This window comes from Lycium barbarum, chromosome 6 (genome assembly GCF_019175385.1).
Source record: "Lycium barbarum isolate Lr01 chromosome 6, ASM1917538v2, whole genome shotgun sequence".
Classification (NCBI taxonomy): domain Eukaryota; kingdom Viridiplantae; phylum Streptophyta; class Magnoliopsida; order Solanales; family Solanaceae; genus Lycium; species Lycium barbarum.
Window position 1 is genome coordinate 136,113,182 of NC_083342.1, and position 71,898 is coordinate 136,185,079.

The following is a 71,898-nucleotide window of genomic DNA, read 5'->3' on the forward strand; positions in this document are numbered from 1 at the left end:
GTAAATACACGAAGAAGTCAGGAGGTTCAACATCTACTATATATACATAATAAAATAATTTTAACTTTAAAAATACACTGTAATTTTTTGCCGAGGGGGTTCGGACGAACCCCCTGGAGCCAATGTGGCTCCGCCCCTGCTCTTGAGATGAAATTCCAAAATCATCCAAAAAGGTGTGATTTGGGATTTCAAATCATGATTTCAAAATTTTTAAATGTAAAACTTGACCCATAAATTTATATTTTATAAAAAAGACCCATAAGTTGGTAGATATTTTTAACAATTACTCCCGTCAACCATTTACCAATCTCATTAACTTTTACTAACCTTTATTTATGTTTGTACCACGTTGGAAGATTATATTAAAGAGTCGTTACATTACTATTCATGTTAAATTTTCTTTTCTATTGAACTAAAGTTTGATCAATTAATGTTGTATTTTTAGAAAGGCCTTTTAGTAGTGTATTAATTTTCTTATTAATTATAACTTGCTCATTTGGTAAGATTGTGTAAGAATTGGGAAAGTTTTGATAGTTTTCAGAACTTGTAGGGTTTTTATGTCTATAAGAAAATATAGAACTCAAGAAATCCAAATTGCATGTCCAAACGTGATTTCATCACATTATTTCAAATCATGTCCAAACGGCTCCTAAGTGTGATTCATTTCTTTATATTGAAGACAAATTTTCAAATTCTTAACTATGTTCTTTATCTAGCTAACTAAAAGAAAACATAATTCACTATTCTACCTAAAAAAACAAGATGGACTCATTTAACTTCGCATTTGAAAAAAAAAAAAAAAAAACTGCGCATTTGACGCAGTGGCGATTGTGGTTCAACCGAACGGCTATATGTGACTCGAAACGAAGATACACATACAACAACAATAACATATCCAGTGAAATCTCACAATGTGAGACTGGGGAGGGTAAAGTGTACGTAGACCTTATCCCTATCTCGGAAGATAGAGAGGTTGTTTCCGAAAGACCGTCGGCTCAAGGGAAAACATGACGAGAAAAGGTCAAATAAGCACCAGCAATTCAAAGCAATATGAAAATGAAACTAACGAAAGTGAAAAAGTCATGATAAAGCAGCCTGAGAAAAAGAAGCAGTAGCTACCACAGATAAATAAGATAATCTAAGTATAAGAAACAATATATAGTAACAAGAATCAAAGGACAATAGACTATAGATCAAAATTGCGACTACTTGTACGAAGGGATACGTGGGACAACCTACTAGCCTTCTACCCTAATCTGAGTCCTCTATAACCTCCCATCTAAGGTCATGTCCTCGGTAAGCTGGAACTATGCCATGTCCAATCTAAACACCTCTCCCCAATACTTCTTTGGCCTACTTCTACCTCTTCTGGAACCGTCCATAACCAACCTCTCACACCTCCGCACTGGGGCATCTGTGTCTCTCCTCCTCACATGCCCAAACCATCTCAGTCTCGCTTCCCGAATCTTGTCCTCCATTGATGCCACTCCCACCTTATCCCGAATATCTTCATTCCTAATCCTATCTCACTTGATGTGCCCACACATCCATCGCAACATTCTTATTTCTGCAACTTTCATCTTTTGAATGTGAGAGTTCTTGATTGCCCAACACTCTGTTCCATACAACAAAGTCGGTCTGACAACCACTTTGTAGAACCCGCCTTTAAGTTTTGGTGGTACCTTCTTATCACATAACACTCCTGAAGCGAGCCTCCATTTTATCCACCCTACACTAAAACGATGTGAGACATCATCGTCAAAATCCTCATTTCCTTGTATAATAGACCCATATGAAAATTAATAAAATTTTAACAAATATTAGATTATAAATTCATAACTTTAAAAGTATTGAGAGTATAATGCTAATAAATTTAAACGTTGAAATCAAGTTAAAATTCCAGATCAGCCTCTGATTTAACGTATATGGTTTGATTATAAACTTTTGCGCATTATAACAATTTACTTACCTTTCAAGTTTTCTTGGTGTTACTTTAACGAATTTAAGTGCAACGACGAAAAACATGTTCATTATAAGGTTATTCTGATTATAATATGTACTTCGTAAATTATTATAATAAACATTTGTTGAGTTATGAATAATGTTTATGAATAACCTAAATCCTGAACATTACGAATAACCTAAACACTATAAAGGAGTTGTTTGGTTCAGAAAAAAGTTATTCCAAGATTATAATTTTAGAATTATAACCAGGATAGATAATCAAGTTCTATATGGGATAGATAAGTGATTTTGATAAATAATTTACCCTTATTTTATTTAATACACGCAGTTATATACTTAACAAATTTAATCCCAAATTTTAGATAACCTCTAATTTCTGTGATCAAACGGCCCTAATACCCTTGCCGGAAAAAGTTGCCTTAACGGAACAAAATAGATTCGACCGTTGCCTACATACCTCATAATCTCAATTTGTCCCAACGGTCCAAAGAACTCTCTGGAAACAATACAGCGGTTTTTTGCAATATGATACGTGTCAGTTTGCAATGGTTTGTTTTCCCTTTCAGCTCAGTGTTAATTATCTTCATTAACCAGCTACATTGTATTACCCAAAGAAGCAAATTAAAGTGTCTATTTTTCTGATGAAATGTCTTGTCTTGTATCTTGCGGTTTTCCAAGCAAAAAGTAGTACTCCACTAATTGCAATCAATAAACAAGGACTATCGTTTTCTCTTTTCTTAACTTCAAAATCATGTTTGTCCAAAAGAAGAATCTACCTACTTCACAGGGGTCGTTTGGTACATGGCTTAAGTTTGGATATCTCAATATTAATTTTGTAACATATTTAGTAGAAAGTATAAATTTATTATTCCGATATAAATTTATACCTTCTACCAAATAGAGTATAAAATAAATCACAATCTTAAGGATAAGGTATCTCATAAATTAGTTTTGAGATTATAATTCCGGGATTATTACACAAAAAATAAATAATTGTACCATAAAATTTATTTCCCAAAACATGTTACATATAGTATCTTTTTCAGGAGCTTATGTTTTTTGTATTGATGATGTAACATATTTATGTCATCGGATCATTATAGGATGAAACAATATCTCTATTCCACAAAGATAAGGATAAGGTCTCCGTGCACCCATTCATTTTATATACGTAAGAGTCCAGCTACTCCGTGCACTTCAATCCGCACATAAGACGATTCCTCTTTCTATACTCAATTACGTAAGAGTCCAGCTAGCTCGTCTCTGTCTGGCAGTTTAAGCTTTGGCCCACCAGCTTTTTTTCAATCCAGGAGCTGCATGATAAGAAAGCTCTCGATCTCGGCTAGCTTCAGTTAGTTAAATAGACCAGGAAAGTCGTATTGCAACTATGCCAAGCAAAAAATTGATTCCAATGTTGCGGAGACGGGTCTTGCTGATCGAACTAATCTACTTTAGGGATTCACCTAGCAGCTTTTAATAGGAAAGCTCGTTCCACCACTTCGACAAATTCTTTCGCAGCAGCTTGAACTGAACTGGGGCTATCAACGTGAACGAGAGAATCGGAGTCGTGGTTTGAAGAGACTGCATTTGTGGAATCACAAATTCACAATGGATATGTTGTTGATTCACAATGAATATGTTGTTGTTGTATCAGATCATTATAGGTAAATAACAGGTAAATTTTTGAATAAACCTTATTTGATATATTGATAAAAAAAGGTTATTGTTTTGGAACCATATCACATCCCGGATGTGATGCAATAGTCCTTTTCTTTTATTGCGTTGTCCAAGCCAGGTTGTGTGATACTTCTACTTGTCAAGTCTTGGATAGATGCAAAAAAATCATCTAATGTTTTTCTCATAGAATTAGAACCTAAAACCTTATAATTTTCAACTCACTTCATTCAGCAATAATTCACCTTTGAGTAACTGACCTTATTACACGTTAACATTTACTAACATTATTTCCTTCTACCAAACTTCAAACTCATTTGCCTAATTCATGACTTTATTAATAAGGATTTCTTTAATTTGGCGTCTTACAAATTATAGAGAGGAAATAGCACTGTTTTTTTTGGTGGATAAAGATGGGAAGAATTTAGTTGTGGGGTTGGAGTGACAACAAATGCTAGCTGTGTACCACATGGATTCTATTGATTTGTCCATTCCATGATGACCTCTCTCCTTTTAATAGTTCTTTGAAGATTTAAACCTTTATAACATGATTTTAAAGGTATTTTTCGAACATTGCTAAACAAAAATTGGGGACTGTAGTACTTCTATATGGAATTTCATGATACGGACTCCACTCCCCTACTTTAATATGTGACTGGCGAAGAATTCCTTCATAATAATAATGTATACAATCATACTCACCATTCTTTTAACAGGAGCAAATCGAAAAAAAGGTATTATGCTGTTTTATCTGTCAGTTTCGATATAAACGTCCTCTATACACGTTGACGAAATTAATCCTTGCCATCATTTCAACAAAATTATACAATACTATACTAATCAAGTTTTTTCATATAATCATTTATCAGACAGATAAGTACAATAATTTGTTTATTAAAATCGATGGCTTTCGACTTTAGCAGCTAAAGAGCAGGCTAATCATTAATGATTGATGAAAGTACCGACCACATAAATAAAATAATAATAGAATAAATGTTCTGTTTATGAGTTAATACAATCAATATTATTCCTCGCGGGTTACCATGTTGAATAAGGATTATTGTGTTTATTTGTATACATTTAGTAGTGTAATTAACTTGGTACTAGCAGGGAATTTATTTATTTATTCAAGTCATCTATGTTTGTTATAAATATTTAGTATATGTTATTATAAATAATTTAACCGGATGATTTAGAAACATTGTAAATTATCAGTGTACGTCTCTATATTTTTTATATTAAGTTAGTCTCGTCGACATTTTACTATTAGTAAATACATTATAATAAGCACTCAGTTTCATGATATATTATATAGTTTTATTGTCTATTTCACTATGTTGATACTAAAGAAAAAGACGAATTTATCGCATGAAATTCATTATCTTGGAATAGGGGTTTCTTTTTGTCTTGGGTGCTCAAGGGTAGTTGAGAACTTAGAAGTAAAAACAAATTTAACTTTTGTAACTCAATCTCATACTTAGGTTCTAAGCATGAAATCTTCAAGTCCAAAATTTGTGAAAATTCCTCCAAGGACTCAATTATTCCTTTTACTTCAAGTGAAATTGCGAAGTGGATAACAAGTTTCAACTTTGTTTGGGAATTTCTTTCATTTTCGCAGGAGTAGGTGAAATAATAATATCTCTGTCTCATGTCATTCTTTATGAACCGAGGCGGAGCCAGGATTTGAAGTTTATGGGTTTGGGGTCCTAATTTTTTAAAGTTACTGAGTTCTAAATTAATAATTTGTACATATTTGATAAAAAGTTTACTACAATATATGATTCGGACCAAAGCTACAAGGTTCGGCCGAAGCCACACCCGAAGGGCTAGCTCCACCCCCGTTTATGAACCATATTTTCTTTTAAAAGAATTGGTTACTTTTATTTCAAAAATAATCATTTATCTATGAGCTTATATTCATTAAGAAATCAACAAATTCTATGAACTTGCTTACACTAATATACATTATACTTGCTTTAAAGACTCCAAAAGTTGAACTGAAAAGCTTTGATGCTACATATTAATTCTCTCTCTTAATCGCTTTATCCAAGTTACAATTAACCAAATGCAAGATAGGGGGTCTATAATTAAACCGACCTGTTCTCGTCTCCTGCCAAACCAATTAGCTTGATCCAATAATCCCAAAAATATTAAAAAAGGACTTCACTATGCGTAAATTTTTGAATTTTAACTTGAAGAAATAGACAAGTCAAGGGGATCGAAGTGTATTAAAATTAATTCAATTTAAATGATCAGAAAAAACTCTTATCGACCTAATTGCACCCGACATATATATTATTCGCAATAGTATTCTTCTACTAGTAGTATCTATAGTAGAGGGTATCAATTTACACTTTCAAATTTTTTTGTCTACCTACGATTTCCAAAAAATGAAAAGAGAAAGGGAAAGAAAGTTGAAGAAAAAGACGTATAACGGCTACAATAGGAGTAAATGTGAGCGAATTCGGCTAATTTGCCAGGCTGAGAGAAACAAAATCAAATAAACCCCACAACAACGAAATACAGCCCAATCAGATGATTAACATTGACCTATAACATGGTCTTGCTGTATATGGTCCCATGCAAAGACATCTAAATTCCAACACAATTATAATAAGAACATGTTCCTTTTTGTTTTTGAAGTTTTTTTTTTCTTTCTAATTTAGTCCTTGAATTATTGATCAATTCTAATTTCGACTTTTGATATCTTGTTAGCAGTGATTTCTAGTTTCAAATAAATTAGTATCAACTAAAATTTGGCTAGTTTTATGTTCATTGTCAACCTATCAAAAGTCTACAACCAACCAATTAATTGAAATTGGTATTCTGCTTGTGATTTTTTTCAAATTTAACGAATTATGGAGCTGCATTTTAATTACCATTTGTGTTATGTCGACTTTTTACTATTCCTCCATATTTGTGGGTAATATAATTTCACAAATAATCTAAATATAACATATTTCATTTGTGAATAAACAAAAATGTCCACATTTTGCTCCATCTATTTCAATTTATGTGTTATTATTATTTTTGTTTATTATTAAAAATGTCATTTTTTTTATATGTAGTAACTCTTTAACTTCAATATCCCAACATCACATATTTAAGACCACAAAATTTAAAGATATTTTAAAACATTACACACACCTTTTATTTAAAACTATAAAATTCAAAACTAAGATACAAAAAATGAAACAAATGAAATAATTAATTCAGAGTTAAATACATGGAGTGAGATATAATAACATCAAAAATCAAAATTTAGCAGCAACAAAAGTGTAATTATTCATATATTTGTTTTCATTCACATTCAAAATTGTAATTCCTATTGTACCCTTATCTTATCCATAAAGTCCTCTTCTCCACTCTCAATAAAAGCCCACAAAAACCCATCACCTTTCTCTCATAACAAATCCCACTTAAACTCATCTTCTTCATCTGCTAAACTGATACAAAATCAGAACCAAAAATGTCAAAAGAAGTGATTGAAGAAGGACAAGTTCATCAACAACATGGAAAGGATTACGTGGACCCACCACCAGCACCATTGCTTGATTTTGCTGAACTTAAACGCTGGTCTTTTTACAGAGCTCTTATTGCTGAGTTCATTGCTACTCTTCTTTTCCTATATGTAACTGTTGCCACTGTTATTGGTCACAAGAAGTTGAATGGTGTTGATAAATGTGATGGTGTTGGTCTTCTTGGTATCGCTTGGGCTTTTGGTGGCATGATTTTTGTACTTGTATACTGCACTGCCGGTATCTCTGGTAATATACTATGTCCATAATACTTTTTTTCGAGACGGATCTAGAATTTTGAGTTAGTTAAAATTGAGTGCAAAAAAAAAGAAAAAAGAGAAACATTAGTACCGGTACGGGGTACATTAGCACTTGCTATATCTTAAACGTGTATATGACATTTTAGCAATGTTATTATGAGTAAAAGGGAAAATTTTAAGGTTAACTCACTACAAAATAAATACTACTGTAGGAATCAGCTACGGGCAACTTTTGCTATTAAACAACAAAATGTATCTCTAATCTTGTTTATCGATGGATTAGTATGTTAGATACAAGTTACTTAGCGTCGGATTAACGAAAATTTCGTACTTTTTTTCCCTTTTTTGTTGTGAAAGAGATTTTTTAAATATAGTAATGTGCGTTCTATTATGTGGCCGATTTGGAATATATGGTCCAAACGGGCGTTTGGACATATATTTAGTTGAAATTTTTTAAAATAAGCGGCGGTTTTGTAGTTGAAGTTAAAAAATGGTATAGAGAAGTTGAATTTGTGTTTAACATGCATTTCACTCGATAAAAAGTAACGTGAAATTTTGTGAGTGATTGCTTTTTACTGAATCCCTTTTTTTAAAACAAAAAAGGTAAAACTTTTTATGTCCAAACAGCTCCTTAAATTTCATATGAACTCTAACATAGAATCTTAAAAAAATCAAATATTCATATTCCGAAACTATGTAAAAAAAGTATTGTGAATCAACTTACTTTGGTGGTTTTTTGACTTTTTTTTGGTGTGTTGTAGGTGGACATATTAACCCAGCAGTGACATTCGGGTTATTCTTAGCAAGGAAGGTGTCATTAGTAAGGGCAGTGGGATATATAATTGCACAATCATTAGGTGCAATTTGTGGAGTTGGTTTTGTGAAGGCATTCATGAAGACCTATTACAACACATTAGGTGGTGGTGCTAACTTTGTTCAATCTGGTTACAGCAATGGTACTGCTTTGGGTGCTGAGATAATTGGAACTTTTGTTCTTGTTTACACTGTTTTCTCTGCTACTGACCCTAAAAGAAGTGCCCGTGACTCTCATATCCCTGTAAGTACCTTAACCTGAGCCAATTTTTGTAAAATATTCGAGTGTTTTAGTAGTGATATGAATTGGAATTTTGTATACTGATTTTTACTTGGATGTTGATGATAGGTGTTGGCTCCTTTGCCAATTGGATTTGCTGTATTCATGGTTCATTTGGCTACTATTCCTATTACTGGAACTGGTATCAACCCTGCTAGGAGCTTTGGAGCTGCTGTTATTTACAACAATAAAAAAGTCTGGGATGACCATGTGAGTTCTTTACTGCTGAAATAGTACTGTTTCTGTGTTTGGTCTGACGGAAGTTATTTTCATGAAATACATTTTTGAAAATGACATATTTTTCAGGAAAATATATTCGGTGTTTACTTGAAAGTGTAAAATATTCTCTGAAAAAGAATAATTAAAAATCTGATTAATAATATTTGCAGAACCAAATAGTTCTAATGAAATACTTGAATACCATAAACAGCCTTCCTACCTTTCAAGGTGGAGGTAAGGTCTGCGTACAATCTACCCTCCTCAGACCTCATATTGTTGTAAATACTTGAACACCAGTAAATATGAAGTTAGAAGCTAAGATAATTGTGAAAGAAAATGACTTTTCTCTACAAAAGCGCAAAGTCTGGTGAAAAATGTTTACCCTAACACCAGAAATACTCTATTTCCTCGAAACCATTTTCTGAAAAACTATTTTGACTTACCAAACACACCCTTCTGTGAACGTTTGTAACCAGTAAAATAATGTAGTTAGAGCTGATATAATTGGGAACCTTTACACAAATAGATGGCTGGATGCACAGTCATACACATATAATACATGCATAATCATATATATTCGTTGACTATTTGTAGTTTAACCTGTTGGGTTAACGGCTATTTATATTTATGTTAATTCTTCGTGTAATAATTGTGTGTTAAATATGGTGCAGTGGATCTTTTGGGTTGGACCAATGGTGGGAGCATTGGCAGCAGCAGCATATCACCAATATATATTGAGAGCTGCAGCAATTAAGGCCTTGGGTTCATTCCGCAGCAACGCCACCAACTAAACAACCTTAGCTTGCAACCACAACCAGAAGAAACAGAGAAAAAAGGATTGCATTAATCTGGCCCAGATTTGTTCTTTTGTTTATTTATTCAATTTATTCTATGTGTGTGTGAGGAACGTATGGAACTCTTTTTTTACTTTATATTATGTATTGCTTATGATAGTTTAATTTAGCCTCGGATGTGTATTTATTTGTATGATTAGTAGTGTTGGTGATGTTACGTTATTCCTTTTAATCTCTTATTATAAATCTAGTTGGACTTGGATCCTACGTACTTGTATATAATAAAATAATAATATAATTTCAAATGTATTTAAAAGTAAGTATCTCTAGTAAAATTAGTTATCTCAAAAAAAAAAAAAAAAAACAATAACCGTGTGTATTAGATAAAAGCCGTGTGTATTAGAGGATACCTTAGAATTTCATTCATTTTGGGCACTTTATGTTTCAGATTTTAACTCTTTTAGCTATCCGGTTAAAAAACTCACTCAGATCATAAGTCATCGACGTGTACTTACAACCAGTGAATAACCAGCGATTAGTGCTAGCTAAAATAACAAGTATATAATCAATGTATACTAACTAGTAAAATTTATAAAGGCTTAATGCATATGTAGCCCCTAAATTTGTCTCTTTTCCATTTTGACACTTCAATTAAGTGTTGTTCCTATTGAACCCTGAACTTGTCTTCAAGTGTGTCTATCAAACTCTCTAAATGTGATTTTTATTAGAAGCAAAAAATAAATTGTGATAATGAAGGTAAAGTAATAGTTTAGACGTGTGGTAAGTTATTCTTTAGGTCATGAATGTGTCAGTTTCTATTGGTTCTGCTCTTTCACTGTCAACTTAATTAAGAGCTTACTCTTTTTTTTCCCTGCTAATCTTAGCTATAAAATGGTATAATTAGAATATTTATTAGCATGTTGCTACATTGAAGATAGAATACCATGTATATCTGATTGTGTTTGATAAACACACTTGAGGACGAGTTCATGAGTTCAGTAGGAACAACACGAGGTGCCAAAATAAAAAAAATAAAAAAAAATTGTGAGGATTGCATATGGCATTAAGCCACTTATAAAATGAAAAATTAAAGATTAGTGCTTTTTTTTGGGGGGGGGGGGAGAGGGAGGGGCGCCGGGTGGAGGGGATCCCTTTATCTTTCTTAATTATTGCAACCATCCACATGCATGATGCCACGTGTCTCCACTAAGAAAGGAAGATGCTTCTCTATGTTGTGGGCTTTGTACTTGGTCCCTCATACCATAGGGGATTCTGGAAAGGTCTAAAACTTATTGCAGGGATTGCTTGACAATTGACAAGTGCCTGCCCTTTTTTGGGCTATGAAGACCAGCAGCAGGTCTAAGTGAACAAGATAAAGCAAAGCAACACTGTAATATAAAGGGTAAAAACCACAATACAATTGATTACATAAAGGACAAGAAAAGGTGTAAAGATGACATGGATAAAAAAGCCACTCTGGAATACACATTTCATGTGAGGTGAGAGGTCATCCTTTGGCCTCACATGGAAAGAGCAACTACAATAGTGAAAAAGAAAAATATGTGAGGGAATGGATAACCACAAATTTCCCTTTTTTTAAACAGCAATGCTGTAGATAAATCTTGCGTACTTAGCAACTTTACGAGGCATTTGTTACCTTTCGTCAGTACAAATATCGTGGAAGTTATAGCTCTATAGAGCAACAGGAAACGTGAAGAGGAACATGCTTAAATTTTAACTTTGGCCTTAAAATTCAAAGGTAGAAGTTGATGTGACAATTCATTATTGATAAGGTCAATTGAACAACAAATGCCCAGCAGACATGAGTGTACAACTACTCCTACAACTCCACAGTTATTCCAGACACGAGTACAACTATTCCAATTAAATCATAATATCAGTAGTTCTATACAACAATTAGGTCATCTAATTTTTAGTCAAGCATAATCTTTTATGGTTGCAGGAAAAACGAACTGGAGTACATGAAATGTGATTTTACCATAAAAGAATCAAAAGACGTCTTGGTGTAGTAAGCCATAGCCCATATGGCCCAAATCATAGATGAGCTCTGGCATGCCTTTCATTTGAAATCACTTCCATTAAAAATGGGACAATTTGCATGATTGACCTATTTTGGAATGGTCTTTAATTTTTATCCATCAAATTGGAATACTTTAATTTTTGTCCCTCACCAAAAAGCTGGCCGAAAATATATCGAGATTCTGGGTTCGAACTTCATCTCTGACAAAAAAAAAAAATACAAGGCAAACGTTGCGATTTTCTTTTTCTTTAACTGAGTTGGGATTTGAACCCAGAACCTCGAGATGTTTTCAGCCACTTTATTTTTTAGGCGAAGGACAAATATTAAAGACCCGCAATTTGAAGGACAAAAATTAAAGACCAGCGCCTTTGAAGCCAATCCACACAAAAAATGTTAAAAATGTCAAATACATATTCTAGGAGAGTGAAGGTGACAATTCATAATTTCAAAGTTTGAAAATTAATGTTTTTTTTAGTATGTTGAATATATCTCAGTTTACCTTTCAAGGTGTAGAATAGTTTATCAACGTTTCCGTTAATTTGGAGATTCTAGAAAAGTGAAAATGACAAATGCATAGTTGACTTCAAAGTCATGCATATTACGCCATTCAAAGTTCAAAAGTTTTAATAGCAATTGCAATTTTATTCAACATGAAACATATTTCAATTTGCTTCTCGAAGTGTATAAAAATCAATAACTTATTGCTTTAAATAGATAGATAATTAACTCTACACATAAAAATTTGCCAGGTTTTACAGTAATGGTGAAAAGGACAATAATCCCATTCCCGTTAAAACAATAGCATTTCATATAATAGAAATAAAAAAACAAGATTACGAAGGAATTCTCGACTATTAGATTACTCATCGAAGGACGGTTTTATCTCTATTTTAGGAAGTAACATCAAATGTAGGAGAACTATTTCTTTTTACAACATAATGTTTATTTAAGAGATCTGAAAATAATCAATCAAGAGATTTTACAAGGTCATTTTAATTCTATTCAAATTGCAACGTATCCAAATTAATCCATTTCCACAACTAGTCAAATGTTGAAAAGGACCAAAGTGCAAAACGTAACTAGTTACAAGGACCAAATAGCAAAACTTAACTCATTAACAAGGACCAACGTGGCTCTCAAGTCTTCAACCATTAACAAGTGTAACAACACCCTCTTACGACGCCGTTTAGCTCAAATCCCCCAAAACCCTAACTCAACAAAAACCCTAGCCGTGATAACAGTCCTAACACCAACCAACAACTCCATTTTCCCCTCAATCTGAAAGCTTAGACACATTAACAATGGCAGGTGGAAGATTCAGAGAACTATTAAAGAAATACGGAAAGGTAGCATTAGGCGTTCACTTTTCCGTTTCAGCAGCTTCAATTACAGGCCTTTATGTTGCCGTTAAAAACAACGTAGATGTTGAAGAAATGCTCGAAAAAATCGGTTTATCAAAAGAAAAAGAAGTAGAAGGAAACGATAAAATTACTAATTTACCCTCAGTTGATGGATTTATCACCGAAGAACCTTTTAATCGTGACGGTGACGTGGCGCCGGTGCCGGTGAAGAAGAGGAATCGTACGGCTGAGATGGCGGCGTCGAGTGGCGGCGCGTTAGCTGTGGCGTTGTTGCTTAATAAGGCGCTTTTTCCGGTTAGGGTTCCGATAACCCTAGGTCTTACACCGCCGATTGCTAGGTTTCTTGCAAGGCGAAGAATTATCAATAACAGTGTATGAATTAATATAATTTTTGTTATGTTTCTTTGTTTTTTGAATAATGTGAATCTCTCTGTTTACTGTATTTTGATTTCCTTTACATTGTCATGAATTAGTAAAACATGAGATAAATTGACAAATTAGAGGGTATCTGGGAGATTTACAAGTCTTAAAAAAATTGATCTTTGTTTGTAAGGAGAAAAAAGTCATAGATATATGCAATTGACAGTTCTATACTTTGTTTGAATTTCAATTGAAGTACTCATTTTTGCTTTCTGAATTTATTTTTGCAATACTGCATTGAAACAAATTTTATCCTAGCATATAGATGCTGTTTGTGGCAGTCATGTCATGAACATTACCAATTAAGTTGTTGTTGCAAGATGTAGCTCAATAGCTAAGACATCAAGCTTGACAACAATTATCTAGAGCGCACTTCTTTGGAACAAATCCCTTAATTCAACTTCTAACATCCAAAATTCATGTATTTGGCAATCCTTCATGATTTCATGCTTACATTTGAAATTTGACCTGCCCCCTGTACTGTCTTGTTAAGAGTTCATGCTGCGCCATCGCTTGTCCATCTTATTGTTTGATAAATGTGCTTATTAGTGCAGTCACTGCTTAGTGGAGATTGATAATTATAGATAGGGGAATGCTTGTTGCAGTTTAGGCAGTGATCTCAACTTAGGGGCGAAAAAGAGGTGAGGAAACGCTTTAGACCCAACGATTTGCAACATTTCATCAACCTTGTGGAATTATTAGGTCAACGATTGATTAGTGCAACAGAAATCAGAACTATTCATAGCCTCAAATGTTCACTCATTTAGTTTGTCTGTATATTCAGCCTGATTCAACCGAAAACTGAACCTCTGTATTGCCCTTGGTGCACTCATTTTTGAAACAGTGAGTGAATCACCATTGTTACTCGGTACCTGTGCTGGTGGGAAAATAAATCTAAGTGACACAAAAGTTGACCGTGGACACCACATTTTCATGAAAGAAGAGATGGTGAACTGCAAAGAACTGGGTGGTTTCTGCAGGCATAGTTGGGAAAACAACAGCTTTGATAATAAATGACCGCCATTCTACTTTTTGACGTATTTTAGAAATGGAAAAGTATCTCGAACCAATTTAGCTATTGAGTTATCTAGACCAGCAGTTTACATGCTGAACGGAGTTAAAGTTCCCTAGATTTATCTATTGACACGACAATCTTGAAGGCACTGGATTGTCTCCTTTGGTCCTTCAAGATCTGTTATGAACTCAATTCACATGTAGAGCTAGCTTGGTCAAGCAATGCATACCATCCAAAAGAAATTCCAGAAGCACGATAATAAGTGAAATAAGTCATTTTCATTCTTCACCATGTACCATAATTGTTTGCTTGTGTGACCTAACAATCAAAGGAACTATGGGTCATCGGGAGAATAGATTTCACATCCTAATAGAGGCAAAACAGCTAACAATTTATTCTCATCCTGGTCCAGGCCATAGGCTGAATAGAGTTCAAATTCTAATAGAGGTAAAACAACTAAGGACTTTTTCTCATCCTGGTCCAGACCATGGTGGATGGAGGTATCAGATATCCATGTTGGTAGAAGGAAACAAGTACCCAATGAATAAGTTGAGGTGCATGCAAGTTGATTCAGCGACCCAGTTATAATTGCCAATTTTGAAAGTGAACCATTAAAGAATTCATATCTCAGAATGGACAAGAATGTGTTGATACCTGTACTAACGGGACGTAACGTGTATGGTGTATCCATTAGCCGATCTTCGATGCATGTACTATATGTGGGTTTTGTCTACCTTCACTTATCATTTGGTATTATTCCTTTTCATATTATACGTTGGCACAGTGATTAATTAGCTATTCTTCTACACAGAAATCATTGAAAAGCAAATTAAAAGATTAAGCATTTGTGAAGTGTAAGATGCGGAGTCATTCAGGGAGACGGCTGTAAAGATGAAAAACATGCCTCAAGAACGAACCATCTGGCTGATCTTATTCTGTTAACACGCAAAATAACAGTTTCAAGTGTTAACAAGGGACTTAAGACATCGCAAACCCAGCTCCTTCAAGTGATCGCTGGAATAAACGACATACAAATGCCTCTAGTACCAAAAGCAAAGAATAACACAAACCACCTTTGCGCGTGCTCTGTATGATTCATGTTATTTTCCATCGCTAACCACTCTTTGCCCCGGCAACCACAAGAAATGGCGATAAGCTTGAAATTTGACATACAAAATTCATTGTTCTTATGTCAATTGTTCAAGGCGCTGGATGAATGGATGAACGGGCCATGAAAGAAATACACTAGCATTATTGGATAAAGAAACTCCTTGTTAGCCATCCAATTCTTCATGCCTTGCAAAACTAGCATAGCAGTCTACACCAAAATCGGAATTGAAGGTTTAATGAACTAATGATAAAGACAAGTACAATTAGCTTGTAAAAGAATCACTCTCTAAGAATCAAAATGTTTTTACAGAATTCTCCAAACAGAGAATTTGAGTTAAACTAACGACCTCACCAATCATTCAGGAAAAACAAAAAATTTCACTAGTAAACTGCCTCCCCAAATTTGGAGGGGACTACAACAATGATGAAAGTTAATAGGCAAGGACAAACAAGTAGCCACCAAACACAACCTACTCGTTCCTAATCACCTGTGTTAGTTAAAGAAATGTTACAGTATAGCAGTAATCCCTGCATTTTGTCCTCCGCAAAAATGACATTGCCTAGCTATCAGCCATTGTAACTATCAAATCATATCCCAAACAGAAGTTCACCAAAAAAAGAAACCATCAAATGTCTTTGACATTTGAAAATGTTTAAAAGGCTGACCTTGCTGGACTGAACAATGATATACACCAAATGCTTCAAGATCTCTGCTACAATTGGTGGAGATGCTTGAACTCTTCACACTCCACTCCTATTTCTTTCAGAGCCAAGAAAAGTTTCGGTACAATCTTAGCCAGCATTAGCTTGAAACCAACTGAATTTGAATTAGCGCTGTTGTTACTGCTTACGGAAGCATCTTTTCTGAGAGAGCCAATAAGGAATCCTTTCATATAAGCGTCACAGGCCTTGAGGATGTAGTAACCACGCATTCTAAAGTGTTCTCTGATAAGCTCTTCAAAATCCTATTTCAATCCAATGTTTTGGAACAAGTTACTATCAAATTTATCAGTTAACAAGAATGAATTGTTTTATCACTAAACCATAGTGCCAAAGGTGATCAATACCAAACAAGTTTACAAACAAACAAGGAGCAATAAACAACAAATGCTCGCCATCATTTGTTCCTAGTATTCATTTTTTTTTTTTTTTTAAAGGTAGGTTCCATGACCTATTTTTCCTCTGAGATACCCTTCTTCTTATTTATCTGTCCATATTTTGTATCCTATTATTATGTTCGTTCTAGAAATTTATTATGAGTTGCTGACAGTAAAGACATCGACTGCCTGCTTAATCTGGAAGTATTGAGAAGGAAATTAGCGGATCAGAATCCTATACCATTATTTGACGGATGTAGCATTACCTAGTCAAACTAAAATCATCACTGTTGCAGTTTAATTAGAGCCCAGTAAACGCAACATACACATGTTTCAACAACGCCAAGAGACCAAATATGACATGACATCATGATTTATCAATTAAGTCCATTGGCATTATGGAAGTAATCAGCTAAAAATGAAAAAGAAAAACAAGCATTATCGTGACTCTTGTCCGAAAGGTGAAACAAGCATTTATAAAGGGAATTTTTGAGTTAGAGGTCCACATTTTCATTTTTCTACCTGAGTCAATGATACACTATACAGCAGTTCTCTCAAACGGATTAGATTGACAGAGAAATGCCAAGTAGAAAACAAAACAAGCTGTGATCCAAGAGACACTAACTTCAACTGAGCTCATGAACAAATAGATGGCTAGTAAAGTTGGTCCATCAGAAATATAATAAAATGAGAAGACATTCCAAGCCTGAAGAGTTATGGATTGCAGTTCTTGTATTGGGAGAAAGAAAGAGAAAAAGATAGTTTGTGTATAATTGGTTTTAAATTTTCAAATAATAACTTTATAATTGGTTTCAAACATCTCAAAAATAAAGATGAAATCCAAAATGGAGAGTTATCAAGGATGTCGACAGTAGATGTTGTAAGAGATGGAAGATTATCAGCTACTCATTCATATTGCACATCAAACAAGGCAAAATGGCATGTCAAACTAGAACAATTTAACATGGCTTGCCAAACATAAGAAAATAAAATATCAATTACCTTAGGAGACTTCCTCATCAGATACATCATTGTCTTGCAGTTCAATAAGAAGGTATTTTCGTTGTATGATAGTGAATTTTTTTCTCCTTCAGCTGTCCCAACTTGCTTGTCATAACCAGCTTCATTAAAATATGGCCTGGAATTCAAGACTAGCCCTTGAAGTGAAACTAGGACTTGAAGTATACTTGAGGATGAAGGATCCCAGACCTCATTCCCTCTGCCCGTCCAAGTATTTAAAAGGCTGAGACAAACCTTCCCTTCCTCATACAGGTTTGGATTTATCCGCCAGCCACCAGAATGATAATATGCTGACTGCAACACAACATAAATATTTGAAAAATAACTTAAAAATGAAGTCATGAGCCAAAAGGAGATTAGAGATGCAAACTGTAACCCCCTAGACAAAGGGGAGAAGGATTCAAGGAAAGCAACATTAAGTAGGCTTACTGGTGGAACATCAGGGTACTCAGGTGGAAGGTGGAAATCAAAGACGAATAAGCCATCTTGGTAAGGAGTCCCATATGCTCCAACAATCACTGCCCTTAGAAGATCCATGTGATCTTCATAAACACGTACATATATTCCATCTGATAAAAGCAGTCTGAATGTTAAAACTGATGATTTGATAGCCGACCCCAACTAGTTTGAGATCGAGGTGTAGTTATTGTATGTTAAAGTTGATGGTGTCACTTGAATGGTGAAAATAAAAATTTAGAGAACAATTATAACATATGGAGAGCTAAATCCTATGATAATATACCTACATATGAAAAAAAAAAAAAAAAAAAAGGTCTCTCTGATAAGATACCTGGCAGGTTATTCTGAAGGATGTTCCAATCTTGTTGAACTTTCTTAAGCCACTTCCTCCCAGCATTATTCTGCACATAATGATCAACACAGCTCAGTAGAAGACCTCTTATAAATTTGAAATGAGATAGAATCGGGCACTCAGAAGAAAGGACGCTCACAAAGTCACTCATAACTAGCTCGCCTTTAGAAACCATGATATGAAGTCTCCAACCCCACCCCCTGATTCAAATAGAAAAAAGATATGCTGTTTCTTTAAAACTAGAGGAGAAATGGAGAAAAGGTAGTGTAACACAAGCTATGAACCACCTTGAAGATGGAAAAGTGTGATGGATGAAGGATTCATTCAGAAATTTTAAGTAGGGCAATGACGTACTTACGAGAACCAAATATAGAACACATTTTATAGAACATTAGTCAAGAAGTGGAACAATTTATCAGGAAGAACTTGGAGGCAAGACTAACCTGGCCACTTGTACCAAGAAAATGATGATCATAAGGACCCGTTGTGATATCAAAGCGTTTAAAACTATACGTTTGGTTATCACGTTGATCTGAGGAATTTCCTATTCCTGGCTTCAAGTTAGCTTCAATGATGTCCAACTCTGTCACTTCCATAGTGTCATGTTGTTCTCCCTTTCCTGCAGCAGGTAGCCTTGGGGAATTATCAAGGTCTCCAGACCTTTGAGACCATGATTCATCGCCAGTGTATATTCTGGCCAATGCACCCTCCCTTTCTTCATCTTCACTTCTGGAATCTAAACTCGAAGAATCAGTCTGTTTGCGGCCCCTGGAAAATATTCCAGAGGCCAGCCTGGTCACAAATCCTAGTGCAGCCAGGGGAATAGCCAGAGCCCCATTCCTTCCTGAATCTTCAGTGGCCATGGCACCATCATCATCTTCAATACTGATGTCAGTAGCATTTGTTGTTCCAAGTTCCTGAAGGAGATCCCACTGTTCATTACATCGTACTAATACAAACAGAAACCACTTATTCTCACAAAGCAGTTGAAATAAGTACTATTTTAGTTAATCTCCTAACCTACCTTCAAGATAAAATCAGACAACCTTTTTTTTTTTTTGAGGTAAAAATTAAGATAACTTACTTCACATCTAAAACATAATTTATATTAATAAGACTGGTGATTACTATATGTTAAGTTGTAAGCTAAGCTGCAGACATTACATCTAAGGAAGTTATTTTTGTTTTATCAACGAAAAGATAAAAGGATATAAATAAAGAGGAAAAAGGAAGAAGGCATCTATCTGTGTCTACACCAGCTCCACCCTTAAAGGGTTACTCTTTTCCTTGCGATAAGTATAAAGGATTTTATTTTCGTGCCAGCACCAAGAGATTGCTGATGATGTGCCTTTTGGAGGATTACTTGCAATCCTCCTTTTGATAAATAATCCCTTCGTCCCAATTTATGTGACACTCTTTCCTTTTTAGTCAGTCCCAAAAAGAATGACACCTTTCTATATTTAGTAACAACTCAACCATAAATTTCCCTTTTTTACCCTTAATAAGATGGTTTCTAGCCACACAAATTTCTATAGCTTATTTTAGATCACAGGTTTCAAAAGTCTTCCCTTATTTCTTAAACTTCGTGTCAAGTCAAACACCCTAGTATAAAATGGGATGGAGGGAGTAGTTAAATATTGAAATAGATTATTTGTACCAACATTCAGAAGCAGCCATACTATGAAGTCTGTACTTACTTTGAAAAAGACAGTTTCCTGCACCATCAAGGGCGTATAAATTTTTTGAAGATCTAAGATGATGAAATAGAAACGAACAGAACACCCGTGACACTGGTCGAATCTGATGTTTAAATCAAACAGAACACATCACGATCTGATAACTAATAACAGCATTTTAGCGATCACCTACCTCTTCTACATTCCCCAGGACCTCCCTTTCATGATCTTCAATTGTTTCCCAGCTAGCTGCATCATCACCAACATTACTTCCGGCCGCGATAGACTCATCATCATCACGATCAACAACATAAATTGCTTGAGGCCCAACCTGAAGAAACCAGAAAGGAAGCATGAGAATATGAATTGAAATTCGGGGCAACTGTCATAAGATGCACCACCACCTTAAGAAAAGGAAATATGAAGAAATAAGTACACTGTATTTTCTCTTGATGTTCTAATGTTAGTTATCAATGAAATGTGTGCATCCATACAAATAAGAAAAGCAAATCTGTAAGGAAAAATGATCAAAGATATACACCAGCATGGTTAATGCAGGTCCCTTTTTTTCTTTCTTTTCCCAGTCTAACAGTGCAGAAAGAGTATGAATTGACTGATTGGTTTTCCAGTTTCAATAGTAAACAGCCAGCCAGAAAGACAATCACAGAGAGAAAAAAAAAAATCAATCACGGACATACAAGTTATAAAGGATGATAGAAGAACAAAGATAAAAGGTGAAAGTCTTCACATTAGCCATGGAGTGAATTATTAGAAACTAGGGGCATCCTGAACATGCATTTAGAAATTGGAAAAAGAATTAAAAATCTTGGGTAGTACCAGGGATATCATCCCATGAGCCCACGTGACTTCGATGTCTCCATCTCTGAGTCCAGTGATATTCCCAACCCAAGAGAGATCTGAAAATTCGGAACAAGTATCATCACTTGGAGCGGCTTCTGCTTCATTGCATCTCGAATTCTTTTGCTTATCTTCTTTGGCTTCAGTTGGAACCAACAAATTTTCTGATTCTTCTGTAGATTTCACAACAGCACCCACTTTTGCTGGTAGAGAAACAGGTAACAAACGAACAACAACGTCACCGTAACAATAGTCATAGTCAGGATGCCCCTCAAGCTCATATACACTGACCACTTCCTCTTTGTCAAACTCCTTGGGGTCCTCTGCCCTGGTAACTAGCTTTAACCACCTCACAGAAGCTGTACGTTCCTTTGCATTAACACTTTTCACAACCCCAACACGCCTAACATCATTAGCATCGTCAGCATCATCAGCAGCTTTCTCTATGACATACTGTTCAGCAACAAATTCATGATCTCCGGGGCTCTCAATAGGGATCAAGGATGTAGATTCCAAACCTCTTCCTATTTTTCCATCCTGCCAGGCAACATCAACAGAAGTCCTAGTATTCACAATTAGAAGAGCTCTTTCAAAATTTTCCTCTTTCTTACGTGCCTTTTTATCTCTCCTAACCACAACTTTGCGGATCTTTTTACGATGAAGGGGCCATGACTCTTGGCCTGATTCCTTGGGAACTGACAGTGAATTAGCACATGTACTGGACTCTGCAAGGGAATCATGCTCTAAAGTTTCACAATTTCCATCCACAGAAGATTCCACATCATTTTCCATACATTCACTATTCCCTGTTGATTCCTCCAAATTGACAACTTCTGAATCGCAATCTGCAAAAGATTGAGAAGACTCTGATACAGTTTTGGTGGAGTCACTAAGTTGTAATTTTGACAATTGCTTGTCCAAGGCAAAAGATGATGAAGGAAGAAGACACCAGTCACCTAGTTGCCAGCTTGCATGAGAAAAGCAGGACATCAGTTTCAAGTTCTTCGGATTCTGTTCTTCAGCTGGAGTAGTGGAGGAATTGGGTCCAAATCCAGCAGATGCAATCCAGTAGATGAAAACAGAACCAACAGTAACTTTAGTTACTGTACCTTCTAACCTATTTGCTTTCCACAAGCCAGATAACCATCTGGAATTCTTGAAAACTGATGATGAGCTTGCTTTTACACGCTGACCAGGATAGAAAGGAAAATGTCCATCTTCAAGGCCATTCCTACCAACTGGTTTAAGACGTATTGGGTCAGCCTTCATAACTTTACATACAGAACCATCATCAAACATCACAGTGACATTATCAAAAACATCATCAATCCTACCCAACCAAGGGCCAAGGACAACATAATCACCAACTGTAAAATCCCGAACACGTTTCAAATCCCTAGATGAGACATTTTTAAACATAGATCCATCATGCGCTAACAAATCTACGGATATATTGATATCAACCACCAGTCCTACTTGACCTGTTGGATCAGAAGCTGCAGCGACATAATCACCATGTAGAAATCCTCTGTCGACAACAATGACATTATTAATACTCTCGGTTGACTCAGACTGATCCATCCAGAGGACTCGAACATGGTCTGCGATAAGCGGATCATTCTTATAGTTACTACGGTCTTTGTTCCCATCATCAGTTTCCTCAGCCTTTTCATTGTTATCCCTATCCTCTTCTGTGTTGGAATCACCATCATCATCATCATCATCATAATGAACACCACCACCATCATCATCGTCATCGTCTTCTTCTCCATCATCCTCATCCTCATCTTCATCATCAGTTAAGCTGCTATCTGAATCTGAGTCACCAGCAACCTCGGTGACTATCCCAATCTTCTCATCAGTTTTGCTTTTCACAACATCTTGTCTATATATATAGGAAACATTCTCTAAGTTCTGGAGAATCTCCCCCGGCTTGCATTCTGATCTAACTTTTGGATCAAAGCTAGCCCCATTTGCTAAAGAATCGCCTTCTATCAAATTGCTATATTCGTTTGCATTTGTGGTGGGCTCAGCATCATGATGTCGGCCAGCTTCCATCTAACAATCACAAACAAGAAGACCATCAAAAATTCATTCAAAAACCTTAGTTTTATTTTTTATTTTTACATTGGTAACATTCAAAAACCTTAGTATCCATCCCATAATTCAGAAAAATGTCAAATTTGCGAATGAGACTATTCACTTGTTTTGGTTTATGCAAAAGAAGACAACCTTTATAACCTGCTTCATTAAAAACGAACATTATAACCTGACCATTTTGACCAAAAATATCCGAGACAAACTACTAATAAATCTATCAGTGCTAAGAAATATGAAACAGCAAAAATAATCAATTTAAAAAAACTTGTTATAACTCCGCATATTCAGTTGGATCATTTGAAATATTAGAAAAGAAGCTCATTCATTTTTAACAAGGAAAAAATACAACCCCACTCATAAAAGCAACTTCACCGCAATGCAGTACACTACAATCGCAAATTTTTAGTGTCCCTTCGAGAACAACACCACATCATTCTCAAGCTCAAACAAAGCATAATCATGATATGAAATGAAACTTTGTCTGTATTATAAAACCAATGACCCGGTCAAATAATCTTATGTACCTATTAAAAAGAAATGACACTAACCAAATGAACCACCTAGGGCTAGCTTAGAGCTGTGAAAATTGAATAATTTATAGAAGAGACACCATGGCCCAGAACAACTAAATAGTTAAACTCACTTTAAACTCACCTCGCCCTAATTTCCTGATTAAAAATAGAACTAATGAAAAAAGGTTCAAATACAGTTTCTGGTCAAAAATTTCATCTTTTTCTCAGATTCCTACATCAGCCAAACACAGCCTCCATCCAAATCCAATCATGTAACCCTAGCTTCAATTTACCAAAATAACCCGATCATTCCTCAAAAATTTCCATCAACCAGCCAAAAGGAGCTGGAAACATCACATTGAGACCCCATACATCAAAATACAACTGAATGAACCGCTAAAAAATCCATACCAATAACAAAAAGGTAAAAAATGAATTTAATCTCTTTATCCATTCAATTAAATTTCAACAATGTCAATGAAGATAACGAATATACCTTTGGAATCGGAGAATTAATTAACAGATACAAAGCTGGAAGTTATTGCGATTGTATTATTTGGAATGAACGGCTATCTCTTTCATGGTATATATATATATATGTGTGTGTGTGTTTAATTTGTATATTCTTCAACTTTCCTACGAATGTGAGCTAAAACGGTGAACAGAACTAAGCCGTGAGGTGAGGGGCAATATTGTCATTACGTGCCGTATAAGTCTTTTTGATGGCATTGGTCGTCTTAAATTACCCAATTTACCCCTCATCTTTTTCTTCTTTTGACAAATGACACTGGGTTGTTTGGTTTGCAGATTAAATTATTTTAGGATTATAGTACGGAGGCTAATTTATGCATCTGGAAAGTTGGATAAAATATTTTAAAATTTGATTGATTCCAAAATTAAGTTTGTGATTAATTTTCTCAAAATATTAACTTTACTAAATAGAATATGAAATTGTATAAAATTAATCTCAAACTTAATTTGATATCCCGCCTTATCCAGGGTACCAAACGACTCATTTATATTTGATTTATTTGTTTATAATAAATTTTATCCTCTTTTTCTATTAACATATTCTGATTGTGCTATTAGTATTTTTCTGTCCAGTTAAAATATCTCTCATGCTGAAAAAAGTATAATACTTTTCTTAAAAGATTGGAAGAAGCAAGCCAATTTTGTTACAAAATCCATTTCCCTCAACAAGTTAAGTATATTATTTAACGTAGTGGTGAATCAAATAGTTTGTTTGGTTTTGATTAATTCAACGGTCCACACATATTGTTGATTTATAAATAATTTACTTATTTTTCTCCTTACATTGAAATATTTGATTCAATTTATAAGATTCCTCCATATTACCCTTTTATTTTTTTGATGTAAAATCTAATGAAAAGTTGAGTTTCAATCTTATGTTTTTGAGTTTTTAACTTATTTATGAGGAAAATCAACTAACTACAATTATGACGAACATTGCTATTCTAGTAATAGTAGCAGAATGAATGAAAGATAATTCCAAAAATAACAAAGCTATTCTCTTATGATGACAAATTCCAAAATCCAAAAATAACAAAGCTATTCTCTTATGATGACAAATCTAGTAAAAACAACGCACATTACGGAATTGATAGATGAAAAATAAAAATAAAAACATTTTCAAATTTAAGTTTGGCTCCTCTCCGTCTAAAAGTAATAAATTTGTTTTGCCAAAAATAATTTGGCACTTAAATTGTTCCAAAACATGTTGTTGACTTATTGGGACACCACTTGTTTGAGCAAGAACCTCCAAAAACTAAAATAGGAAAACATGAGGAAGAAATCAAGAAAATAAAAACACTATTACTTTTAGGGCTAGTTTGGTACGCGAGATAAGATGGGATATTCAAGATTAAATATGAGATAAAATTTGTACAGAGTTTGATTGACGATATAAATTTAAACTGACAATCAAACACAATATAAATCTTTATCTCATGTTATTATGAATATCCAAACTAATCCCATTAAACTTGAGAATATTTTGTCCTACCTCATTGGTTGAATAAATTAGTCAAATTAAGACAAACAAACTGAAACATAAAAAGTATTGGCAATCTTTTTTATTTTTTATTTTATTTTGCTAAGAGTAGTAGCAATCTTATTATTATTCTATGTGACTTCTGGAATTTCATTTTTTATTTTTAGGAAAAACCTTTAGCTTATGAAAGCTTAAATTCAATTTTTCGTGTCACTCTTCAATTATCAAAAAATAAATTAACGTGGTTAACTTTGAATTATCCAAGAAGTTTAATAAAAAAATAAAGTATTTAAATAAAACCGTGGTTTAAGAAAAACAAAATGATTTTTCAAATAACAGAAGTGTTAAATATTTATGACGAATCCTTGTTAAACCTGTGAAATTTCTTCTTTTCCGGTTAAATACTTATGACGTCATAGATAAATAATTAACACTGAAAAAAGAAAAAGAGGAGGACTAATATCTTTTTGTTAGTTGAATTAGCAGATTTGCAGAGATCGAAGATGATCGTTTGCGTTGCCGTCGTCGGTGACCAGGTACTCCAACTCTCCGTTTTTTGTTTCAACAACTGATTATTGTTTGTCGTTTTTATTTTTGTGATTGGGATGGACAGAACAATCCGCTTTACATACAGAGCTTCACTGAAGCAGATGATGCCCTAAAACTTCATCACATTGTCCATTGCTCCCTTGATGTCGTCGATGAACGAGGTTTGTTTATATAATTTGCTGATCTAGCTTAGTATCACTTGATCTGACGCCTTACTACTTCATTTTAGCTATAAGAAAACAACTTAATTTACACTTGAATTCTGCCTATGGTTTGTGTCGATTTATTAGGGTTTTTTGGGGCAAAATGTGCATAGTTAGAGCCAGTCATAGCTGATTTGTTTGTTCATTTAGGAGATTCTTCCTTGGATTGTAAAGCCAACTACTTTCAATAACATATGAGTCAGAATAGGGTAGAATGATTTGGGTATATGCTTTTGTGTAGCTAAATTTTTTTATTTGATTATCTCTGGTGAAATGCAATTGAATTGCAGAAACAGAAAACATAATCAGGAAACTTTCCTTCTTGAATAGTCCTATAAGGTGTGATTGCTGTGGAAAAAAAATAATATTGAAAAGTAGCTTATGAGTTGGAAGGCCTTCTCCATTTAATACATCCTTTTTACTTATCCAAAAGAAAGGGAAAAAGATGGTACCATTTTGTTAAACGTCAAGTCCGATACTCCAATTACTAAGTCGGTAAGAAAAAAATCAAAATACTTGGACAGTGAATAGCAGCTGGGGACTATTCTTAGATAGTCTCCACATTTTAATCTAGTTAATGGACCACACTATTAGATCTTTAAATTACTGAATGGCAGCAGAGACTTTTCTTGTTGGATTTGATTCTTGTGTTGTATTATGTGGAAACTAAAAGGAAGCTGCTGCAGATGGAGCTGTTAATTGTAAACATAATCATGATCCTGACCTACTACGGCTTCATGACTGAAGTCTTAGGTTACCAGATAAAAATTGGACAGTCAAACAACTACTGACTGATCGTTCCACTAGCTACTACTTGACCTATCAGACATCCTGTTTTTCTTGGACAGATTTGCTCTTTAATAGGAAAAAGAGGTTTTACTCAGAAATCGTGGAGAATGGATTGTGTTACAGAGTTCTTATCACTTGATTGTACTTTATGGACTTGTATATTTTCTAGCCATTTATTCTTTTCCTGAGGATCTTGCGTAATTAACATATCTTGATATCAAAACTTGGTTAGCATCTGGTTTCTTTTTGACAATTCATCTGTTGTCTATTGCAGTGAACAATCCAAAAAAATCCAGCCCCACTCTGAACGAGACATTTCTTGGCCTTCTATATCCAACTGAAAACTACAAAGTGTGAGTAATACTTACTTGTGCTTAATTTTTCTTCATGGAGAAACTTTTCTTTTGGTGATTGGTGGAGTTGGTGGTATGATTTTTGAGCCATGTTACATTAACACTTGATTTTCATTAATATATCTGCATAAAATGGGTATGGCATGGTGTAGCTGCTTCAGATTGATCTTTTAAAATACGCCAAAAAACTTGCTTAGAAATGGATGTAGCCCATACCGAATGAGTAACTGTAGATGCACTGAATATGAACCATAGTACCAGAGTCTACTTAACATAGACTTTGTGAATATATAAGATCATCGACATTTAACCCTGTCTTTCCCCATGTGCTATTATATAACTGATAATATGTTTACAGGTATGGTTATTTGACTAATACAAAAGTGAAACTCATATTGGTCACAACAGATCTTGATGTTCGAGATGCCGATGTGAGAAATGTAAGTGCTAATTCTCTCCTTGTTTTGCTCTTGCATTGGTTGATTTGCTTCCTCTTTCCCTGTTCAAAACCAACATATCTGCTCCTATTGAAGCATAATGCATTTTTTATATAAAGTAATAAATGTAGTGATTTGAGGTTGACAAAAATCTGAAAGAAGTAGAATTATTCATCTTCTTTCTGACTTGGGTTCTGAAATGATTTGTATTTAGGAATACAAAGTTCTTGGAAGCCTTTTGTCTTCTTTAGTGCTTATGACAGAAAATGAATATCTGAAAACTATGTGTCGACCCATTTAGGTATATTCTGCAAAACAGACAGTTAAAACATGGACAAATAGACTCCTCTTGTGTCTGAGATCCTTTAGCATGCACCTTGTTACCTTGTAAAACAAAAAAAAAGCATGCATCTTGTTACGTTTGATGATTTGTTTCTTTCACACAATTTTTTGTTGGTAACTCTTTGACGAGCTACTCAGATATTATCATTGTTTGCATTATTCCACTCTTTGTCGCTTGAGGCCGTTCAATCTTGTTCTCTAAAATCAAGTGATCTATATATGTGTCTGTTGCGAAAGAAGTCAGAGTCTGTTTTACCTGATATCGTGAAATGGAATAGAAACTATAATTTCGCTGAGTCTCTTTTGTGGTTATTAGGATAACTTTCATTTATCATGGTGTGTTGTTAAAATATCTTCATCTAAACAGTAGCTATTTCCTTAAATTGGCAAACTTTCATGTAAAGAGTAAAGGCATAACTCCTACGTTAAACAGAGTGAAGCATTGATAGACTATTGTTGTTATCACATCCTTACAAATCGGTGCACTTAGGAAAACATTACCGATTGTAGAACCAAAGTTTATTTATGTCTGAACTGTAAGACAATCTAGTGTCCCAGGTTTGCTACTGTGATATGTTGCACAAACAGCTATACCAGTTTGCAATTTGCCAAAGGATCAGTTTTCCACTGTAAAAAACAGTAATGCAGTTCCTAGTACGTAACACCACATTAATGTATTTTATGGCACAGAGAACGGACATACAGTTTCCCAGTGTAAAACACAAAGGCACCATCATCATAATAAATGAACAACTGTAAACGAGTTAATTTTATGATTTATCCACCAAGTTGGTTAATATTCCCTCTACAGGAAAACTGGGACGTAGGGAACTGAGAATACATCGTTTGAATGATACCAATGGCTATATGTCCAAGAAATACTGTTGAAGCACATTATGTTTAAGATGTTCTACAGTATGATGTATGTGTAGTTAGCCTTTAGCATGTGTAGTTAGCCTTTAGCATAGCAGATTGCTTAATTATTTTTTTCTTTTGGTGAAAACAGTTTTTCAGGAAATTTCACGCCGCATATGTCGATGCTGTGTCGAATCCATTTCACGTTCCTGGCAAAAAGATAACATCCAGAACTTTCGCTGAAAGGGTTAGCACTATCGTCAAATCCTTTGGTTTGAGTTCAGCTAGTTGAATGACTGCTTTCAAAGTCATTTTGCAAGGCACTCCAGTGTACCTCTACCCCAAGCCGATGAACAAAATAAGGATGAATTACCATATTTTTGCAAACTAGCTGAAGGGTATTTGTCAGATTTGCTACTTCGCATGATAGTAACCAAAATAGACAAGTACATCCGTGTATTCCGTTTTATTGATTTTAAGATTTACTGAACCATAGTGTGGATTAGGTAATTACTGGTTTTATTTAGTAGTCATATGTACTTGCAAGACAGTTGTGTTTGTTCAATAGAAGATATTTTCCATAACGCCATCATAAACAGTTACTCTAATATTCTGCTCTGGCTAGGAGAACACTTGATACCAGCAGTTTCATAAACTCTTCTTATCCAAATTTTTCCCTCATCTTAACAAAAATGAGATTATACTAGTGCAGAAAGACTTAATGATTGATGGCAACACGTTGAGTACATATTATTTCGACTGAAATTCTTTCAGGAAATAAAATGTGTAACATGAGGTTAATCGGTTACTGGAAATTTAGAATGATGAAGTATTAAGTTATGTGCGTTGACAATGTGTAAATTTTTTATACCATCAGATTTAAGTGATCGACAACCTTGGTTATTTTTCATAGCAAGATGATATGATAACTTATAAAATAGAATAATAACATGCTATATCAAGTTAAATTGCATTGATACTGTATAAGTGTATGTAACTTTAATCCATGTGATAATCCTACCAGATTTGTTTTTATTAAAAGCCTCTCTCTACGTTGCTACACTTCCTTTATTTCTCAAATTTTCTGGAAATCGATGCAAGGACAGCCTCATTGTGCATATTAAGACAGAAGGCAATTCTTGAGTCAAAAGCAAGTTGAGGCTCATTTGTGGAGTAAACATCTCCATTTGCCTTTGATACCAACGATCCATTGGCATGGTCCAATGTGGCATCAATTGCACCATCTCGAATTGCTTTTGCTACAATGTTCTCAGCATCATCAACTGGATTTTCAAAATCCAAGTTTAGTTTCTTGGCAATGTCAGCCAATGAAATACGAGAGTACGAGGTGCTGATGTTTCTGAGCCCTGTCCTAATGACATTTTGCCTGAGCCTGATAACCAAGTTACTTGTTCTGTCTTGGCTAAAAGTGCTGGAAAATTTCTCAGCTACTGTTCTAAATAACTCTAGATCTCCAATACGAATAGCCTGCAAAGACAAATATTACAATAATCAATTATAAAGCTCAGAATCTTATGAGGTGAGAATTGTTCAAGGCTATATAACGAGACAACTTATTCCGTCAACTAATGTGAGACTATTAACAAAACCCTCTCTCCTGCCTTGCCAAGCTGGATATCTGGAGCGTGAACAACATAAAATGGGAGCCCAACACTGAGTAAGCCCAGAATAGGGATGAGTCTGACTATGATATAATGTAAAAAGAAAATGACTCGGGCCTAACTTAGAGACTAACTCGTGATGTGAGAATTGTCCAAGACCATATAAGGAGACAACAGTCCATTACCTAACACATATCAATGTGCCACATTAGGCGAAATGTCACAAACTGATTTTCTGGTTTGGAGTATTTTTTCAGCTTATAGCTCTAAGCGTTTCATTCTGTAATTGTAAGCTGAAAATATACTGCCCTACCAAATTTTCAAAGTTTGATTATTCCATACTCACATTTGTCAGCTCCAAGTATGGTCTCAATGCTTTCTCCATTCTTTTCTGTGTAAAAATAGTCCTCTCAGGGATCTCTCCAAGCAATAAGTGGACTATAATAACCCACTTATTGCATTGTATTTGGAAACCAACTGCAGACATTGGACCTTTCTGGGCAGCTTGCAGAAGAGAATCTTTGGCATCTGTGTACTCTAACTGAATTGTCTTTATCTTACCCTGGTAGAAAAGGTATCTGCAAAACTGTTTTAAAAAAAAAAAAAAAGTTATTGCGGACAAGTAGTTCACAGAAATTAAGACATCGACCCATTTACAAGAAGTGAGATTAGCAACCTGGAAAGTAAGGCATGTTTACCTGCTACGACATGTTGAAATATATTGATAGTGTAAAAATTCTTAAACAATACATGATCCCCTAGAAAAGTTGGTTTAGACAGCATACCTGTTGATTAGAAAGAGCTTCGACTTGGTGGGCCTTTGAACGAAATTTTTCTGCTTGATCATACAAGTTGTAGTGAAGGTAATTTCGCAGTAACAGATTAAGAAGTGTTTCCTGTGGTATAATTTCATAACTAGCTGTAAGCTATAACAAATTTCAGTATAGAACTTACACCAAAGACATTATGCAATATCTCACAAACCTGACTCAACTTATTATGGCGTACAGTTGCACTCCGGTACAACGCAAGCAAGTTACTGTTAATAAGGAAGAGTTTCTATTAGATAAAAGACAGTAGTAATAGACCAAAAAAACAAACAAACAAACTTACCCTCGGATTTCAGCAAGATCACCAGCAAGTTCATAACTTAAAGAATAGTAGAAGTAGAGTCTTGATGCAAGAACAGCAGTTGTACTATTCATACTTTTTAGACGAGTGATGCTTTCTGAGGAACAAGCCTTAGCCTGAAGGTAAAATGAATGCTCAGTAATTCCATGAAGTTTAAGTAGAAATGTCCTTACAAAAGTGAGACTGCTTAAACGACACAGCCCATTTGCCTCACCTCATTGTATTTCTTCTGGTCAATCAGAAATATTAGAACAAGCAAGTAGCAATAAATTTCAAGCTCAGGCACCAGACTTTTTGAACGGGCTTCAGTTTCAGACATTTCCACATCAACTTGGTTGTCATGTCTGTCCTGTTGTAAGCAATATAAGAACTCAGAGAGCAGATACTGCATATTGATAGTATATATACGCGTGCATGTCATATAACTATATAGGTATCCCACCATAATTTACAGTTTTCAACTATAAGATGACTAATTAATGTACATCACCAGATAAATAATTATCCTATGTCCTATCACATTGACAATACCAACACATGAAAGTGGTGCACTGGTTTAGATTCCAAAGAACAAGACAAACAAAAGATTGACCTCTGAATCCTCTGAACATTGATTACATCATGTAGAAAGATAAACAAATAAACAGATGGTTGCACGACAAAAGATCTGCAGATGTAAAACCGGTGACCCCCAATTCCTTGGTGAAAAGAGCTGCTGTAAAACATAACAAAATGTCTCCTAATTAATCGCAAAGAATGGCTCCCAACTGAAAATTTATCAAGATCACTCTTGTAACAGAAAGTTATTCACCAAAGCGAATACATAAAAGACACATGTAGAAAATGGTGGATAAAAATGTTTATTTTCAAGCTCAACATTCAAGTTGCCATTTGACTATGAATTTACCTGTGACATGTATGAAGATACCCGCGCATGGACCTCAGAACCAGGGCCAAGGGCATAATTCAGAAAAGCAGATAGTATTGGACCCTTCAATTTCTTCCTGAGTTTCATGGTCAATCTCATAGCCCTGTATATCTTCCTTACTTCACTATTATACGCTCCACTCTTAATCAGTGATGCTATCTCCTTCAAATCTAGTTTAAAAATGATTGTTAAAAACGTAAAATTTGAACTACCAAATTCAAATTTGAAGCACCAGGATGAAGAAAGTACATATAAACAGAAATATACAACAGAAAGGTATTAACTTGAATCTATGGTATATGAATACTTCATGTTTTAACATATCCACGTGGAATCCCCCCAGGCTTTGGTCTATTGGTAAGAGCCCATACTGCATACAAAATCTCAGTATTTAAGTGGAGAATCAAGTTTTGACAGTACGCCAGCTGATCCTCGGAGATTTCTCAGTTATCTAAACAAACATATCCATGAGGAACGGTATCTATAATCGTATCGAATGTTTACATACACGTTTAACATGAACATTTATGCATGCACAAAGAAACAAGAACATACCTTGCAAAACAGAAGGATCAACTGAGCAGTCATATACAGAAGGAGCTGATTGATCTCCAATCTTAATAACTCTATTCATTTTAAAGAAAACCTGAGAAATCAAAACAATGACCATTGAAATATAGAAAACAGAGATAACAACTAAAAGTTCCATGGCTGAAGTACAGGATGTTGTCAGATACTGAAAAGTGAACTAGTTATATACTCCATAGGAAAAAAAAATGAAATGGAAAAGGTAAAAAGAAAAGGACATTACATTTACTGTTTTTTGTGCTCCTCCTAAAAAGGAAAGTATAAGTCCTCCTTATTTTTTTATTTTTTATTTTTGGTTATTGGAAGAACATGTTCTCCTGTAAATTGAAATCCTTTCCTTTTTGGTAGCATCCAAATTAAGCAGTCTCTTTGGGAAACTTTTTAAGAGTGAATTTTGTAAGATTATTTATTATTTTGATGTTTTTCTACTCTCTTTTATATTTCCTTACATCCAATTCTTTTGTTCCCTTTGATATATATTTTTCGTTTGTCGTCTGATTTATCTATTTTGTATGACGACTTATTATTTTCGATCATAATTAGAATAGTTCGATGACTTGCTTTGGCAGCAAGTATAAGAGAATATTTAATCCATGGAAAATGAGAAAGCGAGAGATGAGCTGAGCTTGAAATTCGTTGATTGAGAATGAAGAAATCGCTTTCCTTTTGGCCAAGCAATGAGACACCACATGGCTTCATGATCTTTTATTTTCATCTATGAAGTTTTATACTTTCTTATTGATTTCATTTTCTAAATTGGGTTTTAGTTTTTTTTTTTTTTATGACATGGGAACCCGCAGCCGCTACCCTTCGGGTGCGCACAGGGTAAACCCAGCTTATGTGCAATAGCTCGCAAACCACACAGGAGAGGTAACCCGCACTAGGCAAGCCCCGTGCGACGAGCTCGACTCAGAAGGCAAATCCCCTGCTATCGTAAGCAGGGGGTTTCGAACCTGAGACCTCCATTATGAAAGCCCCATGCTCAACCAATTGAGCCACCCTTGCGGGTTTTTAGTTTTTTTTAACACAAAAAAAAAATGGTGACTCGTAGCTTTCTTTTATGATATTTTAATAAACATGTAAATTATACTCCCACCGTTTTAATTTATGTGAACTTATTTGACTGGGTACAAAGCTTAACAAAAAAAAACTTTTGGACTTGTGATATAAAATACACGAACTAAAAATGAAATAGATTCACATAAATTGAAACGGATGGAGTATTTAAAAATAAGAAATTAATATCCCAATTTACATTGGCAATTAATTCTGACTCTCAGTTTGCAAGACCAACCTTTCTTTATTTTCCTTATAACTTCAAACTAATTTCACTGGGGCATGCTACCACCCAACAAAATCTACTATTCTTTTTGAAATAGAATGATTAGTTGACTTTCATACTACACATCCACCATTCTTTATGAATGAACTCGTTTGTCTTCCATGACAGACATTAAGGAAATTTTTATTCTAATAAGAGCAAAGACATGAAAAAAAATTCTAGTACCTCACTTGAAAAATCAAAGGATAGCAATTTTTAGCAAAAGTAAATGGATAAACAAGTACTTCGAGAGAAACAAATGAAGGCAGTATCCAGCAGTAATATTTTTACTAAAACAGTAACACATTAATCAAGAAACCTAGTCTCAGAATCTAGAAGGCCAAGAGATAATTTGCAAATAGAGATATTTGTTTAAACCAAGGACAAAGTTGAATATCCAAATTTCGAATGGTAGGTAAATCTTTAAAAGGCATCATCCGTGTGCATCTGATGATGCTGCTGATATTAAACTCTCAGAAATCATCATCATCCTCTTCAGCTATGTGTTTAGCAAGCTCTTGTTCTTGTTGTTGTCTCTCTCTCCTCTTCTCAGCACTTTCTTTCTCCTTGTGGGAGTTAGGAGGAAATCGAAGAGCACGGACAGCCTCATTGTGCATATTAAGACAGAAAGCAATTCTTGAGTTAAAAGCAATTTGAGGCTCATTTGTAGAGTATATGTCACCGGTCTCCTTTGACACCATCCATCCATTAGCATGATCCAACGTAGCATCAATTGCACCATCTCGAATTGCTTTGGACACGATACTCTCAGCATCAGCAACAGGGTTTGGAGAATCCAACCGCAGTTTTTTAGCAACATCAACCAGTGAGATCCGAGAGTATGAGATGCTGATGTTACGTAGCCCAGTCCTAATGACATTATGCCGGAGTCTCACAATCAAATTGCTGGTTCGATCTGAAGTGAAAGTGCTGGAGAACTTCTCTGCAACATTCTTAAATAACTCCAGATCTCCTATGCGAACAGCCTGAAAAACCAATAATCATACATGTAATTCAGGATTTGATAGGGGATCCAGGAAAAAAGAGCCAGGGAAGGGGCTGCCGTCCTGACACCTAAGCAGAAGCACCACGAACTATGAATCACCCCCTTTGGATGAAAAAGGTACTCCCTCCGTTTCAATTTGTTTGTCTTAGTTTGACTCCGCGCGGAGTTAAAGAAAATAAAGAAGACTTTTGAATCTTGTGGTCTTAAACTAAAGATGTGTGTAATGTATTAAAATGCCATTTGAATCTTGTGGTGTTAGATATGCCATGTAAGATGTTGAGTGTAAAGAGTTACTATAGATAGAAAGTGGCGTTCTTTTTTAAACAGACTAGAACGGAAAGTAAAACAAACAAATTGAAAAGGAGGGAGTGATAGATTTCATTAAACAGTACCAAAAAGGTGCAAGAAAGAGTACAAACTAGACAATTTCCTTCTATATGTTAAAGGAATGCAAAAGATCTACTATAGAGTTCATATCCAATACAATGTTCTTCCTACACCACAAGTATAGACCACAATGAGTCATCCCTTGTTACCCCTATGACATACGGAACACTGATTCTTCAGGTAAAAAAAGTTAAGTCAATCTTCTCCGCACCAAACCTGTGTTGTGATGGTTCATAATTTTTGATAAGGCAAATAATTTTATTAACAATAGGGAAAGCCCTATATACCCAAAAGACGTAGAGAACCTACACCAAAATATGGTTCCCTGCAGAAGAAACCCAATCTTCTATACAAAAGGTTCATAAACATGTCTCAATTATATTAAGCAAGTTAATAAAATCTTATAAGCATATGCTTTCATTGGACTTGACTCATGCTACAAACAATGCACTGAATGATACTACAAAGTTTTCTGCAATATGCTACATATTGTGACAGATACATATCAAATCAGATGTACTCCCGAGTCTGCTTCTAAATAACGTGCGATGGGTAAACCAAGAAGAACGCAAAGAAATCTTGAGCTACTCTTTTTGTGGTCAATAAAATGAATTACTCCAAGAAAGTCAACTTTGATAAAGTGATCTCAAAGAATTTCTAAAGGTTAATAACGTAATACGTACATTTGTCAGCTCAAAGTATGGCCTTAATGCTTTCTCCATGCCTTTCTGCATAAAGACAGTCCTTTCGGGAATCTCTCCAAGCAACAACCGGACAATAATAGCCCATTTGTTGCATTGAACTCGGAAACCAAGAGCAGCTTGAGGAGCTTTACGAGCAGCTTGAAGAAGAGATTCTTTAGCATCAGTGTACTCCAGCTGGATTGTCCTGATCTTTCCAAGGTAAAAGAGGTACCTGCAGAACTGGAGGATACGAGAAAGAAAGGACGGTGGTGAATGAGGATCAATTTGCAAGAATAAGCATTCTAGACAAATTCTTTGAGCAAATTAGAGAAATTAAAATTGAAAAGTGCAAGTGCACTATAGGAACTACTAATATCAAGCTGCCACGGAAGTCTAAAACTTGGATATGTATCCTTGCACTGATCACAAAGATGAAAGATACTGATATCGATCTGCAAAGCAATCAGCACTATCTAAACTATGTAACACCATGGTGGATCACGTATCAGCAAGAGTGAAAGGAACATTTAAAGGGGCGAAAGCCTATAGTGGATCTAAAAACAGATGAGCACAAAGAGGTGGTAAGTGTGTCGAGAATTGCCTGCTGATTTGAATGAGCTTCAAAACGGGGGGCCTTTGACCTCAATTTCTCTGCTTGATCGTATAAGTTGTAGTGAAGATAATTCCTCAGCAGCAGATTGAGAAGTGTTTCCTGCACCCAAAACAATAATATCAAGTACTCTAAACAACATATCTAAAACAGAAAGACACTAAAGAACTCCTCGATATATGACAAACCTGACCCAACTCATCGTGGCGCAATGTTGCAATCCGGTGCAATGCAAGGAGATTACTGTTGGTAAATTAATGGTTTAATCAGAGACAGGATTAGAAAAGTCAAAAACAAGGGTAAAAACTGTTTTTATCCTAACATGGCATAGATGTTGCATGCAAGCTTGAACCATATAGAACTGAAACTCACCCTCTAATTTCGGAAAGATCGCCAGTAAGTTCATAACATAAGGAGTAGTAGAAGTAAAGCCTAGAAGCTAGTACATCAACAGTCCTCCTGTTGACAGTTTTTAGACGAGCGATACTTGCTGAGGAGCATGCCTTAGCCTGAAAAAGAACCAGGAATAGATTGTAGTTCCCATAAAGCACAAACTTAACATGAAAAAGGCAATTTGACATACAACACAGAAATTTACCCCACCTCGCTGTATTTCTTCTGATCAATTAAGAATATCAAGACAAGTAAGTAGCAATAGATCTCAAGCTCTGGCAAAGGATGCTTGACCGGCACCGGAGTTCCAGAGGTTGCAGTATCAACTTCCATATCATGCTCATCTTCCTGTAACAAAGAAACCATTTGTAAAGCAAAAACCACCCGTAACTAAACTCAAACCACTCGACCCTATTGGAGAGGTTTTTTGTCAGAAGCTCCTGTACTTGTGCAATTGCTGCTAAGGGGAGAAAAACTAATAGAATCCCGAACTTCGTGAGTGAAAATGAAAGTTAAGTGCATATAATTATTTTTCATATGCAATTTAAGTGCGGGCTTAACAAAGGGAACTTGCTTCTAATGTACTACTCTCTCCGTCCCAATTTATGTGGCACTTTTTGCTTCGCGAGAGTCAATTTGACTAATCTTTGAAGCTAAATTGGATTAGTTCAACTCAATATTTAAAAAAAAAAAAAAAAAAAATAGATATTCAAAAACTATATAAAAAGTAGTATAAGTTGTAATTCTTCTCATGTCAATATGATGAAAAATAATCTTAAAATATTGGTCAAAGTTTACTTAGTTTGAATCTCAAACAACGAGAAGTGCCACATAAATTGGGACAGAGGGAGTAATAATTATTCTATCAACCTTCTAGACAAAGCTTCAAGTAAGTTCCACAAGTGCTATGGTGACTAATGGTGCATAAGAGATACTATAATTACCACTAATAGGCCTCGATCCCAAACTAGTTGGGGTCTTCCAAATAAAGCCTCAATATCCACTTTGCTTAAAATGAGCTTGTTTCATTCCATCACTCAATAATTTGGGGCCTTTACAACTTAATTCTCTAGGGGTAAGATCAATAATTTAAGGTTCTTTAGCACTAGAGGTTCTCTTACATTTCTACGGACATACACATCTTGCATAAGAATTCAATTTAGGATAATATACAACATAAAATTGGTCGATACAGGAAAGTCATAAAAACATGGCCAGGAGGACCAAATCCGTGTGTACCACATAACTACATTACCTTGGGTAAGAAGGAAGATAGCCTAGAATGCACCTCGGATCCAGGCACTAGAACATAATTGAGGAAAGCAGTTATTGAAGAAGCCTTTAGCTTCTTCCTCAGTACCATAGTCAGTCTCACAGCTCTCGAAATCCTTCGCACCTCACGAGCATATGCCCCAGTCTCAATCAAGGATGCTATCTCCTTCAAATCTGAGAAAACAACCAAAAAGGGCTAAGGACCCGTCTGTCCATGAGAATTTTTCACTTTTTTCCGGAATAATTTTTCACTTTATTTCAAAAAAAGGGTGTTTGGTTATAAAATTTCCAAATCCAATTTGAAGCTGGATTCCAAATTTGGAAAAGCGCTCCAAACCTATTTTCCAACTCCATCTTCACAAATTCCAAATGAAGTGCTCTATTCTCTCATTTGTATAAAGTATATAACCAAATACAACTCCAGCTTCATAAATTCCAAATAAAGTGAAAAATATTTGAAATCTATGTCCAAACATGGACTAAATATACCCCAATTTTTCTCAGTCTAAGGATGACTATTACTTCAAAAACCAAACCCTGATCTATCAAATTGCCACCCACAAAAAACCCTACAACCAAGATAGAAAAATACCCAAAAGTTCAGTAATATAGATACCAATTCCTTAAAAAGCCCTAACATTGATCTATAAAAATCGAAAACCCATAAATATCCAGTAAAAATAACCATACCCAAAAGATAAAAATAAAAAATTTGTAAATTACACATCGATTTAAAGGAGCGGTGTATTGAGATTGAACTAACGTTGATCTATCAAATCGAAAACCTAGAAATTTCCAGTCGAAAAAACCCAAAAGTTGAGTAATAAAGATGACTATTTGTTAAAAACCCTAATATTGATATCACTATGAAATCGAAAAGCGAGAAATATAAAGTAAAAAGATAAAAAGAAGAAGTTAGATCGAAATTAGAACTTACGGTGCAAGACAGAAGGGCCAGTGGATGTAACGGAATTAGAAAGAGGAGCTTGCTCCTTCATCTCTACGTCTTGAGTCATCGCTCTCTTAACAAATGGGTTGAATTCTGCTTTCTCAAAGAGGCGATGCACTGATAAACCTCACACACTGCTAATGCTCCTTTTGACTATTTTGCCCATGCTACCTTTATAGTTTTTTGCTGTATATTTCTTGCTGCTTACGCTTGAATGTGTCTAGTCTAAATAATACATATTATTTGCTGTTTTAATAAATTGAGTTTGTTTTAAGATATTTAAAATAATTACTAAAATTTAACAAGTTTTGACTAATTTTTTCCAGCTTCACTCTTACTGCTCTAATCAATGAAATGGTAATCAAATGAGACGTTGTAGTGAGAGATAAATGATAATTTAGATAAATCTTTTTTTTTTTTTTTTTTTACTAGACAAACATATTTATAATCATTGATAGCTTGTGTTTTGCATTTTTGTCATAACTCTTTAATTGTATGGGAAATAGAGATATAATTACCGCTCCTTTTTATACCAATAAGTGCATAAGAAAATTAAGAACAATTATTTGGGTGATACCAATATACATATACTTCATGATATAGATTTCAGAAAACTTTAATTGGCGACAATGAGATATTAGTGCAGTTAAAAACAATGGTTCATAGGATCTTCTTTCTTTTCCGACATTCGGTATATGCATTTAATTTTGAGCAATCTATATGAACATGAGTCATGTAAAAGAATTTAAAAAGTGCTGAAAAGATTATTTAATAGTGAGAAAAAAACAAGCGAACCTTATTTCTGGGATGTGGTATTTTTCTATAATTTATCTCAATGCTCAAATATTGGTGGATTCTAACCGCTTTCTTATTTGCTGAAAAAATTCAAAAGTTTAAGAAACACGTCCATGAATTCATCGAACTTATCAAAAGGAGTGGAAAAAAAAACATTTAAATAGCATAGATATGAAAGAGTAAAAGAAAATTTACACTATCAAAAGAATTGTTCCTGAATCATGTATTGAGATAAAAATACTTTTAAAAAACATTTAAATAGCATAAATATGAAAGAGTAAAAGAAAATTTACACTATCAAAAGAATTGTTCCTGAATCATGTATTGAGATAAAAATACTTTTTAAATTCTTTATCAGAAGGGTGGACAGCATTAAGGGGAAAACTAAAAGTAATACAGCTAATTTGAAACAGAGGAAGTATTGTTTCATTCTTTTTGGTAATTAAAGTATTGTTTCATTGCTCTCGAAGAATAAGAAGAAATACATTTCCATCTAATAGAGATATCAATAGACATTACACATAACGTTAACATATCGAAGTACAAACAAATTGATGAGACTGTAGCATGCAGCACTGGTTCTAAGGCCCCGATGTCCACTGTACTCAAATCAGCTCCTATAAGTGGTTATTTGGACACAACAAAACACAGCTTTTTATTCCAACCCCTACATACTCTCTGCCTCCCCACCTCAATATATCACTAAGAAATCCCGAATATTCAGAAGAATGAATGCTGTACCAGACACTTCTGGACTATCAAAATCAACTAAATGAGGATGCGGCTGACATGATAAAAGAGCAAGTCGGCCTAAGATGTACTGTAGATCAGATGCATCCCCTCAATATAAAATGTGTAAATCAGATTATTTGCTCTGCTCAAAATGTAGAAACTAAATTTGGAAGCACATCATATCATTTCTGCAACTTAGCGTTGAGTTTCCGAGTTGTGGTTTGGCTTCACGTTCGAGCTGTCACCAAAGATCGGGTATTTCCCTTGACCTTCTCGCCTACCAAGATCAGGTCTTCTAGGATCTGAAGCATTAGAATTCCTTCCAGAATTAAACTGCTCACTTTTCTTGTACCTATTTTGTGTAGCAACATTGTTCTCATTGCCTGGAGTCCTATCTGCTTGTGGAGAGCTAAAAATACCAAAACCAGAGGATGGAGAACTTCGACCACTAGAATGAGAAGGATGTTGCTCAGGAGACACATTAAGAGGAGACTTCCTCAGGAACTGAGATCCATGGTCTCTAGTATGTGATAAGGTGCTCCTATCCTGTGGTAGTTGCCTTCCTATATCAGATAGGGTGTCCCCTATCTTTGTGCTCCTCGAACCTGGCGTGTTACTAGGAACTGATTTGGTATGTATGGGTGTGTTTATTGGGTCTCTTCTATACCTAATTTCTTCCCCTGACGGACCCTGCAACGTGTTTCCTGATTCTCTTCTGAAACTACTATGCCCTCCAGACAAAGGCACAGCTGCTCCAGCTCGAGAAGAATCATGTGCAAAATCTGAAGAAACATTTGCAGAACGTAGTGTGGCGTCATCTTCATCAGTCATTTCTTCCAGACAGCTATCATCATCACTTTCAACTCTAGATTCTGCAGCATCACAATTTTGATTCAGTTTTAAAGAACTTTCAGGTGCTACTGAATCAGCGTCCTCTGCAGAGCTGGCAGTCTTGTATTCCTTTGACGCTTTCTTTCCCGAGCCTTTCTTTGATGGACCAAACTTAACATGCCTGACAACAATATATGCCTGCTTTTTCTCCACTCTTGGTCCACTTTCAATATAGGCAACATCTTCAATCTAAACAAAACAGCATCCATCGCATGCACAGAACATGAGAGCAAAATAACAAAAAACCAATTAACAATAGCTTCGCACAGGATGCTACAAACAGAATACCAGTACATCTTTTGATGAAAACCAGTATATCATACCAGAGGAGAAAAACGCGATAGCACTGCTCCCAAATCCTCTCCTTCATTGCCCATGGACATGGCTGTACACTGTTCAGGAACACAAAAGATCATAATTGATTATGTAAGTATGGTTGCATTTGATAAATGGAGAACCCAAATATACATTCTCTTGCAATCAACATTATCTGCTTTAGCAAACCCACTGCAGACAATACATCCTCAAGAAATCAATTTCACATTTGAAAAGACATGACATTGCTGCTGAAATACCCTGTCCAAAGCTGGTTTAGATTTCTCATAAAGTAACAAAGGCAAATTTATTGAACTTTCTTGAAGCCAAGCTTCAGGTAAACAGCAGAAGACCCATCCAAGTTGCTTAATATGCACCCTAGTTTTCCAAACATGCATGTAACAGCTCTGTGGAGATCCATAAGAGCCTTATGGAATGAAGTTAAGTGCAACTCCAAGATCAAAGTAGTGAATGGGGTCAAAACCAGATTCTGGAAGGATAATTGGCTTGAGGCTGGTCATCTGGAAACACTATTTCCAGATATATACAACATTGTCTTAGATCATCAAAGGACTGTGGCTGATTTGTGGACACCTCAAGGATGGAATTTCACTTTCAGAAGGCAAATCAATGATTGGGAGATACAAAGAGTGGCTGATTTTCTTAACATATTGCAACAATTTAAGGGACTTCAGGTAGGAGAGGATGTTTTTTGGTGGCTGGGGAATAAAAAAGAGTGTTCAAAGTTAGTTCAGCCTACAGGATGATGAATCAATCAATTCAACAGATTACCAACTGGCCCTGGAAACACATTTGGAGATCCAAAATCCCACATAAAGTTAGCTGCTTTGTGTGGCTTTTAGCTAAAGAAGCAGTTCTTACACAGGATAATTTGATGAAAAGGGGGATAATTTTATGCTCTAGATGTTTCCTATGTGGAGAAACAGCAGAGACAGTTAACCATCTGTTTCTACACTGTAAGTTTACACAACAGCTTTGGAAAATATTTTTAAATCTCAAAGGTATAGCCTGGACCATGCCTAGCAAGGTTTCAGAGGCTCTAAAGAGTTGGGAAGAGGCAGGATTGCAGGCAAAGAACAGAAATAGATGGAGAATTGTCCCTGCCAGCATATGGTGGGCAATATGGAAGGAGAGAAACTCCAGATGTTTTGAGAGTATAGAGAATGGAGTGCAGAAGGTCAAGTTGAATTGTATTTTATTGCTTTGTTTTTGGTGTAATCAGGCCTACTCAGATGATACTATTTCCATTATTGATGTATTAGATTCAATATAGGATTAGAATAGTAGAATCTTGGAGTACTTTTGTAGATATGGTTTCAGTACAACCTATGTACTGTTTTGTTCATATGGAATACAATACAGTTACCAGTTTCAAAAAAAAAAAAAAAACATGCATGTAACAGCCAGAGGCGGATCCAGGATTTAAATTATATGGGTTCAATCTTAAGATTTTTAGCATTGAACCCATTATATTTTTAAAGTTAGGGGTTCATATCTACTATTTATTGCAATTTTAATAACTTTTTACACATAAATTTAGGCTCTGCGTCGAAAGTTTGGGGTTCAATTGAACCCCAAAGTTATAGGCTAGATACGCCTCTGGTAACAGCGGACCGGCTCAGCTCCATAATGATTGTCACAGAAAATAACAAATAGAAAAAAGTAGTGAAAACCAGCATCCTACCTAAAAGCGGCTTTAATATGTTTCAGAAAAATCCAAGAAATATATGCAAGAAGATTGAATTAAACTCAGCAAAATTCAAATGCATGTGTTACCAAACCAGCCTGTCAACCTTAAAAGTTATAAATGCTCTATGACATGCACAAAAAAGGACATCTTGTGGCATGTAATGGTCTTCAAATTTCAATCTCGTCTAGCAAATTTAAGCAATTGATTATATTGAAACTTTTACCTAATCAATTAAATTAGATCATCCACCTTTTTGAACCACTAAGAACACGTTGAAGCAACATGAGTGAACTGAGGGGCTATTTTCCTCCCTTGTCCTTCTTTTATGAGTTAAAATTGATCGTTCAACAAGAGACCATTTTATGTTATTTGATAACCGAGAAATCCCTGAGTGTCGGTGGAGTGGATAATGGGTCGTCCCTCTACCCTTCTCCACTTAAATATCAGGCTTTTGTTTGTGTTTTGTCAGCGGCAAGGTTTGAACTCGTGATCTGCACATAACCCACATATCACATATTGCACTTTTACTGTTAGACCAAAGCCCCTTCCCCCCCCCCCCCCCGGGACACCCTCTGACCCTCTTTTATTCGCCAGGTTTTCCTAAAACAGAAGATGACATGATGCAACAAACTGAATATAGGTGCAGCCAAACAAACACAACATTGCGAGGCTTGTTTCCTATGTGTCTTTGTGTGTGTTGTTGTTTTTTTTTTTTTTTTGGGGGTGGGGGGTGGTTAAAGGCTAAGCAAGTACCTTCACTCGATAGCCACGCTCCATCATTCGTTTAACTGTATCTGCTTTAATTTGCAAGTCTTTCTTTTCCTGCGTTAGAGAGAGAGCGAGATATCCCACATTTAGTTTCAAGGCATCGTAAAACTAAGAACTGCAAAATCTCAAACAATTTTCAATTATGTGGTGTGCTTCCATGGTTTTATTTTCCTCAAAAGGTGGTATCCTTTTTAAGTTTCTTCTATTTAAGTAAACAGCTACCCAGAACCAATCACTTAGGCTTTGGCAAATAGTCCGTACAACACCAAAAAAAAATAAAGGCATCTGATTCACAATACGAAACCTGTTAAGAAATATACACTCCGGTCTACCTAACAGAAGATTATCATATGCTCCTTTAAGAATCTGGCATCTCATATTTTAGAAAAACACCATCAAAAGTAGTCATAAGAACTCCACTGATATAAAAATACCAAATTTTTGTGCAGAGTTTGATAAAAGTCTTAGTCCTATTCTAGTATAGTCATGCGCAAGGAACTGGATCTGAAAAATCAAGATAGGTCATGGGAATGATATAAAAAGAGGAAAACAAGCAAGAGACTTACAATTTTACCGACAAATCGGACTTCTTTACAATCTCCCTTCTTCAAAGTTAACTCAGACTGCAAAATATTACAAGAAAAATCAAGTACTGAAGACAATTAATTAAAACAGAGGCAAAAAGACTGCTAGCCACTACACAGCGTCCCTTTCCATCTGAATTTTACGCATACCAGTTTTATGCTAATTATCTCAAGGCAAACAAAACATTGCCAAAACATTGGAAAGGAAAAACCATTTATGCATGCGACTGTAGGAGGTTACTCTATAAAAAGTCAGTATAAATTGACAGTTGGACATGGATCTTTGACATCCAGAGGTTAAGAACTACTATGATATTATTCTATTTTGATATATAAGAACTACTATTATTTGTTCTGATCATTTTTTACAGTTTTAATCATGCATATCAGATTTTCAACATCGTGGACGCAGTTCCACATATGAGAGACTTATGTGACCTAAAAAAAATATCCAGAATACGTTAACACTGCAACTTCCGGTAGACAGCCCATACATAATTTTAACTAGCCAAAGTTGCCATCAGTAAGAATACCAAGGACTTTCAAGTTCAGTTTCTATGTGATCGGGAGAGATTTTACCATTGAATTTACTAATACACCTGCTTTTTCTAAATATAAGCATACATCAAGTATGAATATCATCATTAAAGACCCAGTATCTGAACAAGCGGATCCAATCTTCAATTCTTGAGGTCACTTGACTTTAAAGAATTAGTTTGAACCAAAATAATGGAGGTAGCTTCATTGAGCTCGACTCCATCAGACTTTTCCAAAGTCGACCTTCAACTAGAATTGATAGGCTTTCAAACTTAAACAAGTTTAACTTCACCATCAATACCACATTCATATGATGTTAAAGCTAATGATTGAAACAGATACAGCATGATTCACCAATTAACTGACGCTAGCAACACCGCAAAAACACAGGCATTATGAAGGGAGAGCGTGCCTTGCTTTTTTTAGCACTGTCCTTTAATTGTTGTTGATATTGTTCTTTGTGGTAATCCATAATTTTGCAGACAGGTGGTTTGGCATTTCGTGACACCTGCAAAATCACAGAAAAATGGATCAGCAATGCCATTTGTTCCGAAGATAAGGTCCAGGCATATCATTTGACAAGAGAAGTTGTAACATTAGAGAGATATTTCACATTCGAAATATCTTCAATCTGGACTAAAGAAACAAGCTTTCTTTTTCCCTAATTGACCTCCCATTCAGCATATAGTAAAGAATATTTATGAAAATTTGATTAATTCACTTTCACTTCTTCACATTTGCTTTCTTGTCTTGCCAGAAGATATCGGGAGAAGTATAAACTTCCAGTAATGGACGTAGGTACGTCCTCCTTATCCTGATTTCTTAAGTTTCAGTAGCCGAAAATGTCGCACTTGATATTCAAACACCTAATCTTCACATATCAATACTACTTAAAATTGGTTGTAAAACTACTTTAAAGGGCTTGTGTAATAAGACTACCTTTTCAATATAATCTTCTCTTAGTAGCGAGAAAGCCAAGAAAATATCTTGGTATACATTTCTTCCAACAACAATAAGCCTTTTATGTTTCTACAAACTAGACGTCTTTACACTAGGATCTTCTCTGAGCAATCCTCTTACTCAGTCCATGAACAGATTTCAGTCACATTTCGCCCACGGCCTATGTAGAAGACCCCAAAATTCCAACAAAATCGAATTAATATGAATTTTCAAATCATGGATGTTTTAGTGTCTATTGCAAATGAGTTGACAACTAACCAAAATAAGATCCACCAAATTGATAAAATCAGTTTTTTATTGTATTTTCTTGTTAGCGCCACTTAACTGCATATTGAGCTGCTTTGAGGTGAAATCAGAAATGAGGATTACAGAAATGAGTATACAATACAAGACATGAATGATGAGTGCAGATCAGTCAGGAAAGGGAAGAATGATACAGGAAGCAACTGTCCTATCAACAAGAAACGAGCAAGATCAATATGACAGACTAGCTCAATCATTTCAATCGCTGCTTATGAACCAGAAAAGATATTCAGTGAGAAAGTTTATTTTCCTCATTGTGTTGTTGTGAGTGAGAAAGTTTATTTTCCTCATTGTGTTGTTGTGTTATAATAAGCACTAATTTGACACTTGTGTTAGTTTATCCTAGTATCGCTCCTGTTACTGTAAGTAAGCCTCACGATTGACACTTCTTTACCTCCACCAAATCAAGGTTGAGACTTTTTGCAAGTTCCCAAGCTTCACGTATTGACACTACGCGATGACCTGCAAAAATGCAAAGAATGAGAGCTGAAAGGAAATCATACGAAAGGAACAAAAACAGTGTCATATAATAGCAATTAATACACACTGAATTCTGAGAGAGGGGTATAACAGTTTGAAAAATGCCAACTGCTTGACTTAAATCCATAGCATAAAACTCCCAAGTTACTTCTCATTTTACGTATTAAGGGACAAAATTCAAAACCAAATCTTTTACTTATTTTATTTTTTAAACAGAATTTAACACAGAGTAATAGAGGAAAAGTGTACAACGAAAAGGCCATGAGCATATTATGTATGTTTTCAGGTAACTAGGTCATAATGCTGTCGACATGAAGTCTAGGCTAAGCAAAAATATGCTGAGTTTTATGTGCAGCTCAGAATTGATTCTTTTAATAGGTTAGAATTGATTTTCACTTCGACAAAGTCCCATTTCAATCACTTTAAGATTCGGCTTTACAGATAATTTCAGATTCATCTGATTACTGGTTTTATAATTCCGAGACTTCAGGCATAGAGTATCTCAAACTTGATGAATGTAGTCCTTTGCTTGGTCCAGAATTTCAAAAGCAACAATGTTTTATACTAGATCTACTGCTTGTTACGTATTAGAGCATCCAGCAATTCTACAACACATTTTAATATTTACTATGGCGCATAAAGAATTGTTCAAATGTTCATTAATCTTTCAACCTTCTGCACATGTTAACCCAGCACCAAACTGTTGCTGATTTCTTGGTTCCATGGTAAAATGCTTTCCTATGTTTTCAGCCATGGCAGTTAAGAAAATAAAGCAACTAAAGTGTTTCTTTTCAATCTGTTCCATTAAGCATTATACTCTCTACAACAACCAAGTGATCAAATGATTCTACCTTCCTTTATTCACAATCACACAAAACTTCTTGTTCCATTAAGCAACTGTAAGTCATAACATGCCAAAATGAGTATCCTAGTTATGGATATGTTGGTAACATACTCACACCCCAAACAAATTTGACTATTTAATTAGCAATTTGAGATTTTTCAAAGAGAGCTATTTCTCAAAATTACATCTTATATGACAACCGTTTCAAAATTTGGAAGTCAAATTCCACAAAAATCATGTCTTTTCTCAACATTAAGCCTGTACTACAATATTACGACAAACTTAACGTCTTGCTTCATAAAAATCCGACCTTCCTTCTTCATAAAACAGATAGAAAACAACAACAACAATGACAAAGAAAAAGGGAGAGCTGAAGTTCATTACAACATAGAGCTGTTTCTCGAGATTATATCTGATATGAATACACTACTAAAATTTGAAGTCAAATTCCACAAAAATCATGTCTTTCCCTCAACATTAAGCACAATATATATTATATTACAATACTACACGAACTTAGCATCTTGCTTCATAAAAACCTCATAAAATTCGACCTTCCTTCTTCAGAAAACAAATAGAAAACAACAACAACAAAGAAAAAGGAAAAGATGAAATTCAAAATAAAATCACCTTCATCAACGACAAGCCTAACAATATCTGCGGTAATTTCGCGATTCAATCTGGGACCACTCGTATCCTTCTCTTCTTTCCTCGTCTTTGCCTGCAAAATCAATTACACTAATCACTACACGCAACATTCGTGTTCCTATCTGTTGGTCTTTTAAAAGATAGTGCATCAAAACGGTCGAAAATATTGATTGAAAATGTCTCTCAAAAAGCATAGGAGGGCTTTAAATAGCCAACTTAAAACAAAAAAATCTGCATAATTTAATATTCAAAAGAACTAAAATATCTCAACAAACTAATCTATCCAATAGAAATTTAAAATTCAAAAATTATATTCATCCCAAAACCTAAAAAACTTATTACATTAAAAAAAAAATTACTGCAGTAACAGGAAGCAATTTTCAACGGTATCAATGGACATAAAATAACAACGTGATCTTGACTGATTAGTTACCTGTACAGGTGCAGCGAAACACCTAACACTTTGTGTATATTCGAAGGGACTTTTCGGGATAGTTAAGTTAGAGTTACTGAGTGAAGCACCGGCAATGAGTGAATTGGAAACATTGCATTGGAAATAGCATCTTTGTAGGTGAATTGATAGGGTTTTGATTTTGGAGTTGTTCACTCTATACCAAAACGCCATTGTTGCTGTGTGAGCCCTAGTCCCTAAACATTGCCATTGGAAGGTGGAGAAATATTGCTCCGATTGGTGAATCGGGTTATGCTGGAGAATCCGAACTATTTTGGGCTTCTAGTTGGGCCTTCTCAAATCAATTCGGGTCATTTCCAACTTTTCCTATTATTTTGTACTGCTCTTTAATTTATGGCCCTTACAACAAACAATTTATATTTTTATATCATAATACCCCACAAGTTATGTCCCGTGACCTTAAATGAATTTATGACCCACTCGGCATAACAAAATATAAAGATTGGACATTTGAAGGGTAAAAATTAAAGACCAGCCCATTTAAAGGTAAAATGTAAACAGTTTCTTCAATCAATACATCTGAAGGGTCATTTGCATTTTCCCTCCCTATTTTGTGCTTCGTCTTAAATTTTTTCGCTTCAAGATAAACAACTTTTTGCGTGGCCATAATATCCCACAACTTATTCTCCGACCCTTAAAGAATTTATGCTTAACTTATCGCTAGGCATAAGTTCGATTTTGAAGGAAAAAAAATAAAGATAGGCCCATTTGAAGGGAAACCGTGCAATTTCTTAAGGGAAAAGGACACTGTATGTCCACACTGCCAAACTAATCCCACATTTAACCACTGTTTGGGCTTAATCCCACTAGGTGTCCGGTCGGCCCAAATTAATGTCAAAAAATGGCCGATCGGCCCAAAATAAACAGCCCAGGCGCTTAAAAAAAAAAACTTTTTGTGGCGACCACTAAAGAGTTGCTACAGCATATACAAATGTTGGAATTATATATACACTTTATATACAAGAATTATACATTTTATATACATATGCTGGAATTAATCATACATTTATTATACATAAATTATACGTTAATCCCAGACCCCACATGGACACATGGTGGGATTATACTGGGCTTGTTGTTGTTGTTGTTGTAAATTATACGTTAATTATACATTTATTATACACATATTATACAATAATGATATGATATTTATTTTTAACATATACAATAGTGATACATATTATATACCACAATGATACGGTTTCTATAATACAATTTTTATACGTATGGTACACTTTTTATACAAGATTGATACAGTTTATATACACATGCTTGAATTATATATACACTTTCTATACGAAAATGATACATATTATATACAAAAATGATATAATTTTCTATTCTTTACCGGGTAGTTGTACTGTGCTGATACACAATATACACAAATGATACGTATTATATACAAAAATGATACATACCTTACTGATTCATATTTTATACAGTTTCTATACATTACAGATAGGTACTGATACATATTTTATACACAAATGACACATATTATATATAAAAATCGCCTCAAACATTTTTGTGTTTGGGTTTTTATTTGAAAATTGTCTTATTTAAGTTTTGGCTAGTGGATGAGATTAGTTTAATTGCTACATTTTGAGTTTGGGAAAAATTGGATTAGAGGGTGGGATTATTTATGGCCGACCGGCCATATAGTCCTTTTCCCATTTCTTAATCTGAATTCAATTTTGGGCTTCTAGTTGGGCCTTCTCTAATCAATCTGAATTCAGTTTTGGGCTTCAATTGGGCCTCTCTCTCCTACTGTGAATATGACTTTTCTTTTACACACATGCAAATCTTTGGGGTGCACCTGAGTTTGGTAAGTGCCCTAAACTTAAGTAAATTCAGGAGATTTAGATTTATCCATTGTTCCAAGCACGAAAGGCGGTTTAGATTTATCCATGGTTCCAAGCACAAAAAGCGGAACTATGATTTTGAGTTTTATAGATTCTGAATTTAGAAATAGCAGTTTATTGTGTTTTGGATCTTTATTCGTACATTTTTTTTGTTTGTAAAGGCATCAGGCTCACACTTTTTCATTTCACCCAGTCGTCCACTGATTTTCAAAATCAACCCCCCCCCCCCCCCGCTCCCCAAAAAAAACCCACCCAACCCTTCCCTTATCAGCATTGTTTTCAAAAGAATAGAGTCGTGTAATTTACTTTGGTCTTGGCATCCAAAGTTTGTTGGAACTTGAAGTACGGCTATCCCGACAAGGTCAATTAGGCTATTCCGACAAGGTAAATTATGTTATATCATGAGAGGAAATAATTCAATAACTCGAGTACTTTGAGGAGATTAAATTCCTTAAAGCACGCAGTAAATTTTGTGGGCTTGGAATTAATTCAAATTCAATTTATGTTTTTATTTGTTTCAAACACCATAAATAACAAAAATTCCAATATACATAGATTAGTAGGTACAAAAACATATTAATGATGGGACATGGAACAAGTCAATCCGTGAATAAGTTATGAATAATGTGAGATTTACTGAGTTGTAGAAATATTAAGTTCAATGCGAATATATTATTTATCTATTATGTCAATACACTGTCATCTTAAGAATAGAAAAACATTTTGTGTCATTATCTACGACTAAGTAGATATAATCCCAGGAGAAAATAAATGAGGAAGAATTGTGCAAATCCATTGGCCCCTGCGTAGCCATTTAAGTATATTAATTTTAAAAGTTAAAAACTTAAAACGACATGTACATTAATCTAATATGCTAACCAATCCTATCCTTTAACTTCATTTATTAAATTAAATCCTAATAAATGGATTGTTGACCAAACAAATCTTTAATTTGTTGGTCGTGCCAATTTTCTCTTCCTTTTTTTTTTTTTGGTCTATTCAATTTGTTTAATCCACATCTAGTATGAACCAATCAATTATAAAATTGTCATGTTCTTCATTTTGACTCATTATTATGCTATCATTAATTGGGCATGTCAATCACATGCTATGACTTGATGTTTCTCCCTCTTGATTGCACCCATAATTCTACTTAATAACTCGATGTTTCTCCATCTTGATATCAATTGCAAGTAATTATATTATATCATTTCCTCAATGACAATTAACCTTTGTCTTTAGACATACCTTTGATTGTGAAATCTATAGTTTCAGAGAGCAATAATAGTTAATAGTGGTAATTCATTTTTTCAAACTGAGAGGCATGCACTTCCAGACATATTTATGTAAGGCCAGATTAGGAGTGAGCATAAAAATAAAAAAAATCTGATTGAAAAGAATTAGTTCAGTTTTTCGATTGTTCGGTCGATTAGCGAGGAAACTGATTGAGAGTTGTTGGTTGGAGAAAGTCCTTATTAGTTGCTGCACATTTTTGTTGGGGGTTGACAGAGACGATACATACATTGTAGGAAGACTAACTCTAAGTGACTGAAATTGATTGAGAAAATCCTATTTTCTGATAGATTATGAGTTTTTTTTTTCCTTTCAGTTTTTGACATTTTGATGGTTGTAAACGAGATGAAGCAGTCACTATCAGATTAAGTGCATCTCGTATTTAAAGTAGAAATAATAAAAAAAAAATTGCTCATTTTTAAGCAAAAAATAGTCTATTTTATCACCATAAAATAGCCCAATATACTAGGACCATATCGAAGAATCGAAACTAAATCGACTCACAAAAGATGAAGCATGCATCTATGAATTAAAGACTACCTTGACCTTGGGAACATAAGAAATTGAAGTATTTAGAGATTCAACGCTCACTATCTGCCAAACTTAAAAGAAATAAAAAATCAAATAAGAAAACTTTTGACAATGTAATATCTTGGTTTATTAAAGAACTGGGATCTATGTCAATTATGAGTGGAGATAAGCCCGGGCTGAGTCCCGGCCCAATTGGTGAGAAGTTTCTTTTTCTCCTGTAAAATTGCTTCGAGCAATTAGAACCCATTGAAGTGGTCACTTATACTTGAGAAATAGCTTTAGAGATGTAGATGCAAGTTTAAGAAAATACACATCAAACAATTTAAAAGTACTCAGAGATAAAATATACTAAAATATAGAAGACTATTTAATGTTGTAAATATATATAGATCTACTCCTATATCCATTTTCAATATTTGTCGATTACTGATGTTTCTTTTATTTTAATATATGTGAGTTTGAATCGATTTTGAGTTTAAGTATGTAAATGAGACTATTAAAGGTTGTGGTCTTAAATTAAAAATGTTTTAATGTATCAAAAAGCCCTATGAATATTGTGGTTGTAAATATTTCACATAAGATATTAAATTTATAGAATTACTAAATATAAAAAGTGACATTTAAAAAAATGGTAATATACATTTATATAAAATGATGAAATACTTTATTCTATTTATTCTTCACCTCAATATTTTTTCTTTTCATCTTTTTGGCAAGCAGTCTCTGCAACCAAAAATGTTGCCCCGTTTTTTCTTTGGTGATCTTGTAAATGCATGAAATATATTTTTAAAAAATCTCCTTTTTATTTCACTGCAAATATAAGAAGCACATTTGGACATTTAGAACATTTTCTGAGCAATTCTTATTATTCTCATGTATTTCTTTATATTATAGCAATTTCTCAAGTCCCATTTATCAATGAAGATACTATGTTGATAAGTAATATATTTGGTTAACCTCATTTATTCCTAGTAAAAATTGGCAATTAAAAAAAAAATTGGCTATATAATTTTTTCTTCAAGAGTTCATTTATACAAAAGCAAATAGAAATAAAATAGGAGGAAAGTTCAATCCACAGCCTAGAAATGAAAACCTATCTTTTTAATAACGTACCTTAAGATCCAAACATCTCCACATATACAGCCAATTGAAAGTAAATATATAGTAATAGTAGTAGTAAATAAAATAGCAGTACTATTACTGCAAAAGTAAAAAGTAAATACAGTGGTGGGCCAGGAAATGACTGGCAAATCTTATAGGGTGGAAAGAGGATTGCAGTGGGACCCGCTTCTCATAAAATTGTACCCATCTTTAGATAGTATAAACGAAATTATACTAAATGTTCTCATTTTTTCGTCCAAAATAGGTAGAAGTACACTCATAAAACCAATCAAGTACAACAGATAGAAGCACATAGAACATACAATGCCAAAAGTACCTCCGTGTCGGCAAGAGGGACAACGGGAAGCACCAGAAAGTCTCCCTTCTATAATAGCAGTATAGTAAGTAAAAAGGATAAAAGTGTTGTAAATATTATGTTTGTCCATGAATTTACTTGTAAGTTGATGCCCACCAAAATGTTTGAGCACCAAGTATGTGAGGCCATCAAGTTGTTACTTGATGGCCAACAAGTTGTTCACTTATGATCACCAAGTTGTTCAACCATTTTCCTCGTATAAATAGGAGGTCCATTTATAGAATTGTAGAGCAATAAAAATCTCTCTCGCTCTCAACTTTTTTGGCTATATCTCTTGTGTCGTGTACTTTTAATATTATTTTATAACGCGTTATCAACACGAGACTCTGCCTTGAACACTTATTTTAAACAGATTAAGTGTTACAAACCTACGGAAAAAGCAAAATATGTCAGGTAGTATCTTTCTTTTTATATTAACTGGAGACCTTGTTTGAGTAGCTTACTTGATATACTACTGCAGTTTAACAAAAACAGATTAAGATACGCATATTTGCGGCCATCAAAGTTTGCTATTCTAATCAATTTTTAAGTCTCTTTTAACACTTTGACATCTATTTTGCCATAAGCAAAATTGCTTTACGGAAAAGAAGTTTTTCTTGAAACTTCTCCAAGTCATATAAGAACTTTTGGTGTGAAGAACAGTAATCGTTTTTCCTGTTATAACAAGTGTAGTGTTTTAATATTAAGAAACACTAAAGTAAGTACTTGTTACATATGTATTAATTAGACAGAGGAGTTGGCTTACTATTTCCTTTCTATGTTAACCAATATTTCTTCTTGTTTTTTCTTATCCATGTATGAATATATATAGTGGAAAGGAGAATCACTCCAGGAGAGCATTAAGGCATGAGCACTTCCTTGCCTTACGATTGGAATTGAAATCAAGACAAAAGTTCTTGGACGTAGGATGGGGAATTGGAAAACAGTCGAGAAATTGCTTGATTCAGCTCTACATCAATTACAAGTCTCAACAATAATGAATATCAAATATCCAGGGGACAGGTATTGATTTTGATTATTGAATAACGGAAACTTAATTGATTCACTTGGCGGGTCGTGCCTAAAATTGTACCCGAAGCAATCTAATGGGATGGCTTAATTATGATATTAATTTCGTATTCCTTAAATGGCAAAGAATGAGATTTTACAATAAATATAGGATCACCGGAAGTGATAATATTTCCCAAGTCTCATTATGATTAAATTCATTTATGTCTATAACTACCGGAAGTGGTAATATTTTCATAGGCTTGTTGTAATTACAACTGAAGATGTGTTAGGGAAAAATTCTCTACATCATATGTATGCCTCGATTTGCTTCTGAAGTAGTATTATCTTAAAAGAAGTTATAAACTATATCACAATTTGATATAAAGGCACGTTCAGATAATTATATTTCATTCCTGAAGAATGAGAAAATTTGATAAATGTTGCAAATACATATCCATTCCCTGAAGTGAATGTGATAATATGTAGTAAAGCCTATAAATATAAACGTGCATTTGATTGTGAAAATATCATGATCCATCTTCAGAAGAGATAGAATAATTGAGAAAACATACTCTGAATATTATATGCTTTACTCCTGAATACTAAACTCATAAATTTGCTCCTTGAGTAGCAAACTTTAAACTCTACTCCCAAAGTAGTAAAACTTTGAGCTCTACTCACAAAATAGTAAACTCTGAATTCTACTCCAGAAGTAGTAAGACTATGAATTTTACTCCTGAAGTAGTAAGGCTTTGAATTCTACTCCCAAAGTATTACAACTCTGAAATCTACTCCCGAAGTAGTAGAATTTTGAAATTGACTCCTGAATTAGTAAACCTTTAAACTTTACTCCCGAAGTGGTAAAACTTGAAACTTTACTCCTGAAGCAGTAAAACTCCGAAACTTTACTCCTGAAGCAGAAAGACTTAGCAAAATATCTGAGCAATACTCTGAAGCAACGTCTTCTTGTGTTTGAGCAAAATAACGAACTATTGATGAGTGTCATATTTCAAGCACATTTAAATAATTAGATTTCGTTTCCCAAAGTGAATGAACAAATACCACCACTTATCTCCTGGAGAGATAAAATACAAGGAATATACATGTTATTTTTGTGGTATGAAATTAAGACATAGCAACACGTACTTGTCGTACGCAGAAACATCTTTAATAATTTTATCAAAGTATCTTTCTAAGGCAAAAGAAAGCAGAGTAGAATGCTTTCTCCTATAACTACATTAATACATTATGGTTGGTTGTTATTGATTTCCTTGAAGGAAATAAACATTAATGTATCTCTTCCTGAAGGATGTGATTACTACGTAATTGTCGTTTTGATACAAAATATTCAAATGTCAATGGCAAATCTCCTTGATGGATATATTTGAAATATTGAAGTTTATACTTAAAAGTTTATGTTCATAATTTATAGTTGAATATTGTCTTTAAAATTCCATTTGATTTCTGTTTTCTTTCATGACACCAGTAGTGTCTAACCAAATTTTCTTTCGTGAAACCAGAAGTATCTAAAAAAATATATTTGGTAATAGAAATTAATGATCAAAGGCCCCATAAAGCTAATTTATTTACAAGTATCATGACACTAGCAATGTCCAAATAATATCTGATTATGATAGATAAATTGAAGTCTCTGGAAGAGGTTATATGTGATAGCACCATTTATCCAAGATCGTAATCGTTACGTTCAGAAAACAAACTGTGGTAGACCTGAAGTTTACTAACAATAAAAATGGTTATCATATTGAGACTACAAATGATCGGAATATTAAATATCTTCAAGTTACTATAGGTAAGAATACACATGTGAAATGTTACTCGAGCATGATGAGATCACATACCACGATAAACTAGAAGTTTATTGATATACAATTTCATGAAAATAGCAAACTAGAAGTTTATTAAAATAAATAGCACTCGTCATGGTAAACTTGAAGTTTACGGGTACAGATAATTTTATCAGTTGACAAGACCATTTTGATCGTCCTGATTTAAATTTGATGTGCTAATTGAGTATTAAAAACATATTGAAGAACTAGAAGATTCTTCAAGAATTTGTGTGTGTTGCTTGTTCTCATGATAAGTTGATTATACCGGCTAATGTTGGGACTGAATCCCCGAAATTCTGGAAAATATAAAAGGTGAATGTGGGCCCCTTCACCTGCAATGTGATGTCTTAAATAGATGTATCTATGAGACGGTCACATATACGTTTATTGTCAACTGGAAGTTTGACATTTACGAAGTTGCTTGCTCAAAATTGAGTTGGAAGCACAATTTTTCAGAATATGTAATTAACACAGATCATCTTGATAGTGTTGGTTTATATCTAAGCTGGTTTGGCATTGGATGTCTCCATAATATAGCCAGACCATTTCTTGTGAGAACGGAGCTTCAGATGTTTGTTTGAGATATGATATATTGCATACAACAACACTTGTATGCTTCATATCAATAAATTAAGATAGATTCTCTCCTCATAATTGGTTCAAGGTCAGGAACTAGATATTTTCATCTTATAGCTTTTGATGTGCGGTATATGATTAATGGATATACCATAATGCACACAGATGGATTTTCCCAAAGAAAATAAGGACATATGTCACTAAAATAAAGGGGGGAGAATAAGCAGCTAAGAAATATGTTGTGAATTATCATCAGTATGATCCTCAGATGATTCAAGTCAAATGCTAGAAGCATTTGTGGACCCATCTATTTCATATTTCATCAGCAAAGTGCTCCTAAAGTCCCTGAAGGACAGAGTCTACAGCATGCATGGAGCATGGTAGACCAATCAGTTCCAAATATAATAATCCTTGAAAAAAAAGAGGAGCAAATTATCATAATAAGGAGGCAATATGCTCTTAAAGAGCTACGACATAACACTTCATAAACCTTATGAGAGGTTCAGGTACCTGAAAATATGAGATCTCAGTAAGTTGTTGCGAATCGATACAAATGATATATCGTTGACGATATCTTTGATACTATATAGCGTGCAATATAGTATAAGGATTTGAGGATCATAATTCTACATCTCCTAAAGCATGTTGACGTAGAAATAATTAGCAAGTGAAATGATGCATCTTGGTAAGCGATTGGACCTATAGTCCAGACATCAGAAGATGTCACAATTTATACTGATGGAAGTTGTCACAGCCTATATGGCTTACTTGACAAAATTTATATGAAAATTTCTAAAGGATTCCAAATGCCTGAAGCATATACAAATTCTTGGGAAACTTGTTTATAATCCTTAAATGGATTAAATGAATCAAGGTTGATGTACTGAAATCGCCTTAATATATATTCATTGACGAATGGTACAAATATACTATGTTTACCCTTGTCTCTTTATGATAGTCAGAACCTTTCATATGAATATTATTGGAGCTCTTGAAGAGTTTACAAAAGCGGTACATTATCTACTAAAAGAAGTCTAAATAAGAAAATTGAATTGGTCCTGAAGCACCATATCTTTATGCAATTAATGCACTTATATATCTTGCTATAACTACGAGCATGATATAATTTACTCCTAGATGGAGATATTGAAATAAGATCAATTGTATACTGCTAATGAAAGTATGGCATGAATGTGTTTATTTTGACAAATATTGTCAAGTGTTTTGGATATGCAGGGCATTCATCTGATTGACATAAGAGTTCGATCCAAATATGTTATCTCTTTCCATGAAGTATTACTGTCAAACCATGTTATTATACATGACAGTCAAACCATATAATGATAACATCAGATAGTTTATAAAAGTAAGTCAAGAATGTACTTAGCGTGACTGCAACAATACTATATGGCGATGATGCAACTCTATCTAAGAAATGAAGATGCATATTATCAGCCAGGTCGTTTGACAGATTTGATCACAAGCACATTACCAACCTCAAGATATGATAAGTTGGTATATACAAGATTGGAGTACATCATCTTCAAGAATTATGTGATGCTTTAATCAGGGGGAGCAAATACGCGCTGTACTCTTTTTTCCCTCGACCAAGGTTTTGTCCCATTTGGGTTTTCCTAGCAAGGTTTTTAACGAGACAACTCTCAAAGCGTATTACTAGATATGTGTACTCTTTTTCCTTCATTTAGGACTTTTTCATACAGGATTTTTTCCTAAATAAGGTTTTAACGAGACACATCATCTAATTAATAGACATTCAAGGAGGAGTGTTGTAAATATTATGTTTGTCCATGAATTTACTTGTAAGTTGATGCTCACCAAAATACTTGGGCACCAAGTATGTGTGGCCACCAAGTTGTTACTTGGTGGCCAACAAGTTGTTCACTTATGGCCACCAAGTTGTTCAACGATTTTCCTCTTATTTATATGAGGTCCATTTATAGAATTATAGAGCAATAAAAATCTCTCTCTCTCTCTCCTAACTTCTTTAGCTATATTTCTTGTGTTGTGTATTTTTAATATTATTTTATAATAAAAAGTTTTTTCTTTTTTAATCAAAGCCGGAAAATTTCTTCATATATCATCGAAAACTAAAAATTAAAGTACCGAATGACGCTGAACCAAATATAAGTAGCAACTTTTTTTTAAGTAGCTACCCTTAGAATAATACAATTGAAATAAAATAAATAGTCACCTCTCATTAATGATGCTAGAAAGCTGACTGCAAAAGCGGATATGAAATTTTAAATTGGTGACTAGTAGGTACTAATCTAATGACTACAGGTGTATATGGATCGGATTGATTCGAATTTTTAAACACCAAATCAAATCTATTGCGTTAGATTTTTAAATTTATACACCAAACCAAACCAAACCAATAAAATTTGTTTTTTTCAAGTTTTTTTCGGGAAAAGTCTTGATACAAAACATATAAGTTTTACTTCAAATATTTTCTTTAGTCCTAGTAAGATACAACTATATAATTAAGGCATTTCTTAAGAAAATAACACAAAATGTGAGAAGAGTGATGACATTGTATTAAAATATTCAACAAAAGCTAATAAAATCGGTTAAAATAAATATTGCTAATTAACAAGCCATAAAGAAAATGACCATAATCGAAAAATATTAAGTCATGCTAAAAAAAGGTACAACTAATAAGTATTAATTACATGACAAAGAAAAAAACTTAAGTTAAGTATTTTCACTCTGTAAATCAATTATGCAAAACTAAAGAATGAATATTCAATATTATTGTCATCCCTAGTGGTAAATTGAATTTCTTTTATTAGCATTAGTGTTGAGTTGGTTTTGGTTTAGACTTTATTTGAGTTACTAACATCTGTCATACCCCATTTTAACCGGGTTAATTTAGGAGTACGACATATTGGAGATTCCTATTTTTTGTTTGTGTTAAGGAGTCGCCACCTAATTATTTATGGTGAATTAGGATACCTAAAGTTTATTAAAGTTATTTTTTTTTTAAAGTTAACTCTGTTTAAGGTCTGCGAAACTTTAGATTCTAGGTAAGGGTTCAATTAGTCTAAAGGAAAGGTATTAGGCACCCTTTAAGACCCATTTAACAATGGTTAACTGACCGGATTTATAATTAATTAGGCTAAGTGTAAATATAATATTGTAGAGGAATAACACAACTTTCTAAATACGGTTAAAATTATAGATAGACATGTAAGAAAAAATAGAATTTCTAAAATAATAATTTGTATAAAGAAAATACTTCTAATGCTATTTTAAAATGCAACTTATAAATGTTGTCAAGGTTTTAAACGAAAGTATAATAGTGTTGTTTAAAGTAATACATGTAGGCGAGATTCAATAAACGTGAACTTTAGATAAAAGGTTATATGTATGAGTACTGCAATATAGAAAAATCTATATTTATCTTTTTTTGTAAATAGGACGCAAAAGGAAATAAGTTTTCTTTCTCTTCTATTAGCTTTCTTTAACTAAAATGTGCATGATTCTTGACAAATGTATTCATGAAAATATACTTGAATTTACATTTACATCTATTGGAAAATATATTGCATTACAACGTGAGTCTAGAAATTTGTTTTGGAATGTGAACTATAGAACAAGAATGAATATAGAATATACGTTTTAATTTCTTTTGAAATATTATAAAGACGTAATTTTGAAATCAATAGCAGGAAAACAAGTGAATCTTATGGGATTGATTGGTTTTCCTTAAATTAATTACCCATTATTAAACTAAAACCCTTAATGTTACTAAAGTTTATCTTAATTATCAAGCACAAATGTTAGTCATACAATGCATATTAAATACACACAACAATAAAAATGGAAGGGTAGATATAATGTAAATGGGCTTGGCCCATTCGGACTGCTGTGATATGTTTGCAGCTGCTGGGCTTTGGCCCGGTCTTTTTTTTTGTGGACTGTTGCGGCTGGACAGAGAGCGGAATCATGTTGGGCTTTTAGCCCAACGCCAAATACGGAAGAAAACGAGTCCCTCGGACTCGTATGCGAAATGATCATGCATAAAACAAAAGAAAACGATTAGTATACGATCAATGAATAATGTTAAACATACCAAATATGAACTCAGAAAAGTAGTGGGGAGATTGACGATGATGTCACACATCGTATTGGGGCAGGGTGGATGAAATGGAGGCTTGCTTCCGGAGTGCTATGTGACAAAAAGGTGCCACCAAAACTTAAGGGCAAGTTCTACAAAGTGGTGGTTAGACCGACTATGCTGTATGGGGCGGAGTGTTGCCCAGTTAAGATCTCTCACGTTCAAAAGATGAAAGTTGCCGAGATGAGAATGTTGAGATGGATGTGTGGCCACACCAGGAGTGACAGGATTAGGAATGAGGATATTCGGGATAAGGTGGGGGTGGCCTCGGTGGAAGACAAGATGCGAGAAGCGAGATTGAGATGGTTTGGGCATGTGAAGAGGAGAGATACAGATGCCCCAGTGCGGAGGTGTGAGAGGTTGGCCATGGATGGTTTCAGACGAGGTAGGGGTAGGCCGAAGAAGTATTGGGGAGAGGTAATTAGACACGACATGACGCAATTACAGCTTACCGAGGACATGACCTTAGATAGGAGGGTTTGGAGGACCCAAATTAGGGTAGAAGGCTAGTAGATAGTCTCGTTATCCGTTCTTATTAGTAGTCGCATTATTGCAATATAATTTCTTGTGCTCCGATTTCTGCTATTATCTGTTATTTCCTATGCTTTGGTTATCCTGTGTCATCTGCTCCGATTTCTGCTATTATCGGTTATTTTCTGTGCTCTGATTATCCTGTATTATCTGTGTCGCTTGCATTATTTCATTTCCATATCGCTTTAAATCTCTTATCCGAATCTCTTAACCTTATCTAACCTTATCTGACTTCTTTTTATGCTTTTATTGAGCCGGGGGTCTTTCGGAAACAGCCGTCCTACCTTGGTAGGAGTCAGGTCTGCGTACACTCTACCCTCCCCAGACCCTACGATGTGGGATTTCACTGGGTTGTTGTTGTTGTTGTTGTATACCAAATATGAACTCAGAAATCAATTAAATCAATCTAGTGGCACATTATTTAACCAACAATTAGGCAAAGACTAGCAGTAACAGCAGCTGGGAGTAATCAAACATGACTACCGGATTCATGTTCAACATGACGCATACAGTGTCTGGTGACAGAAGAAATACAGCAAAGAAAACAAAGAGAACAGGTGCAACAAGAGGTAAATAAAGCAACTACAATCAGGAGAACTGGGCAGAAGATTGAACAGTTTATGTTCCGAGAAGCAGCAACAACAAGCAACATTATTTCATGAATGTAGCAGCTATATTGTAGAAGCAACTCGATGATGTTTGGGATTCGAAATTCCCAGTTCATGCAAAGAAGGAAAAAGAATGAGAAGTAGCATATGTATACTTTACACAGCCAGATCTGAAACTAAAATACATTCATTTAGAGGTCTTGCTCAACATATCTAACTAACAGAATTGGTTTCCTTAAACCAAAATTAATGATTATACCAAATTTCATATGTCACTAAGTAAGCTCACAATCAAGCACATCAAAAGAAATGGGATTTCATCTACTTTCAAAGATACGGGATCAAATAGCATTCTAATTCTGTAAAGATTTGGTATGCTGGCTGCACAACCTAATCTTAGCTATTTTCATATAGGCAGCCAACAAAAAGCATAACATAAGGGGGCAAAGATAGATCCAGATATCCTTAAACTTTCTACCAAAGGTAAATTGTTATAAAAACAAAGAACAACCCCACTTTTAAAACCCAAATGATGGATGGCAGAACATACCCCTGAACCTTTTCTGATTATTCTAAAATAAAACACTGGCTATTGTCATTTTGAAGCTTCAAACTTATTTTTTGAAAAAAAATCTGCCTAGCTGATAGTTAACTTCAGATAAACAGGTAATTCTCTTATATTTGTTAAGGGAAGGGAAAAACTTCTCAATAAAAGTTGAACAAGACTATTATAACAGTCAGTTGGATTAGATAGCTTTGAGCTACTACTTCAAATACAAATTTAGTTCCCAAGAAACACACGCAATATGAGGCAAACACTAATGACTGGAGCAGGATTATTCATTCAGTTAGGGGTGGGAACAGAGAAATCATGCAGGGTTCAAGTTTAAACTCATTTTTCCATTTCAGACCAATTCATGCATTTTCCTTTTTTTGAACAGTTTCAACATCCAACAACTTAAAAGGAGATGTATGCTGGTTTACCAAACAATTTAAATGATTCCTATACACAAGACATTAACATTTAAGCACGGATGGTGAGATCTCATAGTCCAAGAATGATAGTAAGGATCATATTGCATACAGAAAGAGGAAATGTTAACATGTATTCAAATTATATATAAGGGCAGCACGGGGATAAATTGAACACTTTAGATCACCTCTGGTGCATTGTAGACTACAAACCATTCCAATAACAAAAGAAACAGCATAGGGATATTCTTTAGAGGATTAAGACCTATTTACTCAATATCAAACACATTTTTTAACAATTTTCTGTGCTTAAGCTAAATGGAGACAAGTTAAAACAGGTGGGTTGGAATCTTAAAATACAGCCTCAGTATACTACTAACACATGATAAGGACTATTAAGATTAACATGGGTATTAACAGACTCAGACCAAACTAAATAAGGCAATAACGTTCAACATGGGCATTTATTTCAAAAAAAAAGGATCAACAAGTTTATGGAGTTACACATACTAACATTTGAACATAAATATTAACTAATGACTCATCTGAAGGATTAATCATAACAACATAAACGAATGCTAGCACTACACTAGAGCTAGACTATATTAATCATGCAATGGTCATTGGACCAACACAGACAAACATATAGCAAGCAGACATTAAAATAAATCCATAAGCAAAATAAAACAAGCTAATCAAACGGCATAAGTTTAATTTATAGGCTGTATCTCAATCCTATTTAGACCGTGTAACAGGTATTTAAATACTAAGCCTAGTATTCAAGCAACAGACAGACATATATTTGGCTGGAAATTAACTAATGGACATACTAATCCCACACTTAATAAACTAAACACATAGTCAGATCCAAATAGCGAACTAATCGACTAAACCAGAACTGGATTTGGTCACATTACGCACTCCACTAACAGTAATAATGTCACTGCTACTGTTTTTATGTTAGCATTAACTAAAACAGAAAATTTAAACCTACAGATGAAGGACAATTATAGAGATGATTCAGTGTCGGTCTGTTTTAATCATATAATCAATATACCTAAGATATACACACCATGGTGTGTATATCGGATGTATATCGAACGTATATCTTCTTCTTATCTTGATAACCCACTGTATATCCTATGTATATTCGGTTTTACATACGTCCTAAGTCCTGGAAATTCAGTCTTAAGCATTCGAAACTACAATAGACACCTTTCAAATTCAATTAACGATTAATATCCTATCCTAACAGCTCCCAAACATCAAACAAATAACGCGACGACAAAGAAACTACATAATCATTAAACATACAGCAGAATAAACTAAAATCTTAATCAAAACAGAAACTAAAGACCATGAGTAATAAATGTATCGAAGTTTACCTCTTGCGAGTGCAGTGAAGTGAGGCGTCGACGGCGTCAAATCTACTCTCTCGTTACCCGAACCTTGAGCCAAACGAGTTCGAATGAAAGTACTGCGGATTTTTTGTGAACTAAAGTTTTGTATTCACTTTTGGGCGAATTGAATGAAAAATGCTAGAAAGTAGAAAGTAAGGATTGCTATCAACAGTTTTTTTTTTTTTGTTTGTAGCCAAAAATCCCCCCGTAAACGTCGCAAGAAAGTTCTATTTATAGGGTTTCAATTCGAGTTTAAGAAATGAGAGAGAGGAGCGTATGAGAGAGAGGAAGTGGGGTACAGATCGTGGGGGACAGGAGAACGTGAGGCGTGGGGGAAAAAGGCGAGTGGAGGTGGCAGGGAACGTGTGACTTGGGGGACAGCAGCGGAGAGAGCACGAAGATGGCAGTCGAAGTGGGGGGGGAACGTGAGGCGTGGAGATGACGATGAAAGAGAGACGAAGGAGAAGAAGAGGGAGAGAGCTGAATGGGTGAGCGGCGGCGAGGGAGAAAGAGAAGAGAGGAAAGGGTGAGAGAGGCGGAGAAAGAGTGAGAAAAGGTGAGGGAGGCGGAGAAAGAAAAGGAAAAGAGGATTAGGTTTAGTAAGAAATAAAATTGGACCGGGTCGGGTGATGTAGTTGGGCTGGGTAGAAAAAAAATGTGGGCTGAATTGTTTTGGGTAGGGGAAATGGAATTGGGCTGATTATTTGCTCCAAATTTGCCCCTTTTTTCCTCCTTTAATTTAAATTATTTTTGGGTTTCTAATTTAATAACTAGTACAAAATATATTATGATAATTAATGATTTATATGTAGAAAATAAAGGACTTGATAAAGTATAATTAATTTAATGAAAATAAAGTGATGACGAACCCTTTTGAAATTTGTGATAAAGTAATACTCGTAACGTTGAAGATAAAAGTAGCGATATTAATAGTAGTAGCAGTAAAAAATAAAAAATAGTGAAAATAAAGTATTTAGCTCGTCAATAAATTTAGAAACCCGAGTAAATAAAATTGAATAAAGGAGGGACAAAATTGGGTGTCAACAACATCCATATGATATAAAACTTATTGACATTCAAAATTCAAAGTTCAAGCTTGAATAATAGATAAAAACTAAGCAAAAATTTAACAAATATTTATAAATTACATTACAAATAAATATTTTTATGTATAAAATATTTTAAAAATTGAATACACGTAATGTCGGGTTGGTTTGGTTCGGTTTGACTTCTTTTTAGTTAAAATCAAACCAAACCAATTATGGTTTGAGTTTTTTTTTTGACACCAAACCAAATCACTAGTCGGGTTTTTTTCTAGGTTTATCGGTTTGGTGCGATTTGTTAGTTTGCTTTGTACACCCCTACTAATGACAATAGGCATGGACCTAGCATAAATATATAGAGTAAATAGTTTTAAAAACTTTCAACTTATATTATAAGTTCAATTACATCACAATTTTTTCTTTTGTAATGTTCAAAAATAAATTTGTCTGCGCGGATAATGTGGTAATTTCATTTTATTTTAAAACAAACAATAATAAATTGAATTATTTTATTAAAACACTAAAGAAAGTGCCAAGATATATGTTGTCATCAGTTTCTTATATTCAAACTCTTTCCAGAGCCATGGGAAAGGACTCCCTCTACTTATCTAATTATATTACATGATTTTAAATTTTATCTAAAAATCAAAAGGCTACTATGAAACTTCTGAATTTTGCAAGTACTATTATGACAATTGTTGGTAAAATTGTGTTCAGAACTGTAGGAAACAGAAACCAGAAACTGGAAAAAACCAGAAAGTAAAAGAAACAGAAACTGTGTAAAGTTGGAAAAAATTTCAGAAACAAAGAAATATCCGAGACCACAGAATTCACTGTGTGTCCTTAAAGAATTTAATCCCCTCACTGTATCAAGATTATGAATTACTTCCTCCCAAGATAAAACGGATATACTTGTTGCAGGAGTAGCGGCACCTCAAACGCCTACGACTTCGACGAACTCAAATCAGGAACGAACCACACATGGAGACTCGATAGTTTTATTTCATAAAAGAAGAATGCAGAAACAACTTTTTGTGACTGTTCGGAAAGGCCTTGCCTTTTCCGAAAAAATAAGAACGTTGGGATTAATTATTATTCCGCTGGCAGAAATAAAAAAAATATCAGAAAATGAAAATTGAATTTAAATAAATTTACTCTAAAAAGATTATCAATCAATCATTTGACCAAATCCGAAGCTGAGTCGAGCGACCAATTTAAGAGCTGGAAGAAGTGCTTTCTAATATAAGCACATAACTTTCCCTTTCTACCACCAATGTGGTACAATGCTCATTTTCAAAGGAACTTTGCTTTAAACTTCATTTTCCTTCCATTGTCTTTTTTCCCTCCATTTTTCATTCACACCAACTTAGCTAGCTTCAATCATTAACTAGCTTTAACAATAATATATGATGTCATTGCATAGGTAATATCCTAAGGCAGTATTGTGTATAGAATTTTTCAAAAGTGATGTTAATATTTATAAAAATAAACAAATTAATAATTCAATACAGTAACAAATGATGTTATTTTTTATATTATACTTAATATTTGTATTTTACTTATTATATACACGTATCTAGCAAACAAAATTCCACGAAGCGATGTTCGTGATACCATTTGGGACAAGGTATATACACTCCTCAAAGGTCAAATACACTCGACGTGACATATAATATTGTAGAATAATAATAAAAACAAAAAATGTGTAATAAGAGAGATTAGGATATTATTTTTCTTGAAATATATATGGTCCAGGATTGCTGCTAAGACAGAAAACTCGGACACCAAGTAAGCTGCAATAATTTCCAAAGATTGACATCTATGATTAGCAATGCCAAACTTCTAATTATAAGTTAACCTTTAATATGAAATCTAATCATTTTCAAAGATTTGTTTTCCATCATGAAAACAAAATTAGAAGCCCTGCTGTTGACTCTTGCAATAGATGCTGACTGGTGATTGTGATACTTAGATAGGTAATTACGTAGCTAATCGATTAGCATCTCACGTTGACCCCATTTCGGATTCATCTGTAAATGTAGTATATGTCTGTCTTTTTCTCAATATTATTCCGTATCTAAAAGGGAAATTTGTGCTTTTAGTCCTCAAAGTGTTGATTTCTTTTTTAAAAAAATTTGATCCATATGATAGCTAAACCCATTTAATTTCCAATTAATTGTAATGTGCATTTTTATTTTTTCTGCTTATAAATTTATCAGATTATTAACTGTTAATCAATGAATTACCCATGCTATGTTAAATTCATATTGTTGATGTATATTTAATTTGAAGCTAATATGGTTCCAATAATACCACAACAACAAAATGACAAACATAAATTTTAATTATTTCAAAAATATATATATATATTCTCAATAAAATATCACAAAGATAAAAAATTGACTTTCCTAATACGTGAGGGATTGAAAGTACAATTACCCCTGGCCAAAAATAATTCCCTAAATTCCCCTTCTTCTTTTTTTCGTGGTCCTTTTTGGCCCCTTTAAATTTCATTTGATAAAAACTACACGACACTACAAAAACTTTTACGTGATTAAAGAAAATAATAATAAAAAAATCGGATATATACTTATAATAGTGAACATTTAACTTATGTATACAATGTAATTTTCCGGTGAAGGGTGTGCACCTGACCACCCTTCACCTAAGGTGGCTCCGTCCATGACACACACATCGCCTAAGGAAAAATAAAACGTCGATTATTTGTGTAAAGATCCCTTAAATAATAGATGTAGCATTTTGAATATTCTTACCTAAAAAAGTCAAATTAATGTGTTACGTATTATAAATCACAAGACTGTCAATCGAAAAACATTGTCAATGAGAGCGCCTAATGTTCTCACAAGTAATTAAACATTGACGACAAGTATTGATTGTACATTTTATCCATCTAATGTATATTTTTGACGTTCCAACCACTGGATTATTCAGTGCGAATTAAAGAATTATCGTTGAGGCAATCGATTCCACAAATCGCAATTCTACACCATGCAATGCATCATGTCATACATTATCAATCAACCATTATATTATGGAAAAAATAGTTTTTAAGTGTGAAAGTTGCTCAAAATATGTATGTCGATTGAGGTGCCGTAAACATCAAGATTTAAGCTTTGCCTTAAAGTGGTCCATTATATGTTCCAAGTCATTGGTCAAAATCTGATGCAACACAACGAATTCATCCCCTAATAGTGGTCCAGTAGAAGAAGTGGGGATTAATTGATATATCAGACACCAAATTGTTTGGACTGAGACTGGCTGTTGGTGTCCGAGTCAGTTTATACGTACATCGATTAATTTTACGAAATATTTATTACCTCTCATCAACATAAATATGGAATAATTTTTTCCATCAAAACTAAAATAGATGGGAAGAAGGTAGTATTATTTTCCAAGGAGTATTCTAGACAAAACATTACTAGCATACTTGAATTAGGAATTTGTGGTCTTTTATATGTTCCAAGTCTTTGGTCAAATCTGGTGTAACACAACGAATTCATACCCTAAAAGTGGTCCTTTAGGAGGTTGTACTTTTTAAAAAATTGTGACGTTGGGATCAATTTGCACGCATGTCAACTAATTTCATAGGATATCTACTATGTCTCGATCATCACAAATATCAATTAGTTTTATTTGCCAAGACTTGGATATAGCATTAGCATATTTGAATTAGGAATTTGGGGAGCTTTTCGATGGAATACTTATCTATATAAATCATAGAATTTAACCTTAAGTGTTATATATTTATTTATTTGGTATGAATATATTCAATGCATGTAAATTTTCAGTTCAGGCAATATAGGTAAGGGTTGAACAAAATCTTTTCCTTTCTCCTCAAGAGCTTTCTGAATATTTCGAATGATCATCCAGTTCAATGTACAAACAATAATTCCTATTAATAGTCAAAGAACAAACAATAATTCCTATTAATAGTCAAAGAACAAACTATAATTCTATTAATAGTCAAAGAAAGAGATAATCAATGTTGTTTAATTTGTTACATTTAGGAGTTGCATTGCTAGCCGGGCGTTTACTAAACAGTGGTTCTATCCTATCTCAATCAAAGCCAGGAACATTAAATTCAGGGGCTACAAAAGAAATAAAAATATTTCAGGGTCCACAAATTAAATGCAGCAATAATACTTGGGACACAAAACTTTAATTTTGATTAGACATGACTTCACCCAGCCAGATTCAGGTAGTATATATAATTCCAGAAGAACAAGAAGAACATTAGTATTATTTATCATTTATGATTATTTTATTTAACTTTATTTATAAACCCCATAGCCATTGACTTGATGGATCTCCTACAAAAGAGGTTAAGATCGTGAGCGAATCAATAATTTAAAGTTTATGAACTCGAATGTTACTGTATTTATTGATCAATTGAATTATTAAATTCAGGGGCCACAAAAGAAATTAAAATATTTCAGGGTCCACAAATTAAATGCAGCAATAATACTTAGGACATAAAACTTTAATTTTGATTAGACATGACTTCTCGCAGCCAAATTCAGGTAGTATATATAACTAGTGAATTAACCCGCGCTTCGCGCGGTCATAAGACCTTAAATTTGTAAATAATTTGTTTAA

General features: G+C 34.3%; 6 protein-coding genes and 1 pseudogene across 8 annotated transcripts; 3 read left to right on the forward strand and 4 right to left on the reverse strand.

Moving 5' to 3' along the window:
* Positions 1-7,015: 7,015 nt before the first annotated feature.
* On the forward strand, positions 7,016-9,788 carry LOC132599339 (aquaporin PIP2-7-like; annotated as a pseudogene).
* Positions 9,789-12,697: 2,909 nt separating this feature from the next.
* LOC132599338 (uncharacterized) lies at positions 12,698-13,518 on the forward strand. Its single transcript, XM_060312662.1, has one exon. The coding sequence runs from the start codon at positions 12,866-12,868 to the stop codon at positions 13,301-13,303; it is 438 nt and encodes a 145-aa protein (XP_060168645.1). The 5' UTR covers positions 12,698-12,865; the 3' UTR covers positions 13,304-13,518.
* Positions 13,519-15,246: 1,728 nt separating this feature from the next.
* On the reverse strand, positions 15,247-24,195 carry LOC132599340 (probable ubiquitin-conjugating enzyme E2 23). 2 transcript variants are annotated; one of them, XM_060312664.1, is made up of 9 exons: positions 24,041-24,195; positions 20,912-22,990; positions 20,268-20,405; positions 18,842-19,315; positions 18,378-18,447; positions 18,017-18,156; positions 17,570-17,881; positions 16,137-16,435; positions 15,247-15,678 (listed from the first exon to the last, which is right to left on the reverse strand). In XM_060312664.1, exons 2-8 carry the CDS (start codon positions 22,988-22,990, stop codon positions 16,184-16,186), a joined length of 3,465 nt encoding a protein of 1,154 aa, XP_060168647.1. In that variant the 5' UTR covers positions 24,041-24,195; the 3' UTR covers positions 15,247-15,678; positions 16,137-16,183. The 2 variants fall into 2 exon arrangements, with proteins under 2 accessions (XP_060168647.1, XP_060168646.1); XM_060312663.1 differs by lacking the exon at positions 15,247-15,678 and having other exon boundaries at positions 15,734-16,435.
* A 1,732-nt stretch (positions 24,196-25,927) lies between these two features.
* LOC132599342 (uncharacterized) lies at positions 25,928-29,667 on the forward strand. Its single transcript, XM_060312665.1, has 5 exons — positions 25,928-26,091; positions 26,169-26,265; positions 27,371-27,449; positions 27,808-27,889; positions 29,235-29,667. Exons 1-5 carry the CDS (start codon positions 26,059-26,061, stop codon positions 29,373-29,375), a joined length of 432 nt encoding a protein of 143 aa, XP_060168648.1. The 5' UTR covers positions 25,928-26,058; the 3' UTR covers positions 29,376-29,667.
* Positions 29,668-29,991: 324 nt separating this feature from the next.
* On the reverse strand, positions 29,992-34,145 carry LOC132599344 (probable 26S proteasome non-ATPase regulatory subunit 3). 2 transcript variants are annotated; one of them, XM_060312668.1, is made up of 9 exons: positions 33,576-34,145; positions 33,320-33,410; positions 32,744-32,934; positions 32,051-32,185; positions 31,819-31,952; positions 31,690-31,744; positions 31,491-31,601; positions 31,052-31,291; positions 29,992-30,571 (listed from the first exon to the last, which is right to left on the reverse strand). In XM_060312668.1, the coding sequence occupies exons 2-9, from the start codon at positions 33,396-33,398 to the stop codon at positions 30,152-30,154; spliced, it is 1,365 nt and encodes a 454-aa protein (XP_060168651.1). In that variant the 5' UTR covers positions 33,399-33,410; positions 33,576-34,145; the 3' UTR covers positions 29,992-30,151. The 2 variants fall into 2 exon arrangements, with proteins under 2 accessions (XP_060168651.1, XP_060168650.1); XM_060312667.1 differs by lacking the exon at positions 33,576-34,145 and having other exon boundaries at positions 33,320-33,502.
* Positions 34,146-34,840: 695 nt separating this feature from the next.
* LOC132599343 (probable 26S proteasome non-ATPase regulatory subunit 3) lies at positions 34,841-40,143 on the reverse strand. The gene is made up of 8 exons (XM_060312666.1): positions 39,962-40,143; positions 39,008-39,198; positions 37,963-38,100; positions 37,732-37,868; positions 37,548-37,602; positions 37,351-37,461; positions 36,750-36,989; positions 34,841-35,659 (listed from the first exon to the last, which is right to left on the reverse strand). The coding sequence occupies exons 1-8, from the start codon at positions 40,038-40,040 to the stop codon at positions 35,147-35,149; spliced, it is 1,464 nt and encodes a 487-aa protein (XP_060168649.1). The 5' UTR covers positions 40,041-40,143; the 3' UTR covers positions 34,841-35,146.
* Positions 40,144-41,240: 1,097 nt separating this feature from the next.
* LOC132599345 (translation initiation factor IF3-1, mitochondrial) lies at positions 41,241-50,225 on the reverse strand. The gene is made up of 8 exons (XM_060312669.1): positions 49,975-50,225; positions 49,524-49,614; positions 47,964-48,031; positions 46,719-46,814; positions 45,752-45,808; positions 45,171-45,239; positions 42,715-42,783; positions 41,241-42,580 (listed from the first exon to the last, which is right to left on the reverse strand). The coding sequence occupies exons 1-8, from the start codon at positions 50,164-50,166 to the stop codon at positions 41,696-41,698; spliced, it is 1,527 nt and encodes a 508-aa protein (XP_060168652.1). The 5' UTR covers positions 50,167-50,225; the 3' UTR covers positions 41,241-41,695.
* Between the last annotated feature and the right edge of the window lie 21,673 nt (positions 50,226-71,898).

Bases quoted from the DNA above. Each gene is read 5' to 3' on its own strand.
- LOC132599338 (XM_060312662.1), top strand. From the start codon at position 12,866: ATGGCAGGTGGAAGATTCAGAGAACTATTAAAGAAATACGGAAAGGTA.
- LOC132599340 (XM_060312664.1), bottom strand. From the start codon at position 22,990: ATGGAAGCTGGCCGACATCATGATGCTGAGCCCACCACAAATGCAAAC. The intron at 20,406-20,911 runs GTACTACCCAAG...TGGTTTCTTCAG, and splicing joins CTCATGGGATGATATCCCTG to GTTGGGCCTCAAGCAATTTA. The intron at 17,882-18,016 runs GTAAGCCTACTT...GTTGTGTTGCAG, and splicing joins AGTACCCTGATGTTCCACCA to TCAGCATATTATCATTCTGG.
- LOC132599342 (XM_060312665.1), top strand. From the start codon at position 26,059: ATGATCGTTTGCGTTGCCGTCGTCGGTGACCAG. The intron at 26,092-26,168 runs GTACTCCAACTC...TGGGATGGACAG, and splicing joins TTGCCGTCGTCGGTGACCAG to AACAATCCGCTTTACATACA. The intron at 27,450-27,807 runs GTGAGTAATACT...ATATGTTTACAG, and splicing joins CCAACTGAAAACTACAAAGT to GTATGGTTATTTGACTAATA.
- LOC132599344 (XM_060312667.1), bottom strand. From the start codon at position 33,473: ATGGAACTTTTAGTTGTTATCTCTGTTTTCTATATTTCAATGGTCATT. The intron at 31,745-31,818 runs GTAAGTTTGTTT...CCTTATTAACAG, and splicing joins GATCTTGCTGAAATCCGAGG to TAACTTGCTTGCGTTGTACC. The intron at 31,602-31,689 runs GTTTGTGAGATA...ATTATACCACAG, and splicing joins GCCATAATAAGTTGAGTCAG to GAAACACTTCTTAATCTGTT.
- LOC132599343 (XM_060312666.1), bottom strand. From the start codon at position 40,040: ATGACTCAAGACGTAGAGATGAAGGAGCAAGCTCCTCTTTCTAATTCC. The intron at 37,462-37,547 runs GTTTGTCATATA...TTTTGGGTGCAG, and splicing joins GCCACGATGAGTTGGGTCAG to GAAACACTTCTCAATCTGCT. The intron at 36,990-37,350 runs GCAATTCTCGAC...CGTATCCTCCAG, and splicing joins AAGCTCATTCAAATCAGCAG to TTCTGCAGGTACCTCTTTTA.
- LOC132599345 (XM_060312669.1), bottom strand. From the start codon at position 50,166: ATGGCGTTTTGGTATAGAGTGAACAACTCCAAAATCAAAACCCTATCA. The intron at 48,032-49,523 runs GTGATTTTATTT...GCATTTTTGCAG, and splicing joins TAGGCTTGTCGTTGATGAAG to GTCATCGCGTAGTGTCAATA. The intron at 42,784-45,170 runs GTACTTGCTTAG...GTTCCTGAACAG, and splicing joins AGCGTGGCTATCGAGTGAAG to TGTACAGCCATGTCCATGGG.